Source organism: Lacerta agilis, chromosome 3, assembly GCF_009819535.1.
Source record: "Lacerta agilis isolate rLacAgi1 chromosome 3, rLacAgi1.pri, whole genome shotgun sequence".
Lineage (NCBI taxonomy): Eukaryota > Metazoa > Chordata > Lepidosauria > Squamata > Lacertidae > Lacerta > Lacerta agilis.
This window is the reverse complement of record NC_046314.1, coordinates 83,447,132-83,519,220: the sequence shown is the minus strand read 5'-3', so window position 1 is coordinate 83,519,220 and position 72,089 is coordinate 83,447,132. Positions and strand designations below refer to the sequence as shown.

The window sequence follows — 72,089 nt, the reverse complement described above, 5'->3', positions numbered from 1 at the left end:
GCAGTGGCACTTTACCTGCCACACAAGGGACAATGAGCATAATTCCACCCCACCCAACTAAATTACTTCAAAGTATGTAGTGCACCAAATCAGTTTCTTTCATGAACTGCTAAGAAGAAACCAAAGTCTTTCGTTTCCTTGCTTATGTAAGGATCTGTTCCACTACTGTTATTATTCCTTATTATTTATTATACAGTAATTTGGCAATTACAGTTAAGGAGGTGGAATAGAAGCCATCTCCCTTTGAGCAAGTCTGGGCATCCACAACTTGGCTCTACCAGTAATGCTTCACCTAATCCGATTTGCTTTTGTAGGGGTTTTCCCCCAGCCACTGTTGTTTCTTCCACTAACACACCTTACTCATCATTTTGCAAATGTTCCTCTTCACCTAATGCACCTGCTATATATTTGCTCAACCCATATTCACATGCTCATACATGGTAATTATATTTGGTGGTGTTAGAGATTATTCCCATGAAATGCAGGAAGCTGTAAGAATCCAAGGGTGCATCATTCTGATAGCAATTGATACAGGTTAGTTTTTACATCTGGGAATGCCCAGATATGTCCTCTTTGGGGGGTCCTACATACCCAGTAATGTACGGAAGTGAGAGCTGGACCATCAAGAAGGCTGATCGCCGAAGAATTGATGCTTTTGAATTATGGTGCTGGAGGAGACTCTTGAGAGTCCCATGGACTGCAAGAAGATCAAACCTATCCATTCTCAAGGAAATCGGCCCTGAGTGCTCACTAGAAGGACAGGTCCTGAAGTTGAGGCTCCAGTACTTTGGCCACCTCATGAGAAGAGAAGACTCCCTGGAAAAGACCCTGATGTTGGGAAAGATGGAGGGCACAAGGAGAAGGGGACGACAGAGGATGAGATGGTTGGACAGTGTTCTCGAAGCTACTAACATGAGTTTGGCCAAACTGCGGGAGTCAGTGAAGGATAGGCATGCCTGGCATGCTCTGGTCCATGGGGTCACGAAGAGTCGGACACGACTGAACGACTGAACAACAACAACATGCCCATCAGGGAGGGATTTTACATTTTAAAGCAAATGTCTGGATTTTGGGGTGTGTGTGTCTGTGTGTGTGTGTGTGTGTGTGTGTGTGTATATATATATATATATATATATATATATATATATATATATATATATAGGTGTGCGTGTGGCTCTGGGTCTGGCTCTGGCATGGGTAGCCTCTTGAGAACAAAAAGTTACCAGTTGCTGGAATGTGCCCTGATCATTTACAGTTTGTAATGCCCCATTACATCTTTTCTCATACCTGCACAACATTTTTATAATGCTATGCTCCCAGTGTTTGTAAAATGGGTGGTTAGTGAGGTTGGTTGGAAATGGGGAAGATTCAATACTTTGCAGGAAAATATTGGGTTTCAGTGAAAAAGAGATGTATGTTTCCCTCAAAACCCATAGGTTATACTTGTGTACTTTGGGGGTTCTGAAGGACAAGAAATGGCAATGGAGGGCAGACAACAAGTTCAAGGGAGAAAGAGTAAGCATAGTGGACAGCAAACATCTCTATTGCTACATAAAAAGTGGAGGCCAAATGGCAATTAAAGTAATCAAAAGTTAGTAAAAGATTATTATTATTATTATTATTATTATTATTATTATTATTTTAAAAAGACAGGTTAGAGGAACACACTAGAGAATTAACAAGAAGTCGAATAGAAACTGAAAAATAGTTAAGAGTAAATAATAGTCTATAGAAATATAGGGCCCAATTCAACTAACTGCAAGTTTAAAATGGCAGCTATTCATCAAATCACTTCTTTAATTTAGGCTGCAATCCTATACACACTTACCTGGAAGAAAACCCCATTGACCTCAATGTGGCTTACTTCTCAGTAGACACGTAAAGGATTGCACTTAGTGTCCTTCTTGAAGATCCATCAGGTCTCACCTTGCCAGCATTCAATTGCTTCCTGACATTTTCCTAAATCATCTACCACTTTCAAAGGTCAGTCAAACTCTCTAAGGGCAGTCCATTCCTTGTTGGATACAATATAGCAGACTATACAATTTCTGAGAATGCACTTCTGCAGCTGATGTCCATCAATACAACCTGCAAAACTGTTTATGTGGTCAGCTGTGCTTTCATAGCCCTGTTTAGTCATGATTTAGCTCTATTTCACCTATTATTTTAGCTTCAATGCTGAAGTATCAGTGTATTTGCACCAATACTCTGCTGAGGTACAAGTGTTCCCTCTCTCTCTCTCTCGATGTATTCTGAAGTCTGAGTGACATTTCCAAAACTACGCAGTAAAACTTTCATGGGCAACCTGAGTTTGGATGCTTCAAAGCACTAGGACTATAATCTCACTCTCTCTATCCTTCATGTGAAATTGTGAACAGGCTGTCCTGCTGAACGCATGGGGGGGGGAACAGCTGATTTTGTTTAGTACTTTTTGTCTGAAGAGTTTTGTTTCCTTGTGTACGCTGGACCTTGAGAGGGGAATGTACCTTCAGAAATGACCAGCGCCCTTCAAATTCTTATCTAAAGGAATCCCTCTGGAAACCTTGGAACTCTTACAAAAATTTGGGCTGTCTGTTATATATCAATTTTACAAGGACACTACTTTTTGCCTATTGTACCCTCCTGTAAATGACCAACTGCCTGTCCCCTCCCATGCTCCTTCATTGGCTTGCTTCAGTTTGTTCCACAGAGCTGCATGCAAAAGAAAAATATTAACTAAAGTGCTAGCTGCAGTCTAGCTGATGATTAGCCACTGAACGTCAAAATCAATGCCTGGCTATGTCAAGATGACACACTGTCCACCAAACACTTGACCCAGGCTACAGTAGGTAGAATCACCCAATAGAGGAACACCTTTCTTTATCGAATGCTTAGTATAATGTTTCCTTAACCAGTGATTTCAGTATCATCATAAGATTATTATTATTATTATTATTATTAATGCAATACAGTATCAGTAATGCCTTTGTTGTAACTGCAGAGGTAACTTCCTCTCTTAAAAATCTAACTGTGTTGGGTTTCTTTGTACATTCATTTTTTTCTCATTGGGAACCTATTCTTAGGTACCATGAATGGTGCCCCTTATTATTTGTTTATTTGAACCCCATCTTTTTCTACCAAAGCACTCCAAGGCAGATTACAACAAGAGTAAAAGCCTCAAATGCTTGTTAAAAATATCAAATCAAGTAATGAAGCAAAAATCAGCAATAACAAGAAAACCACACATACAGAATCACAACTAGCTGCATAATAGCATAGCTTGAGCACAGCAGGTCAGAAGGCCCAAAATTTCTTTCTAAATAAAACAGTCATAATTAGGAATGGGGGAGAAATTTGATCCAGTTCACATTTAAAGCCAAATTTATCAAATTAGCCCTTTCCAAAACTATATGAAAACTGAAACACAGTCAGCCTTTGAAATTTGCATTTACCCAGATTTCTCTAACCAAAGAATGTTCACAAAATATTAGGGGGAAGTGTGCATAAAAACGAATATGTTAGTGAAAATTGTTGGGAAATAAGTGGGATATACAAATTAACCTGGAAGTCCCACGTGTGGGAAACGACACAAGGAAAAATTGGTAACTGCCTGAATTCAAAAAATGAAGGGCTTAACTCACACTCTAGCCAAAAGAGTCCCCAGCAAAGTTTAAAGCTGAAATATATGCAGCATTTGTGAAGTGCAGGGAATATAGGCTGTTAGACCTTTAAATATGCTAGTATTAAGCACTCACAATGTGCTCTCCCTGCTCTCCTTCCTCTACCTCTCTCACAGTGAATAGTTCACAAATTTAAGTAAGTTTAAATGCTTTACTTACCATAATCAGAGGTCTCACTAATGCATCATTCAATGGTACAGCAAAGTCAATACAGGTAAAAAACTATTGAGTACAAAAATACAAGAGTTAGTTTCAAACATGGAGTCTGGAGCTTGGGAGCTGCAGCCTCATGTGTCTGATCAGCTACTTGGGGGGGTTATTGGTTTGTTTTGTTCTGGCTTTTGATTTTATTATGTGTTTTGTGTTTTTTATATTTTTTATGAGGAGAGAGAGAGAGAGAGAGGAAACTAGCCTTACTTCATCCTCCCCAAAGTTGAGGGTGTGTGACCTAGCTAAGCTTTCTCTACCAATGTACAGCTCTGTGGCCTCATTTACTAACTAGCATAGATATTGCATTGTAAGGTCAGACTGTAAAAGCTCCCACTAAAATAACATCCAAAAATGCATTATGTTGAGAGAAATTGCTTGCAAAATTAGGAGAAATTTGCACAAAAATGCTGAATAATTTTCATGAGGATTTTTAAAAAAGAAAATCTGCAAATCGCTGCAGAAATGTAGTGAACTAAACCACTGAGCCTAGGGCTTGCCGATCAGAAGGTCGGCGGTTTGAATCCCCGTGACAGGGTGAGCTCCTGTTACTTGGTCCCTGCTCCTGCCAACCTAGCAGTTCGAAAGCACGTCAAAGTGCAAGTAGATAAATAGGTACCGCTCCAGTGGGAAGGTAAACGGCATTTCCGTGTGCTGCTCTGGTTTCTGGTGACATGACCCGGAAAAACTGTCTGCGGACAAACATTGGCTCCCTCGACCAGTAAAGCAAGATGAGTGCCGCAACCCCAGAGTTGTTCGCGACTGGACTTAACTGTCAGGGGTCCTTTGCCTTTACCTTTACATTTAAAAGTTGGGAAATGAGGAAGGGAGAAAGCTGAAATTATCAGATCCTGTGTTTACTCAGAAGTCCATTGTGTAAATTGGGCTTATTTCCACATAAATGTGCATAGGATAGAAATTTGGAAAGCTTTTTCAAAACCAGGAAGATATTAAAATGTGCTGGAAAGACTGGAGATGAGGTGGACCAACCTTGATAGGCAATTCCACAAATTGTGGAGCCACTGCAAAGAGTCCCTTGGTGAATCAAGCTACTCTTAACTTGCAAATGTTAGACATCATACGAAAAGTGGATGCCCATGAAGATGGGGAGTCTCCTATAATACACTTCCTGCAGGCTACTCAGAAGGAAGTCCCACTATAATTCATAGGAGTTATACACAGGTAAGTATGCATGGGCTGTAGTTTTAGGGAGGACTAGCAGATCAGAATAAATGTCAAATTCAGTTGTTTTCTGCACAGATTGCACAGCTTCTTCTTCTTCTTCTTCTTCTTCTTCTTCTTCTTCTTCCTTTTTTTTTTTTACAACAGCACATGTAAGATCTTGCAAAGGATTTTAAAAACTCGGATTCCAGAAAAACCCACAAAGGCAATTTACACAGCTAATCCCAAAACTTTCCATATCAGCAGACAGGTACATAGAATGGCTCACATTGCTTACTGTAGAAACGCAACATCACAAGCCTTGCCCTTATGCTGTATTCCAGAGAGTTACACCCACTGAATTCTCCTTTTTTAGTAGGTGAAAAAATAAATACTTTTTGAATGTACCAAGACATGTGTTTTAGGGAGATGGGAATTACTAAAGGCCTACGGCTGATGTAATAAGGATGGGCAGAACATTGAGTTGCTCTTCCTATTTTGTAAGCTAAACAGTACCCACGAACTGAGCTGCTTGGAATGTCATACTGTTATGAAATCAATGCTTTAATAAAGAAAAACAAGGAACAAAGTCTACTCTATGCATTATTCATTGACAGGGAAGAATATAACAACTTCCCAAGAACTTGCAACAAGCTATGCCGAAACTGTCAAAGGACCTTTCCAGACAATGTTTTTGTGCATTGAATATGAGGTTATAACTAATGTTGCAGTGGAGGGTTGGCATCTAGATGTCATTTTTAAATGTTCAAATACTCAATGCCATTTAAACAATAATTTCTCTCCACTGCTTGTTGAGCTTTTCCCCCCTACAAAAACACACACACACATGAAACCCCAACATGTGATCTTTTTTTTTTTTAATTGACTTGCCTAAGATCCAGGGCAAAGTAGATGTTAATTCCTGGACGTTAATCCCGCCTTCGAAATCTCGGTATTGTCCAGGAAATTCTGGATGTATGACAGCCCTACAAAAGCAGCAGTGTCTGACTACATCTTAGTAGCATGTCAGTCCTTCAAGAGCCAGTGTGGTGTAGTGGTTAAGAGCGGTGGACTCGTAATCTGGTGAACCGGGTTCGCTTCCCCACTCCTCCACATGCAGCTGCTGGGTGACCTTGGGCTAGTCACAGTTCTCTGAAGTCTCTCAGCCTCACTCACCTCACAGAGTGTTTGTTCTGGGGGAGGAAGGGAAGGGAGATTGTTAGCTGCTTTGAGACTCCTAATGGGAGTGAAAGGCGAGATATCAAGTCCAAATCCAAACTCTTCAAGAGTAATGGCCCTGCCCCTTTCCATTGTGTCATCACTTTGATTCTGATTTGATTTTAGGATGTATTTTAATTGATTGCTTGATTTCATGGTAATATGTTATATATTTGACGTTAGCTGCTCTGAGCCCAGTTTTGGCCAGGGAGGGCGGGGTATAAATAAAATTTATTATTATTATTATTATTATTATTATTATTATTATTATTATTATTATACACCACCGATGTTGGATGGGTCTAGACCGGGGTCCCCAGACTAAGGCCCACGGGCCGGATGCGGCCCGAGGGGCTCATTTATCCACCCCCGGCGACTGCTGCCGCTCACTGCTGCCTCCCACTCTTACCGGCGTGGTGCAGCTGCCCACTTTTGGGTCAGTGGAGCGATGGAAATAGCTTGCGTGCATGCGCAAGCATCATTTCCGGCGCACTTCCGGGTCTGCGGAGGCCCATGCGCATGTGCACAAGCTATTTCCAGAGGCGCCCCGACCCGAAAGTGCACCGGAAATGACGCTTGCATATGCGCACAAACTATTTCCGGCACTCCGTCTACCCAAAAGTGCACCAGAAATAGTGTGTGGGTACACGCTCCCCCACCCTCCGGTCTGCCGTGTGATCGGTAAGTCTGGGGACACCTGGTCTAGACCAGGGGTAGGGAACCTCAGGTAGGTCTAGGGGTCAAATTTGGTCCTCCACGTCTCTCTGTCTGGCCCTCCAAACCCCTTACCAGGTTGCAATCCTGCTCCACCCAAATGTTTTTGCCTAACTGTAATGTGTCCTTGTACTTTATAATGCCTCTTGCTTGTCTGGATGGAGGACAGAGAGGAATGTGTGAGAGTTGATCAAACAAGCCTCCAGTACATTGACATTTGTTGCTCCCCTCACTTTTTCCCACTGGCTCTGCTAGGCACTGGCATGTGGCCCTCAGAATCTAGCCCTTGGGCTGGAAAGGGTTCCTCACCCTTATCTAGTGTAAAGAAATATAAGCACTATCTGTATGTAAACAGCAGACGTTTCGCAAGATCAAATTCAAATTTCACTTGCAGTGCAGAGTTCTAAGATGGGACCTGCATCCAACTTCTTAGGCAAATTCCTATTACAGACCACTGAATTTCACTCCAAGAGCTAAATTCCACAAAAGTTTATCATCACATATAATAAAACAGTATGAATGGCTCTGCTGAGTTACGGTTTACATAGTTTTATTCATACAAAAGTATCTTTGCAGCTTTGAACAAAATATGATTAAATTTTCTCTTCCATGGATATAATAAAAAGTAGAGATATTTCTAAAACACTGCCGGTCACTGGGTTCATTGGTTGATGCTGAAGATGCTTGTTGTTTTCCATTGGTTTTCTGTTCTATTTTAGGACAATGTTCTTGGCAAAACCAGGAAACGCCACTGCTTTAGAATGTACTTGAAAGCCTTGAACTGTGATAATAGCGTACTTTGTAATATATTGAGTTCTCAGTAAGCTTTGGGCAGAAAGCTGTCTATGTAAAGACTGACAAACTATAGCATTGGTCATCTCACCATAACAGGTTATAGTGCAGACACACAAATAATAACCAGAAATCCCTATAAAATAATAGAATACCTACACACTTTGCCAATGATTGTAACCTGGAAAGCAGAGTGTTCTTTTGTACATTGCTAATACCTTTTGTGAAAATTGTTCTAGCGACAAAAGCTATTGCAGCATTTTGAAAAGACATTGCAGAGCCTGTCTGAATGAAAGCCACTTAATCTCCAACAATAAGAAGTATTGTTATTGTAATCTGCCCAGGTGATATATGCCTCCTGACCTGCATTAAAAAAGGTAAAGGTTAAGGACCCCTGACAGTTAAGTCCAATCGCAGACAACTCTGGGGTTGTGGTGCTCATCTCGCTTTACAGGCCGAGGGAGCTGGTGTTTGTCCACAGACAGTTTTTCTGGGTCATGTGGCCAGCATGACTAAGCCGCTTCTGGCGCAACAAAACACCGAAACCAGAGCAGCGCATGGAAACAATGTTTACCTTCCCGCCAGAGCGGTACCTATTTATCTACTTGCACTTTTTTTGTGTGTGCGCTTTTGAACTGCTAGGTTGGCAGGAGCTGGGACCGAGCAACAGGAGCTCACCCCGTCACGGGGATTCAAACTGCCGACCGTCTCATCGGCAAGCCCAAGAGGCTCAGTGGTTTAGACCACAGCGCCACTTGCATCCCAATTGCTGACCTGCATTAGGATTCCCCAAACAAGACATTCAAGTTGATGGCCATCACTGTCTCCTGTAGGAACAAGTTCTGTGCGCTCCATGAAGAAGCACTTTCTTTTATCTGTCATGAATCTCCCAACATTCAGGTTCATGGGATATTCATGAGTTCTAGTGTTATGAGAGAGTGGGAAATGCTTCTTTAATCACGTTCTCCTTGCTGTGCATAATCCACTTTTATAAGTAAGACAGTACTAAGATTTAATACCCAATGATGCAATAATACTCAACAGAGCCTAATACTCAGTGTTCAATGCTTCAGGCAAACTCATTCTTAGATAAAAAAGGAAGACAAGTAAAGTGCTGTTAGTCTCAGCAGATGTTTCACTTCTGTGTTTGAGAAATATACAGCAGCTGAAATTGAAAGCTTGTTATAAGAATTAAATGGTTTTTTAAAATGTGATGCCAATATAGGCTTTATGCAGGCAGAATACTGCAATTCCCTTTCCCTGCTAAACTCTGTAATAAATTTCAATATTTGCAAAATTCAACTACAAGGAAAAGATAAGCAAACACATATTATCTTACTGAACTCAAATAGGAAGTGGTATGGGTCTACCAAACTCCACTCTAATTAGCAGTGCCTATTTCCAGAATTTGAATCTAGTGTCTTCATCTGCATTGCATAAATGATTATACATTACTTGCATTACTAATCATACACTTCTTGAGACTCATATTTTTTGTAGGATTCTTTGATTAAGGGAAATGCAGAATTCTGTCAACTGCCTCAAAAGTTGTAGTGGTTATGAGTTTTTTACGGTCCAAAATCAAGGTTCCTTTTTGACATATTGAAGGAAATGTATGGTAATTTACAAATTTAATCCAGTTACAGTAAAATAACAAAACCAATAGCTTCATAATTAAACCCTTTGCAGCCCAAACCAATATTAGCTGCCGATTGAATTTACTGAAGTCTGCATGCCTAAAATCTTAAGAGTTCTCAGATGGTCTCACAGCAATACCATCTTCTAAGTATTCACCAACTGCCCATAGAAAAAATCCTGGTAAATAAATTTTCATTTATGATTTATTTCTATTGTTTCTCTTTGCCAAAAGAAACAGAGGAAATTAGAAGTGAAATATTCATTGGATGTAGTCAGCAACCTTCTAACAAGAGCAGGAATGGCTAAAATGTGACTAGTCACCCTCCGAATGTTGATGTACTCCCATCAGCCCCAGCCAGCCTGGCCAATAATCAGAAATGATAGTTGTAGTTCAGCAACATCTGGCCACTCCTGAACTAGATTTTAACCCTTTCCCTGTTACTGAGAATTAGAAGAAGACAAGTAAAATGATGTGAAGATCCCTGGGAGACACTTGGGCTTTGCAAATCGAATGTCCCTAGATGTGCAGTTAGGATATTTACATGCCTATCTAAAGCCTAAGCATCTGAAACTTACTGGCTGCGCCTAAAATTGTCACAGCAAATGACCTGGGGGCCGGGAGATAATACCAGTTAATTTCTGGTTAATAAGGTGTGATTTGGCAAACACACTCAAGAAATTTTATTTTAGACAGCCTGTATTGTATGTTCTATAAGGCTCAAGGAGTAGGGAACTGTTGAACAGCTTTCCCTGGAACTGTGTCTCTCTCCCCAACAAAGACAAGTCTCTACATGAGCTACAACAGTGTTTACTGCTGAAGCAATCCATGTGCTGGGAAATCTCTAAGGTGCTACTGGAAAGAATTTTTTATTTTATTTTGTTTTGACTATGGCAGACCAACACGGCTACCCACCTGTAACTGGGAAATAGAGGCAGATAAATCTCAGGACATTGCAGAGTATTCTATACTGTACTGTGCTGACAGTTTTCTAAAGTTCTTCCATGGCAAGAAGATGCCTTCCGTAGACAGAACTTCTGTTATTTTGGGGCATGTTTTGCAGCAAAACCAAAAGCTGGTCTGCTTTCCCAAAACCAGTGTAGCCAATCTGCCATGAAGAATGAATGTGGCATAGTGTGATCTTAAGACCAAAAGAATTTCCTAAAGCCAAAGGAAAGTCTGCCTAAACAACATTTCATTGGGCAACACACTCCCCTTTACACAAGTGATTTGTGACAGTAGCTAGATAAAACACAGCTAGATGTGTGCTCACAAGCCAAAGATGAATAAGCAACAGAGCACATAGCTTCTAAATAATCATTACTGGAAATGGTGGTGGATTCATTCCTGAAGGACTAGCTCCTTCACTACAAACTTTCCTTGTTCATTTTTCTCACTTGGATGATTCCCCCCCCTTTGAACTTCACTTTTTTTAAAAAAAAAATGGTACTGCTGACATGATCCTTCTTAAATTTGGCTGCAGCCAAGTCGTTGACAGCCCTGAGGCACCACCAGTTGAAGTGATATAAAATACAGGCTGGCCATTCACGAAAAGAACTTAATTTAAATTTGTCCTCTGCCACGAACACTTACTGGAAATCCTGGGCCAATTTTCTTGCCATCAGCATCAGTGGCCTTTGTCAGGCTGAATGAGATAGGGGTCCAAAGTACCTGTATTTCAAACACCAAAACACCCATTTAAATTTACATCATGATTAGTAAAGTCTCAAGCCATTGCTTCTGCTGCACCCCTTCCTATGCTTGATGTAGAACCACTTTTTCTGACATCTATTTGTTAATTGTGCTTGATCTAGGAAACATCTGTACAGCAAATATGTCTTAGACACACACCTCAGCTGAAAGTCATTTCCTTTCTGGACTTGAAAGCCTGTGCAAATAGTAAGGATGAATGATAATTGTGGAATTGCTCACAACCACATTATCTGTTTCAACCTCATTGTATTTTTTTTTAAATAGGTTTACTCTTAGCTATGATTTAAATGAACCCGACTTTTTCATTAACTCAACTAACAGGAAAAACTGTGGGGCCCATGTGACAGGTGTTGGGAGTGAACAATAAAGGCACTGTTTAAACAGAGCGGGTGAGAAAAAGGCAGGGAGCGGGAAAGGAGGATTAAAAAGAGAAAAAAGAAGAAGAGGGAATCGTTTATGAGGTAAAGCGAGGCATTTCAAAATCAGAAGACAGAAACAGAGGTGCCATTTATGGAAAACCACTCAAAGAAAAGCACAGCTCTAAGAGCACCCATGGCTAAGACAAATTCTTCCTTATAGCATAAACTGTAGCAGCTAGGGAAAATATGCCTTGTAATTCGTTCTGCCCAAGACGAGATGAGTGAAGTGAAATTTCCAAAGTAAAAGGGTTTGTTGACAAGAGCAAGAGTAATTTCATGATTATGTCAACAATCACATTTTCTTTGGAAATTTCATGTGAGGAACCAGAGTCAGGAGTAGGTCAGCAATAAAAACATGCTGTTAGTGAAGTTAACTCTTTAAATTCAAAGAAACCAAAACAGTGCAGGCCTAGTGATCACAGATACTCTTCCCAGTAGGTCTTGCCCCAATGAGGCAGTTGCGAGGACTGAAGGCAGTTGCCACTCTATAAGGCTCCTCCCCCAGTTCCTTCCCCAGTAGTCCAAGGCTTTGTCACCTTGTATCTCATTGCTCTACCCTCTTCATACCTCTTTGTGTTCTGGGAGACCAGCAAGGAGGGGAGCTGGTCACAGCAGGAGGGGGAGACACCCTGGATTCTTCAGCAGCTTGCCTCATCTCTGCCTCTTGGTCCGTCTCCTCTCCTGCCTCCTCTTCTACTTCTGAGCTTGGACTGCTCTCTGCCACACAGCCTCTTCTTGCTCACTAAACCCTGTTATCTCTTCAGCTGCCAACACTTTCTCCTCCCAGTCTGCTTCCTCTTCTCCCTCTGACTACGCATCGTTGTCCCACCACCAATCCCCTGGCTCTGACCCTTCTTCCTTGGGGGGGTTCCCTTGGGGGTTCCCCAGCTAGTGCTTCCCACCCACCCACCCAGCCCGTGACATTTCACTCCATTCCGTCTTGTCTTCTGCAGAACAAATTACAAGGCATATTAAAAAAAACAACTAAAAATATTTTTTTTGTCCACTAAAATTATAGTTGTTGTTTTTCAAGAGCTGCTGCTATCCTGGGTTATATATTTTTTTAAAAAAGAAACAACCCTAAAATTCAAAGTTTGTGCTATGGGTAGTAATGTTTTAGCACAGAAAAAGGGGTCTTCGTGTTTTATAGTGCAGATTTTTGTTTAAAATGCCAACAGTCTCGGTTAATGCCCATCTTCAGTAAGAGCACACTTATAACAGTTTATTTCTTCCATCCTCAAAACTTCCGGATGGGTAGGAACAACCAACTCCAGTTGGGGTTGAGTCATAAAGGTCATGGGAGAGCCAATGTCAAGTGTTAAGAATATGGAAGTTTTATGCAATCCACAACTCAGCTATTTCAGAATACTCACCATGAAGTAAGTGGGCGCACCCTAATACATTTTCCTCAGTGCGTAATGAAAGTTTTATATCTTGTGATGAAATGCATAATTGTGAAATACTGGAAGTTCAAATACACTAAGATAATCTACACAAAATTAAGCCGCAAGCTCCACAAAAATACAAGAAACGTTGTGGTCTCTCTGTTCAATATTCTGTCAATTTTGTTTGGCTCACATCAACATTTACGATCACAAGGGTTGACATATTTAGGCAATGTAGCCATTAAGGCAAAGCCACAAGTCTTTGAAACCCATTCTCTAAGTTGGTGGGTTTCAATCATGCTATTTAGGAGCTATTAAGATTTTAACTGCAGTTAAAAACTCTTACCACAAATCATAATGCTCCTGACACAGAAAGTTTTTCCAATACCCTAGCAATTGATTAAATGAAAAGTCATAGCCAATCACTGCACTAATCACAAAAACAGCTTCCTTCCAATATGTCTTACCTTATCATAATTCCAGCAAGGATAAATAAAATCAACTGTAGTTTTGGATCATATCCACCACTTAATATTTTCTTTATTTATAGAATTTTTTCTATGCCACTATATCATAAAATATCAAGGTAGTGTACACTGCTAAAACATCATTTTTAAAATTTAATTTAAAAAATAAATATAATTTCAAAATAAATATTTTTTTATTGATCTTTAATCACAATTAACAAAACATACCGACAAAGGGAAAACAGAGCTTAAAAGTTGTTCAAGAAGGAAAGAAATATATCAGCTGATGGTTTTGGTCTTCAACATTCCAATAAAGGCAATCAAAAATATTTGCTTTGTTAGGACAACATTCTTACTGACATTCTTTTCTTTCTTTTTTTTACTAGGGAATTGTCTACTACATTGGTTGCTGCATGCAAGTGGAGAGGAATTCTGATCATGAAAATGTACATCACATGTTTTGTTTTGCTACATCTTGGTGGCAGGAGGAGATATAGGACAGTTGTCTGTGGCAGAATGTGTTTGTTTCCAGGAATGTCTCCAGCTCCACCCCTCTACCAACTCAAGTTCTTCTTTTCACTTGACTCAATTCTTTCTTCTCTCCCTTCCCTGCTTATGCCTGGAACACCTTCCTAACACCCCTATGTGAAGCTGCTTCTCTCTTCTTTTAAATCCTTCTGCAGAGCCTTTTCCAGCACAAATTTCATGGTCATGCCCTACTGATTCTAGCGGGTGGTGCTGTGGTCTGAACCACTGAGCCTAGGGCTTGCAGATCAGAAGGTCAGCAGTTTGAATCCCCACGACGGGGTGAGCTCCCGTTGCTCAGTCCCTGCTCCTGCCCACCTAGCAGTTCGAAAGCATGACAAAAAGTGCAAGTAGATAAATAGGTACCGCTCCGGCGGGAAGGTAAACGGCATTTCCATACGCTGCTCTGGTTCGCCAGAAGTGGCTTAGTCATGCTGGCCACATAACCCAGAAGCTGTACGCTGGCTCCCTGAGCCAATAAAGCGAGATGAGCACCGCAACCCCAGAGTCGGACATGACTGGACCTAACGGTCAGTGGTCCCTTTACCTTTACCTTTACCTTTTACTGATTCTAAGTGTGAATAACTGATCTGAATACATATTGTTCTCCTGTTTACCTTTGACACCTTCTTGCTCACCTGTGTGAAACCAGAAACTCCTTGGAGAAAGGGTCTGCCTTTTTGTCTGTTATTCCATAAACTGGCACATTGGTTGCACTAAAATAAACAAGCAAACTTCTCATCCCGATAAGGATCTGTGCATGGAAGCATATTCCAAGCATGTTAGGTCCCTCGTGCTGCTGTAGTGAGTGAACAATCTCACTTGAATCCACTTCTTTCCTGACTGGCTAACCGCTAATGTAAGCCTAACACTCTAGCTAGAATTGTTTTTCAGTAGTTGTTGCATTACTTTACAGTTATCAGCACTGAATTCATCAGTCAATTTATTTCCTCGTGATGTCATTTTGCAAGATCCTTCTGCGCTGCCTGCTTTGTACTTTAGTTTTTATGTAAACTGCAGATAAAGGCTGGTTTTTAAATGTGTCACAGAAAACCACCAACAAGAGTTTCTCACTTGCACACTATTAAGTACGCACAATGTGCTACATGCAATGCCAGTATTTATGTGGCGGTCCCTTACAATGAATGCAGACAAACATACAGACAAAAGAAAAGTTCAAAGGAAATGAACATATTTTCCCATGCTGCTTGTCAGTTTCTGACTGAGGCTTCAATCCCATGCACATGGGAGTAAGTCCCATTAGAAAAATAAGAAAACTGTTTTATACCAGGTCAGACCATTAGTCCATCTAGATCAGTCTTTTCTACAGCAGTAGTCCCAGTTCCATTCGGTCCCTGCAGCCATGAAACTCTTCACTGTTGCCCACAAGGAGGGGAAAGAAAGTTATGAATCAAAATGTGCAGATACCCTCCTAAGCAATGCCTGTGAAATGAGTCATCCTGGCTGGCCATGCCTGTCAGTGTTTTTCCAGGGAGTGAAGTTAAACTGCTGATTGATAATTGAAACAAAATCGAAAATTCTTTCTAGTAGCACCTTAGAGACCAACTGAGTTTGTTCCTGGTATGAGCTTTCGTGTGCATGCACACTTCTTCAGATACACTGAAACAGAAGTCACCAGATCCTTAAATATAGTGGGGGAGTGGGGAGGGGTATTACTCAGAAGGGTGGTGGGAATGGGTGATAGGCTGATAAGTGTGGAAAACCTGTTGACGACTCTAAACGGCTGCAATTAGTCTTGCAGGGAAAGGTAAGGGGTGAGATGGCTAAAGATGGCTTTGTTATGTATAATGAGATAAGAATCCAATGTCTTTGTTCAAACCAGGTTTCTCCATGGTTTTAAGTTTGGTGATTAGTTGCAATTCAGCCACTTCTCTTTCCAGTCTATTTCTGAAATTTCTTTGTATTAAGACAGCTACTTTGAGATCTTTTATAGAATGTCCTGGGAGATTGAAGTGTTCTCCTACTGGTTTCTCTGTCTTGTGATTCCTGATATCAGATTTATGTCCATTTATCCTTTGGCGTAGGGTTTGGCCTGTTTGTCCAATATAGAGAGCTGAAGGGCACTGTTGGCATTTGATTGCATACACAATGTTGGAAGATGAGCAATTAAATAGTCCTGAGATGGTGTGTTTGATGTTGTTGGGACCAGTAATGGTGTTATCCGGGTTTATGTGGCAGCAAAGTTGGCATCTGGGTTTATTGCAGGCTCTGGTACCAGTGTCCATGTTGAGTCCTGTTTTTGTATTATTGTGGGTGAGGAGCTGTTTGAGATTGGGTGGCTGTTTGTATGCGATGAAGGGTCTTCCTCTTCATCGCATTTGATAATTGATTTGTTTGGGCACTGAAGAATAGGAATCCCTGGGGTCCTAAGGAGTTTTTCCCCTCCTCTTTAGTGCACTTGCCCTGCTTATGTCTTATATTCTAGTAGTCCATGGAATCTCTGTAATTCCATCTTCCCCCCTAGCAACCAAGATGCATCCTTCTGTGGTGATTTTGTCTGGGATCAGGTACTGTGCTCCCAAGAAGTTGTTTTCAGCAAATACCGTACTACTACACATTAAGCGTGGGGGTACTAAACAATCACCTCCTCAAATGGCAAATGCAAAAAGTAAAAACTTTGCAAAGTGGCTTAGACACATATAAATGCTTATTTCAGAAGTAAGTCTATGTTTAATGGGGCATGGTAAAGGTAAAGGTAAAGGGACCCCTGACCGTTAGGTCCAGACGTGGATGACTCTGGGGTTGGGGTGCTCATCTTGCTTTACTGGCCAAGCGAGCCAGGTTACAGTTTCAGGGTCATGTGGCCAGCATGACTAAGCTGTTTCTGGCGAACGGAAACACTGTTTACCTTCCCGCCAGAGCGGAACCTATTTATCTACTTGCACTTTGACGTGCTTTCGAACTGCTAGGTTGGCAGGAGCTGGGACCGAGCAACGGGAGCTCACCCCATCGCGGGGATTCAAACCACCGACCTTCTGATCGGCAAGCCCTAGGCTCTGTGGTTTAGACCACAGCGCCACCCAAGTTCCTATTTAATTGGGCATGCTCCCAGGTAAATTGGTATAGGTTGGGAGCCTAGGTCCTGCTTTAGGGATGGCATTGGGGAAATATTGTTCTTGTGACTTTAACAGCTGTATCTCCACAATCAGGACCAGCAGAACATAGCTGACTTCCAAAGGTAAACATGAAGCTGTCTGTGGTGGCGAGAAGCAGTAATGCCTGCAACTCTTTATAACTTTCTTTTATCCTTAAATGTGTGAGACCTCAAATATTGGGATGAGAATGCTAATCTTTTACTTTCCACACAGGGTGCACCTAGTAAAACATTTACAAAGTAAGTGTGAGGAAATCATTGACAGGACTGAGCCCATGCTTGGAGGGGAAAGTACCCACCAACCTTAACTGTAGTCATTGAGGTTAAAGAGATGCATTTCATGGTACATTGGATGAAGTGGTCTCTAGTCCGTGGAAGCTTTTGCCATAATAAAACTGGCTAGCCCTTAAAAGTGCCACAAGACACAAGACTCAGTTAGTTTTGCTGCTACAAACTAATATGATTACCCCTCTGAAAAATTGAGGTAGAAAAAGCAAGCATGTTTTGTTCTTTAAGGAAAATATGCTTACCTCCAAATGTTAAGTGAGACAATATTACTCTAGATATGCTCGTTATTTTTATTATGACCAGTGGGAGGGGGACAAAAATAATTTGTGGGAGAGATTTTAGACCAAGAAACAAAACTCTGTTGGACTATACATGCTGGGATTTGAAGGCTCATTTTCTACTCATTATCTCTTAACACATTCAGGTTACCATCCAGACATGCTAAAGATATACTTACATGCTGTTCCAATTTGTGTTTACGCAGAAGTGCTGAATTTGGAACAAGACCATCTGGGTTCAAATCTGTGCCATCTACGAAGCTCACTGGGTAGCTATGGAAAATATGCCATCACAGAGTCCTGAGGCTAAAATGAGCCAACCTCAAAGCTCCCCAAAAGGGTAAAGGTAAAGGGACCCCTGGCCGTTAGGTCCAGTCGCGGACGACTCTGGGGTTGCGGCGCTCATCTCGCTTTACTGGCCGAGGGAGCCAGTGTACAGCCTCTGGGTCACGTGGCCAGCATGACTAAGCCGGTTCTGGTGAACCAGAGCAGTGCACAGAAACACCATTTACCTTCCCGCTGGAGCGGTACCTATTTATTTGCTTGCACTTTGACATGCTTTTGAACTGCTAGGTTGGCAGGAGCAGGGACCGAGCAACGGTATCTGATTGGCAAGCCCTAGGCTCTGTGGTTTAACCCACAGCGCCACCCACGTCCCTTCCCCAAAAGGGTACAAATAACTAAATTTATGGGACTTGCTAACATGTTAAGTGTGAACAGGATTGTAGCCTTCTGTTGCTTCAGCACTGACTCAACTGCTAAAGCACGCTTGGGCTGCCAATCTTTCGAGGGACACTTGGGAAGCTGTGCGTGGATCTGAGAGTTTTCTGCCACAACTGTGCTTATGAGATTGTAAGAAGTAGCGGCTTGCTCATTGGGGCAAATGGGGGATTGCCCCGCCAATCTCAGTCTGCGCTTAGCCAGCTCCCCACCTGCCTTCTTACTGACATCCAGTCTAGGGGAGTGGCACTGACTGACAGCTTCCCCCTCCTTCATCCCAATGTTGCCATTTTAGAAATCACCAAGGAGGAGTTGGGGGACAAAACTGGGGACCAGTTGTTTCTGCCTGTCATTGGCTCTAGCCCAACTTCCTGCTGGCACCACTGCCTTCTATCCCACCAGTCATGAGCATATCCAAGGGAGGGGGCAGGTGGCAGCTGTCCCCCTAAAATGGGCAAATCAATAAAAATGCTTAACTAACCGAGGTTCTGCCCCCCCTAACATGATGCCTGCCTCCCTTAACATAAATCCTGACTACACCCATGCCACCAGTCTCAATGAGCACCAGCCACCATTGAATTTGTAAGAGATGCTGGGCAAGCAGAACCTTTGGGTGTCAGTTGCACTGATGCAACATGCCTGTCACCCACCACCTAGAGACAGAGGGTGAGCGAGCAGCCATAGGTGATTGGACTCTCTCTCTTTGGGAAGCTGCACCAGGCCAAAGTCAACCCACTTATGCTTAGAAGAAGGCAACCCCATCCACCATTATTATTTGGCAGCCAGTATGGTGCAGTGGTTAGCGATGGACTCTGATCTGGGCGACCAGCATTAGCTCACTGGGTGACCTTAAATCAGCCACAGCCTCCCAGCCTCACCTATCTCACAGGGTTGTGGTGAGGATAAAGTGAGGAGGGGAGTACCATGTACATGACCCTGAGCTCCTTGAGAGGAAAAGGGGAAAGAAAGGGGGGGGGGAGATAGCCCTCTGTCATTTGCTGGTGGGGGAAGGAGGACTGGGGTGCAGCATGGAGGCCCCCACCAAAACGCATTGCTGCCAAGGGAACCAGGCCTGCCCACTACTTTTTGTGTTTTTATTTTGTATTTTTATGTCCTGACATCTGTGAATAAAGTATGTTATACAAATTTTATTTTATTTTCTTCATCATCATTGTTCCTCTTCCAGCACTGCATAAAGCAGGGGTCAGCAAACCTTTTCAGCAGGGGGCCAGTCCACTGTCCCTCAGACCTTGTGGGGGGGGGCGAACTATATTTTTGTGGGGGGGGGATGAACGAATTCCTATGCCCCACAAACAAGCACTACTCATGTAAAAACACGCTGATTCCCGGACTATCCACGGCGGTATTTAGAAGGTGATTGGGCCACACCCGGCCCCTGGGCCTTAGTTTGGGGACCCCTGGCATAAAGCATACAGATGAACTTCAGCTCCAGAGTAATCATTTTATCTGAGATAACGAACGTGGCTACTCTTTTGAACTTCTAAATCCACTTTAAAAAACAACAAAAAACGAGCTTTCCCTCAGCCCTAGGAGGGCGGGAATATGAGAGTGAAAGAAAGAAAGACAGACAGACAGACTTGACGTAGGCTCCCACCCAGGTCAACGTAAGAGCAAGCACCTCGCTTAACTGCGGAGGAGCGCAGCTCACCCCGCCCAGGCGGTGGCAGCAGCTAGCTCTGACCATTCCACGAGCTGGCACCGCGCAGGGCGGGTGCTCCGCTCCTAAATAGCTTTTCTCAGCGCGGGCTGGGGCCACTCCGTGCTGAGAGAGCGGGCCGCCGAGCGCGGGCTGGGAGAAGCTGAGAAAGAGACGGCTGCTGCCGCACGCGGCGTGGCGGCCACGGTGCCCTCTCTCCACCGCCACTGCCACCGAACACGCCGGGACACCGAGTCCGCGCGCCACATGGGACACAGGCGCACTGAATGAAGCTTCCCCGCTGCCTCCGTCTCTGAGGCGGGAGAACGGAGCCGCCGCCGCCGCCACCGGCCAACCGGTAACGGCTCCGCATGCGCCGCTGGTTGAGAGGAGTGGGGGAGCAGAAGGGCACCAAATTCAAACAGCGCCGGAGCTGAGAGGAGAAAGAGACGCAGGCAGAGAAAGGAGGACCGTCGGAAGAACGGATGGTTCGGTGGGGGGAAGCGACGAGGAGGAGGAGGAGACGGTGGGAGGAGAGCAGAGAAAAAGTGAGAGGCAAATAAAAAAGAGGGGCTTCGGGGAGGAGGAAGGGGTGGGGAGCAGAGGCAGGCTAAGGCAAGGGAGCGCGTGAGAGTCCCTCGCATTCTCTCCAGAGGGAGCTCAGGTCTGCTCTCCGCTTCCCTCGCCAGGCACATCCCCGCGGTTGCCTCTCCTTTTCGCTGTCGCTGAGCGTCCCCCACTGGGCGCCGCCATGGTCGACAGGGGTCCCCTGCTCACGTCCGCGATCATCTTCTACCTGTCCATCGGAGCAGCGATTTTCGAAGTCTTGGAGCAGCCTTACTGGAAGCAAGCGACGAAGAGCTACAAGGACAAGAAAACGCAACTCCTCAAGGATTTCCCTTGCCTGGGCCAGGAAGGGCTGGACAAGATCCTGCAGGTGAGTTTGGGAGCGGGGGAAAAAGCTGCTCTTCAGAAAGAAATCCGATGGAGAAAAAGTTGCTGGGCTGGGCTGGAGTGTGGCGGCTTGTCCACCTTCTGTGAACCGACGGTCACGTTCGAGAGCTTCCAAAGCTGAGGACTTCAAAGAGTTCTGTATTATAAGCCTAAGCAAATGGCACCTGAGGACATGAACGCACACCTCCCGCACACGAAATAAAAAGGGGAAATACCACCTACACACACACAGAGAGAGAGAGAGAGAGAGAGAGAGTCGACCCCCCCCCACTTAACGCGGGGGACATCATTGTGTTCCTCCTGGAGGAAGGAGCCAACCATTTGAATGAAACATGGGTTATTGTTTAGCTCTGTCGGTGCGTTTCAAACCCTGCACCTCCTCCCTCCCTAAATTGCACAAACCTAACAATGCATGAACAAAATTCAAAGTAGATGAACACCAGGAGCGATCCGAGGTTGGGAGTATGTGTTTGCAGAACAAATCGTTCTTTGAAGCGGGGGGGGGGGCACATTAAATGTGGCATTCAACGCCAAGCTCACTTGTAACAGCAGTCTTTATTTCATTGCCCCCCCCCCTTTTTGGAGCTCTCTCACTGTACCCTCTCAACATACAAAGGCGCTTATCTTTTAAGCAGCGTTTAAGAACTGGACTTTCCCCAGAGTGCTCAGACTCAATTGGTTTGTCACACTCTTTCCGCTCTGTAAACTCCTCCTCAGTCATACGTTGCTGGTGGCTGTTAATGTGACTTTCCTAAGGGGCAGGCCCAGCACAATTTTGTACTGTTTTGTGTCAGCAGCAGGTGCTTAATTTCTCGTTTCCTCTTTTTCAAATGTTGTGCAGATGTTATCAGTACAACTTTTAAGCCTGTGGGCAGCTGAAAAGCGTGGAAGAGATTATAAAAAGAAAGGGAGTGCAAACAGGGAGAGAGGGGGAAACTTCGTGATGTGTCCTTGAAACAATGTGCAGTTTTAAGTTTTCTTTCAATATTTGAATGGCAAGGCTTGTACTGTACAGTAATAAGCAAAACACCTGTTTCATGCTTTGCTGCTGGATAACTGAGCTGTGTGCGTGTGCATGAATGTTTTCCTCTTGAAAGTTCAAAGGTGAACGTCTGTTTAAATTAATTCGCTGGGAAATATTCCTTCCTGCAACTTCTAGCTTCTCTAGCATGTTTTCTCATTATCAGCTCAGTATGGATACTCTGGTGGATCTGAATGTGAATAGAAAGATTCCAGTCCTCAAAGAGCTCAACTTGCAGGAGCCCCATTGATTGAGCCACATGCGATCCGGAAACAAAGGATGATGCTGAATAGTTGCTGCCCTTGATCCCTTTCTTTGTTTGCCTGTCTCTTCTTATGTGCTTCATAAGGTCCATTATGTGGAAAGTTTGCCTGGCACTTTTGTTAAGCTCTGGCTTGCACCGAGTGTGAGGCCAGACAGTAAAATAAAGAACTGCAGGATTCTTGTTGCAGCTGCATAAAATATCATTTAGGTTGAATCCTCACTGAATGTCTAGTAGTGTATAGCAGTGGACATGTTACTGGTTCTGGAACAGAGTCTTGCAACACCTTTGAAGGTTAATCTTTATTGCAGCATAGGCTTTTGTAGACCAGCTTTTGTCTGCCCTATGCATGGAACATTGCCAGTTTTGTAAACTCCTGTAACTGTAAACTCCTCAGGGCAGGGACTTGACCCTTTTTGTACCATGTAAAGCACCGTGTGCATTGATGATGTTATAATAACTAGCATATATGCATGCATTACATATACAGGTATAGCTGGAAAATTGTAAAAGAGGGAAGCCAAAATGTCATGAAATACAGGAAGGTACAGGCATTCTGTGGTGTGTGTGTGTGTGTGTGTGTGTGTGTTTTAGAAAAGCTTGTTCTTCTGGCGTATTCATAGCACTTTCATCTGCTGCTGAAGTTGAAAAGGGCAATGGAAATGCGCAAGGGCCTGGAGACATTCGTCCTATGTGGGAAGGTTGCAACATCTGACGAAATGGTACAGAAGGGGGCACATGATAGAGGTATATAATGGTGTGAAGTATTTCTACCCTCTCTCCTAATATGAGAACCCAGGGTTATCTGATGATGCCGATTGGTAGGAAATTCACCAGGGCTCCTCTTTATGTTCTTAGTGTTTGTGGGTGGAATTAAACGTGCACTATTACAAACGTTCCATCTGCACAAGCAGAAGGTTTGCCAGATGGAATGATTCCACCCCCCTGCACTGTTCTGGAGGTTCTTCTGACACACACACCCCCAAGCCATTTGTGGGGAGGTGAAACGCCTGTGTGCGGGGCTTCCACTGAAAGGGTCATTGGTATATATCTTATTCCTCCTTTGCTTCATCACTTTGAAGTTAATATAACTGTAGAGGGTTCTGCAATAAGGATCAATCAATTTATACAGCCCGGGCTGCATGACTGGAGTATTCCATGGTCTGTCTATCCATTTTCACTTGTTTTGGGGATACATGGAATGGATCCAATTTTCCAATTTGAAAAAAGGAAGGATGGGCTTACAATTAATTTACTCATTGATATCATATAGCATTGCTTTTATTGAAGTCAAAATGAAAATATTCTGACCACTGGATTCGCTGGGATAACATTCCGTAATGTGAACTGAGCTAGTCATGGCCGATGGTTATCACATAAAACCCCTCTTTTATAGTGTGAGGGTGAGCTAAGTAACCTTTTGGTTTAAATTCTTTTGTGCTGTCACTATTGATTTTCAGCTTTCTGAAACTATATCTCTGTTAGTCCCTTGGTGAATGATGTGACTGTCATCTAAGGCAGTGGATCATAAACTTGGTGTTTGCTTGTTCTTTCTGGACTTGTATTTTCTTGCCCTACACCCACCACATGGGGGGATGCTTGACAGACTTCACAGTATAAAAACTCAACTACTGCACAGCTCAGTGGAAGTTATTTGTGTGCACATGGAAGAATGATGCATGCAGCTGGTGGTTTCTTCAAAGTTTTCAGAGGAACTAGTTGCTTGGCTTAAGAGGAAAATCAATCAAGTTTATTAAAATAAAATAAAATAAACCCCTGAAAAGTACCTCTTCAGCATGGGATGGAAATTTTAAAAAACCTGTTGGCATTTAACTCCCTTTTCATTCTTTCAGATTTCAGGTTTGGTTACACTGTTAGTCGTGTGCCTTGCATAACATTACAAATGGGTTTTGTGTAGTCGTTGAGCTAAATAACCTCTCAGCATTTTGCCTGAGGGGTCTGTCACCAAATATTATAACACTGTAAAGCTATGATCATTAGCTTTCCATGTATAGGATGTTGCACACAGAATATTCTTCTTGATCTTGCACAATCATTGCTACATGTTCCTATAAGCAAACGTTTCGGAGGCTTACTGTTCAAGGGGCTATAACTTCACCTTTCTGTTTCAAAGTTCTTCAGCAGAATTCAGAAATGCTGCTGGTACATCTATCTCTTTTCCCGTTTGCTCATGTTGTGCCCACGCCCATGCTTGAATCCCTTCATTAATTTCCACTTGCCTTTGGTTTTCCCCAACCGTACTCTGTCCTGTATGTACTGTTACCTGTTTCTCTCCACTTCCTCTGTTACAGTGAAGTCTCAAGCCAGGTTTCTATTTCTTGTATCCTGTTTTTAGTTAGGGCTCTTCATGTTTTAATTTGAAATTTTGCAAAGTTATGAACTAAATGTTCATTGGCTGAAATCTTGCATGCATTTAGCTGGGAGTAAGCCCTGTTGGGACTGACATCTCAGTAAAAATGAATAGGGTTTGGCTGTGTATGTGTGTTCTTCATTGCTGAGGATGCAACTGAGATAAAATACCCAGTTTAAGGGGATATTTGTCACTTCTCTTGGGACCTGAGTCTACTTCTTCTGCTGACATTGCAGCAGCCATCATGCTGCTATGCCGCACGAAGTGCTACTCCACGGACTAGGAGGGAAGTAGTGAGAAGTGTGGATTTCTGCTGACCCATGAATGTGCAGCGCTGGCTCTATCATTGAGCACAATGAAGCAGCCAACTTGGAGACTGGCAGTATGGTGTTAGAGGGCAGAGCTCTGTACTACATGGGGCCTGCCCTGCACACTAAGCTAGTCCACTGCTCTCAGGTGTAACTCCGTCACCAACATTGAAGCAAAATTCAAATGCCAGTCCAGCCAGCTTCTGTACATGGAATAGGGAGTGTCATCTTGTCCTTTGCCTTAGGCAGAAGCTTGAACCAGCTCTGGGATTATGATTTAGAACACACATAGGCCTAATTCAGTCTTAATGATCTTCACTTATGAATAAAGCACAGTGAACATTGTGCTTGCTTCCTCTTTTGCACCCATGAGGGGATGTGTTTTATACTAACCACAGTTCTCTGTTATGTCCTGACTAAAGCTTTTCATTTGTTAGAACAAACCAGGATCTGAAATCATGATTTAATTCTGGCTTATTTTCACTAAACAAACAATCCACAGTTCCATGGATCCAGAGGAACTGTGGTTTGTTAAAAAAAAAACTGCAAGCAAAAGTTTTTCTCCAACTCAGAGGCACAACAAGGAAGGGAAAGGAGGGGGTAAATGTGCAAACTGGATACACATTCACATAGTGGGAAACCATACCTTCTGTTACATCTGATATTTACCCCTGTATCAGGGACTGGCTGGATGCAGAGGATTAGTGGGAGGTTGCAAGAATGGGTGATGCAAATCATGTATATGGTAGTGCACATAAATTCATTGCATTGTATTGTAGTAATTGAACCTTCTGTTCCCATTGGGTCCACTGAGGATTACTCTGAAGTAAGTTTGCTGAGAATTTTTAAAAAGCTCATATGTTGTTACAGGGACAAGTCTATACTAACTGGTGATATGTGAGCTGCTATTTCTAAGCTTAGCATTAATGCTACCCCCCCTCTAACTGCTTAGATGTTTTATTACAATCAAGCAATATATGCTCAACACTAAATACATGCAGCAGAAATTTAACAAAATAATTTGTTACATTTCACATCATTTTGCAATCACAAAATCTACCCCTTTGCATTTCATGTCCTTTTCTTTGCAACTCCCCTCGTTCCTTTACTTGCACATCTTCCAACTGATTATAGTAGTTCAAATGCCTGAGGAGGTAGACACAAAAACTTAGGCCATAATGGATCTGTTAATCCTCAAGATTTGAGAGAAGGTCCGTGTATTTTGGCAATATACTCTGGAGCCTTTGTAGATGTTGCCTCTGAAAGAGTTGAAAACTCTCAGCCTCTGATTCCTCATGTATTGACATGACTTTGACTTGTGAAGCTGAAGTGAGAGGCAGCCATAAAAATTATGACTGTAAAACAAAAATAGTTATGCATGCAAAATGGCTTAATTGGGTGTGTTAAATCTTGATGGAGTTGATCAGCTTGGAACTCAGATGCAGATCCTGCATTAAATTTTGTTTGCTTGCCATTTTTTTTTTACTTTGTTGTTGTTCAAAGATGCATTGGAGAGGTCCCTGTTACCCTATTGTGTAAAATGTTTAGCCAAGAATCATAGCATGTGTCCAATAGGAGTTATACTTCCAAACATCAAAAAATAAGTAGCCCGTAACTGTTTACACACTTTGGTGAGTGAAACAGCTAAGACACTTGTGAATTTTTATTTCCTGAATAATTATTAAGAACTTGGGAAAGTGGAATTGGCTGAGAGCAGGTTTTCTTCCTTCCTGGTATAACTGCCAAACTAGTATTAAAAACTAAATGGGACAAGACCCTATTTTCAAAAAATGGAAGCAAAGTGCTTTCTTCCCTGCAGTAAAGACAGTTACAGGAAGTTGAGGATGCACCCCAATGCCTTCATGTGTAGACGTCAGTCATTGCTGGAAAACTTTGGGTTCCATATTTCCAGACACAGACACTTGAAGTGCCACTAAAGCACATTACCCTATTCATGTTATGAACAACCCCTGAGTCACAGAAACATGGGTAGCTTGTTGCATCATTTCCTTGGTTCTGTGTCTTGCGCAAATTAGAAATTGTGCACCTCTTGCCTTCCTCTTTCTCCCCCTCCCTCTCTCTATAGCATTTGTCACGTACCAATTGATTTTTCAACAAGATCTTGATTACATGTTATATTGCTATGTGAATTAAACAGATGTTAACATCTGCATTGTTGCTGATGGAGGAAGAAGAGAGGAGCAGGCACACCACACTCTCAGTAACAGTGTTTAACCTGTGGCCTTCAAGATATTGTTGGACTACAACTCCTTACGAGTCCCAATTTGCATGGCCGATGGTCAAGAATGATGGAAGTTGTAATCCAACCACATTTGGAGGGCGAAAGTGTCCCAGCTCCTGCCATACTTGCTTTGAGGAATGTTTCTACCTTCGTTTATAGCAAGAAGCTGTAGAATGGCTTTCTTTTCTCCCTACCCCCCCACCCCCCCACCACTCAATAAGCATTTATATTGTTGCTGAGCAAATGAAAAAAAATCCTCAGCCAGTGGGCCATTGCAATTTGGAGTGCTGTCAAAATTATTATAATTATTATTGAATTTTATATACTGCCATTCATCCAAGGATCACAGGGCAGTTCACAGTATTCTATGTAGCCCAGCAAATGCCATGGACATCCTTATTTCCTAAATGCACATGCCATTTAGGACTGGAACATCAAGATCCTGCCTACAAGGGGGGTGTAAGGGCTGAAGTAAATTAAGATGAATACAGAATTTGCTGTGAAACTAATTTGCTATTCCTTTGAGTGTGACTGCTTCCCCTATCATACATGGGAGCACAAGTCATCCAGCTTTGTTTTTTTTTTTTTAAGAGTGGAGGTCAGCAAGATAACTCCTGGCATCTTTTGTATTTATTGATTATAGAATGAAAACTTGTATTTGAATTAAGAGTTGCGGGACTATCTCAAAAAGGATGGAGTAGCAGCATGACTTCATTGTCTGGATAAGCTCTGTCTCTCAACCCCATGACTAGTATAAGCCCCTTTCATGCATGATGCGTAGATATATTCAGTGGAAAGCCTACATATGTAGAGGTCTGTAGGGCTAGCGATATTACATTTTACATTCCTACTATTTTGATACCCTCACTCCAACCTCTGTCTGACATACACTAAAGCAGATTGGCCAAGAGCTGAGCCAGTTATATTTCAGACAGTGAATTAAGGACAATGGCTATCATGACCTTTCAAGATACATACCATCGATTGTCCCAGTTGGATAAGGGATTGGGGTGGGGAGAAGCAGCTGCAGGAAGCCTAGTTAAACCTAAATGTGAACAACAAGTTTGTGGCTTCTTACAAAGAACAGGATGCTATCTTCGCCAGAGCCGTCTCTTACCCCACCCTTGACTTGCTTCTGGGTACTTTAAAAAAGACATAAGAAAGAAGAGGAGGAGGAAGAAGAAGCACAGCATCTATATCCAAGTAAATGTGCGATGTAAGTATCTTGTACACTCTTGGTGGAATGGAAGCAACATTAACTCCTCCTGAAACTTGGAAAGAACTACTGCGATATCTTCAGGTCTAGGACAACGCCTGAGAGAACCACTATTTCTGCCATTTGCACTATGCAATCCATTATTTACTTTATTCATTTACCTGAAATCTGCTTTAATCTGGTCCCAAGTTGTTCAGGAATAATGCCTTGGTATTAGCTAGGTATTAGTAACAACACACCGAAGATAGTCCAGTACCGAATAGGCATCCAGAGGAGCAGTTTCCTTAATACAGATGTAATAAGTGCATATCCAGGTACTGCATTTTAAAACTTCACTGCAGTATCCTGCAGCAGCAGCGGTTTCCAGACCAGTCTGAAGGGAAGCCCCCCAGAGAGCACATTACAGTTGTGCAGTTGTGAGGATACCAATGCATGGACCGTGGTTGCCAAGCTATCCCTGTTCAGGAAAGGACATACTTGGTGTACCAGCCTAAGTTGATGATAGGTGCTCCTTGCCACAGAGGTTGTTTGTTCCTCCAATGACAAAGATGAATGCAAGAGGACCTGAAAGCTATGTAGCCGTTCCTTCAGAGGGGAGGGAATGCAACCTCATCCAAAACTAACAAGCTCATGAACTCTTGGACCTAGCTATTTTGTCAAAACTCCCAGAGAGACTTTGACACATAGTTCCAATTTTACTTAATGTCCCCCACCCCATACAGAAATGTATCAGTGGCAGACTTTGGACTTTCAAATTTCAGTGGCATCCTGTGCAACGCCAAAATTTGGCACCCCTCTGCCTCTCAACATACGTTCTATAATTCACTGTTGCGGCGCCCTCTCAGCTCTGCCCCAGTGTGGGCAAACTGGTCGTGCTCCCCTAAATCCACCTCTGAATACATGCAGCAGCATTGCATATTTTCTCCAATTGAGATGTACAGCTAAGGTCAATCATTTAATAGTAGTAGTAACATGAAATGCTCAGGGAGTAGCCAAGCTTCCATTTTACAGACATCTTAAGAATGCATATCCAGACCTCGTCCAGTATGGACAGTTGCTTACTTGGACAGAAGTCCTAACAGCTGCTCTCCTTTTTCTGGCCCACACATCGAGTCGATCCAGTTTCAGGCTTTATGATGCAACAGCACTTGCAGCTGCACTTGTTTCAAAAGAAGGGTGTTACATTTTCAGTGGTTCCTGAAAATACAAACTTGGCTAAAAGAAAGAAGTTAGAGACAGCCGTTTCCTGCACTGTTGAGTTGGGGAGGGGTAACATTTATTTATTTTTGTACTAAGCAGATGTAAAAGCTACAGAAACTGAGGACAGGGAGAAAAGAGAGCAATTAGTAGAAATTTGCTGCTTCCGGCAAAATGCCTCCTCCAGACCATATTTTTCAAGGGCACGTTTGCCTTTCTTAGCTGCCTGCATCTAATACAGATCTTAGTAAGAGCAGGTTGTGTTAGTTCTTGAATGGCTTATCAGCACATGCAGCTAGGCCTGTCATATGAAACCCAACCACAAAGCAGCAACAATTTGTGTGAAGCCTGAAGTTCTGAGCGCAGAAGTATATCCTGCAGGCATAACCTGCTTCTAAAAGCAAGACTGTTCAATACTGCACTCCACCATGGGGCTGGTGGTATGCTAATAACTAGAGGATGTGATTGCATTAAGGTACAGTATCACGGTGGCACAGTCCTTGTGCATATGCAGTCTTTGTGTTTATATTCATGCAAGGAAATTGCAAAGCTCACTTGTCACTGCAAGGCTTGGTTCTAATAGTACACTTGAAACACTTTATAGGGCTTACTGTACAGTGGTACCTTGCTTCTCAAACTTAATCCATTCCGGAAGTCCATTCCAAAACCAAAGCGTTCCAAAACCAATGTGCGCTTTCCCTTAGAAAGTAATGCAAAACGGATTAATCCATTCCAGACTTTCAAAAACAACCCCTAAAACAGCAATTTAACATGAATTTTACTATGTAACGAGACCGTTGATCCATAAAATGAAAGCAATAATCAATGTACTGTACTATAAAATAAATAAGACAGTATTGTAGATGATAAAAAATTAAAATTCATTTTTCTTCTTCGCTGCACTGATGATAGTCATTGTTTGGATGGCGGGCTTTTATCCATTTCTGCAGTCACACAATCAATCCATCAGTAGCTGAACTGGGTTCCACACAGTCACAAAACCAAATTATCCAAAAAAAAAAAAGCCTCAAAAACAAAAACACAAAATAAATAGCAAAAACAAAAACTCCAAACTTAATCCATTCCGGAAGTCCATTTGTGTTCCGAAATGTTTGAAAACCAAGGTGCAGCTTCTGATTGGTGCAGGCACCCTGGAAACAATAGGACGTTCAGCTTCTGAGAAGCATTTGAAAACCGGAACATTTACTTCCAGGTTTTCAGCGTTTGAGTACCAAGGCATTTGAGAACCAAGGTACCACTGTACTTTCATCAGCATACTCACCCTGATAAGATCGCTTTTATGTTGAAACTGGTGTGTGCATGCAGAGAAGTGTGGGGAACCTTTGGAGAACCTTTGGCTGCCACAGCTGCTGCGAACTGCTACTCCCATCAGCTTCAGCTGGCATGACCAATGACTTTCTTCAATGCCACAGAATATTCCACTTAAATGTGATGGACTAACCATGATGCAAAACTAAAAAGAGAAGTAAAACATATTCTGCCCAGCACTAACCATTGCTTTTTACTGCAGGCTGTAAACTGAGGGCAGGGTCTGTCTTGACACAGTCAAAGTTGTTTAAATCGAAAAGTTACAACCTACTTGGATTTCTTTTTCTAATAGATAAAGCTTCCCGCTCCACACTTAATATATTCACTTTAGGTGCTCCTTCCTAAAGAGAGAGCCAGTGTGGTGTAGTGGTTAAGAGCGGTAGACTCGTAATCTGGGGAACCGGGTTCGCGTCTCCACTCCTCCACATGCAGCTGCTGGGTGACCTTGGGCTAGTCACACTTCTCTGAAGTCTCTCAGCCCCACTCCCCTCACAGAGTGTTTGTTGTGGGGGAGGAAGGGAAAGGAGAATGTTAGCCACTTTGAGACTCCTTCGGGTAGTGAAAAGCGGGATATCAAATCCAAACTCCTCCTCCTCCTCCTCCTCTTCTTCTTCTTCTTCTTCTTCTTCTTCTTCTTCTTCTTCTTCTTCCTACAATCTTCAGGTTCCCCAGCCCCCCAAGGTGCTGTAGAGGGAAGAGGGAGGTGAGAAAGCTCCTTTCCATGAGTGTTTAACTCTGTTTTGTATATGGAAGTCAAAATTTAGGATATACGCCAATAGAATTGGATCACTGGCATTTCAGGTTAGCTCCCTGATAACCTGAACCTAAGTTCTTTACTTGAAGATCTATATATCATATATAACATGGCATTTGACTAGCCTGCTTGTGCCTTTGTAAGAATGATAACAGCATTTCAAAAAGTTTCTGTAGCAATCATATCAAGACTTGGTAGCTGGCTACATGTTACCTTTTCTGAAGAACCACAGACTGAAACCCCCCTTTCCTTTTTCTTCCCTTCCGTGGTTACTTTGTTACTAGAACCCATGACAGCACAGGAAGTAGGTTTATTTTACACAGAGCCAGACCTTAAATAGCATTCTTTGCAAAGCCGCCACCCCAAAAAATATTGAAATTCAAAGAAATTAGGAAAACGGCAGTTAGAACTCAAACTACATCCTTGAAATAGTGTATCCTCTTTCTAGACAAAACAGAGTAAAACCTCCTAACTGACAAAATAACAGATTTGGATTAGTTCTAGCCCCAGTTAGCTGAGACTAAGGGCTCGTCCACACTTGCCTTTTGCCTCACTCTTTCCAAGCAGAAGTACACACTTTAACACTCCATGCATTTATTTATTTATTTTGCCCTGAGCTTCCCTCGGGAAAACCACTCCGTACAGTTAAACCAGAGCAAATGTCAATTCTGGTTTTCTGCAGATGGATGTTTATAAGCCCTAAGCCTTACTGAATTCCACACGACTTCCATTTGAGTAGACATCGTTAGCTTGTACTGTAAGACTGATTGTCCTACTAATTATAATGAAACAAACTTGTTCAGTTTTCCCATAAGTTACACCTTGGTATCCAAATGCAGTTTAGAAAAACCTGTGCACTTTTAATGCAAGTTGTGTGTTAAAGCCTCAACATTAATCTGTATTTAAATTATATTAAATTAACATGATTCAATTTAGGGCTATTAACCACATTAAACTGAGAGCAGCACATGACTCATTTGTAAAGCACTGTTAAATGTCCAAGCAGCTTTTTATTTCTTCTCATTCAGCTTCATTTTATCTAAACTCCCAGGGGAATGAAGATGAGAACATCTCGTGCTTTAAATTAGCCGAAGTTTCGCTCGATGAGAATACTATGCATTCGTTCTGATTTGGGCTATATGGAGCACACCAAAGCTTTAGGGAGCAATTCAGTGCCCTCCCATGTGCTACCACTAACCTTCTATTGCTGGCAGCCCTCCTGACTACATCAGAGTGGGGCCAGATAAGGCCCTGTCTTTTATGCGGACTCAGATAACCAAAGTTTGAGAATAAAGGCTCTATTTTGTGCCTTAGTTAAGCTTTTGAAAAATGTAAGTTCCTGAATATGGAACTTACATATGGAATATGCTGGCATTTTCAGGGTCTTGTGCCATTAAGGTGAAGGTATGCAAGGAGGTGTGCAAGAAGGTATGCAAGAAGGTATGCAAGGCGGTGAAGGATAGGCGTGCCTGGCGTGGTCTGGTCCATGGGGTCACGAAGAGTCGGACACGACTGAACGACTGAACAACAACAACAACATGCAAGGAGGTATCTCCCTTTACCTGCTTCAGCAGCCTTAAAACAGATTCTCACTTTTTCTACTTTGGCATACAGATCCACGTATGAAATACACACATATGTGATCTAGCAAGTTTGAAGACCAGCTGTGCAGAATTGGGTGTCCTTCTTGCTACCACCCACAACCGCAAAATCCTCTGGAGCAGTGTTGGGAAATACCAGTAACATTTATAAAGTTTAATACCCCACTCTTGAGAACTGAAAATCCTTGCAGTTAAGGATTAAAATGAGGGACCAGTGGAAGTAGATAATAGGATACACCCGAAAAGAGACGCAGACTGAAAATGAGATATAATTTGCATTGTACAGGTTCACATGTGAACTAAAACTGTATCACCCATGCAATGCAACTACAGTAGTGTTACAACTCCAGATTCTTTGCACTGTAAGACAATGTGCTTGTTGTGCAGAATCAAAAGCAGATTACAGTACATTGGGGTGGGGAAGAGTCCCGCCCCCCCCAGTTATCCATGCTGTTTCTTAAACCATCTGTGTTGACTGAACATGTCTCTTTAACTACAATTATTTAATGACTCCTCTAAAATAGTTATCTAAATTGCTGTTTCATGACACAGTAACCAGTTACTGGTTTGGCAATACTCACCCTTGGCTAGTTTGTTTAGCTGCTTCTCCTTTTTTTAATTATATGGGATGGATGTTCTCTTGGATTTCGTTTGGTTTACATGTAGGACAACTAGATGGAAACTCACTATGAAATGATGAACTTGCTGTTTCCAGCTGAAAATAAAGATTTTGTAGATTCAGTGTATTGTACCTACAAGTGGAATCTACAGTGGAGCATATGAGTCAGATACCTACTCTCTTTGAGTGGGATTGTGTCTAGTTTCGGTGTGAGGTCTAGTTTAGTGGGTGGGCATCCTATGATTTTTCCGTATGTTGTTACATTTCATCTCCCACCAGCCTCAGCCAACATCGCCAATGATCAGGGATGATGGGAGTTGTTGTCCAGCAACATCTAGAGGTCACAGGCTAGCCAGCTTTGCGATACTTGTAGTCTAAACTGGGAAGTAAATACTGCTGGGGTCAATAAGGCTCCCCCAAGTAAGTGTGCACAGCTTTAGGTAATTTTTTAGGAGGAACTATGATCGAAATTGTGGTCCATTGTTGTTGTTCTTAAGAATTCAGTAAGACTCCAGAGCTTTCAGGAACAGAAACCTCCTGCAGCAGCCTGTGTGTGGGTTTGCTTGGCACATCAGGTTAATTAACTTTGAAATACGTTAGCTGGCATGAGTATTGATTGTGTGCCTTTTATTTATATTACATTTTATAGTAGTATACATTGTCTTTCAACCAATGGGCCCTTGATGTGGCTGTTTAGAGTGTTTTCTCATTTCTATTAAATACTTACACAACTTGAATTTTGTTTGTTGATAAAATACTAAGAGTGTGGCAGTTTCAGGCCTGGGGAGCTTAGCTCTATAAAGTGAGCCATCTTGCTTAACTGTTTTAAAGCCAAATCATTTTTGTACTTTAAATTCTTCAGCTTGGGGGTCATCACAGTGTTTTGAAGTACATATAGCAGAAAAGGGCTGACACGAGTGGAAAGATTCTTCTTTTAAATAACACCCCCACAAAAGAGAAGGTTGTCTTGCCACAACAGTGGTTCTGATTTCCCAGGATATTTTTCCATTTTTCTCTAAAATATTGAATCCTTGTTCTCCATGCCAAGGGGAACTCTGAAGCGATGAAAGTGTGTGCTTGTGTCTTGGGGAGGAGTCCTGTCCTCAGGCAGACATGCTGTGTTTGGTCAATCACTCTTCTGTAATTTTCCATGCACTGCCTATAAACATCACAGAATGCTGCAAAACTTCATTTGCCATCTTTCTGGAAAAACCAAGATTTCATCTTTTCAGAAGAACAAATATCTATCTGCTGGTGATTGAGCTAGTAGATGTTTGCAAAGCTCTGCAGGGAAAACAAGATGCACAATTCTTTTGTATCTCACTTTGATTTAAGACCACACTATTTCAACAGAAGTTATCAATACTGGTGTCCATTTTTGTTTTGTTTTGTTATACTTCTACGGTTTGTAAGGCTGTGAATTCTCTTTTAGGCAACTGAATCCCAAGCTTCTTGTCTTGAAGCAGTGTCTATGTTTTTCTTGTGTTTGAGCTTTTGGGATTAACTATAAATAAAATTTTGTGTCTAGGAGCACAGGCATCATTTGTACTTCTCATCCTCATACACAGGCCACATATATCACACTAAGTCAACCATGGTTTTATTAACTCAGAATTTGTGAAACAAGCCACACTTAAGCCACAAACCATCCAACCAACCAAACAATCCTAGAAGAGAAGAGTTTGGATTTGATATCCCGCTTTTCACTACCCGAAGGAGTCTCAAAGCGGCTAACATTCTCCTTTCCCTTCCTCCCCAACAACAAACACTCTGTGATGTGAGTGGGGCTGAGAGACTTCAAAGAAGGTGTGACTAGCCCAAGGTCACCCAGCAGCTGCATGTGGAGGAGTGTAGACACGAACCCGGTTCCCCAGATTACGGAGTCTACGCTCTTAACCACTACACCACACTAGGTTCTGTTTTGTTATTCAATGACTTGCTTCCCCCTGCTGCTCTGCTGTTCCCTCAATGGATCACGTACCCCTTCCCATTGTCCAGCTGCCAGAGAAAGGCATGAAAATTTTCTCTTAAGTGCTTCACTTGCTCTTGTCAACAGCTAATTCCCCACCTTCCCTATCAAGGAAATACATGGAGTTCTTAGCAGTACACAGTTTCTTAACCCTTTTACTTGCTCCACTTTGCTGCTGCAATGTTTATTGGCTTTATTTCCCCAACTGCACTTTATAGAAAATTTAGGGAAAATTAAAGACCACAAAGCACATCCTTGCTTAATGCACACACTGGCAACCTAGTTCACCAAGGTCAGTTCAGGGAGTGAATGTGTGACATGATTATTGTGTCTGCTGCTACCCGTGTGAATTGTTTTTGAAACCTTGAACAACAGTTATCTGGCACATAAATATGACTTGGAACACTTCCCCACAGGTTAAAGGAGGCATGTAATAAAGCTGCATTTACAGTGGTACCTCGGGTTAAGTATGCTTCAGGTTAAGTACGCTTCAGGTTAAGAACTCCGCTTAAGAACAGAAATCGTGCTCTGGTAGCACAGCGGCAGCAGGAGGTCCCATTAGCTAAAGTGGTGCTTCAGGTTAAGTACGCTTCAGGTTAAGAACGGACCTCCGGAACGAATTAAGTACTTAACCCGAGGTACACCTGTAGTTGCAATCTTTCACAGTGCAATCTTTCAACAGTGCAAACATGGACTAAGAAATTAATTCAAAAAGGTCCCTTTTAAGTTTTCCTCTGCTATGCATGTTGCAGCTGTGAAACAAAAGCCACATTGGTAGGGAAACTGATATTGTTACCAGGCAGAATTGGCAGTGACAATGGCTTAGCACTGAGAGCAATTTTGCTTTACAGCTGCTCTTGCGTAGTGTCTCTGCTTGGTGGGCAATTTCGGTTGTCAAATCACACTTAAAGCACAGTTAAGGAAGTCCCCATGTTTGCACATAATGTTAAATCATAGTTAAGTTCAGTAAGCCAACAAATATCAATGGCTTATCTCCGCTAATGAACCATAGTTAATAAGCTATAGTTAAGGCACTGGGCTTGGTTTGCACATAATTCTAAACCATGGTCCATGCAAATCAGGCCACATGAATTAGGGTTTTAAGTTGTACTCTGACAAATACGACACTGGGATATCCACATTTTAATGGTAGTTTATTTAAATATTTTGATTTTGTGCAGATTTTATAATGTGCTTTAACACTTTAAATGAAATTGTGTACTGAAGAAATCTGCCCACACCAAATTGTTCGGCTTTCTGACAGCAGGCTTTTTCTCAACTGCTGCTTGTTTGTCTTTAACCACTGTTGACACTGATTTCTGTTTTCTGTTCTGAAGTATTCTCCAGACTTCATGACAGGGAGATAACTCTTGGCTGTTTTAAATGGGGGGAAATCATCCAAATCTGGAAGGCCATTCCGCACCCCCACTCCAATTGTCTCAGAAGTAAAACATGTCCATTGTGTAGTTATGTTAACTTGCAGAATTAGTATCTGTTAAGAGGACTGGTAATCAGTCATAGCCCTTCTAGTCAAGGATGCTTGTAACTTATTAACTAGAAATGGCTTCTGCAGTTGGGGGAAAAGAAATAGAAAGTAACTTCAGTGTTAAACCAACATGTAAGGATGGAATAATTGTGCTTTCATCCTAGCTTCTGCTTATTTGCTCTGACATCATGCAAGTAGGTCAAAAGTTCAAGGATGACAGTGATTTGCTCTGGGTGTGATCCAGCAGTCTGTGATGCCTGGTAACCTTTTGTTGGCAGTATGGTGTTCATTTGCACTGTAAGCTGCAGGACAACTGACAAACAGAGGACCCAATTTATAATTGCCAATTTACATGCCATGATTTAAGTTTTCTTTTATCTTTTTTTGTTAATGCATGTGAAGACAGCATGCATAACCTTTCCCTACTGCAATGTCTTAATGAACATAGGTTAATATAGTAATGAGTTTGTGGATGCCAGATCCTCCCCTAAATTCCTGGGTCTAGTGGTTCTTGGAGTTAGTCAATGCTTAGAGTGTTAATATGGGTTGCCCGGTGTTGAATTTAGCAGTGTCAAAATACAGGCCAAACCAGTTTTTCCCGTGCTCAGGAAATCACCTGGGAGAAGAGCCATAATGGAGAACAAAAGAAAGGTAATGGGCAACTAAAGAAAGCAGATATGCTCTGCTGAACAGCAGATGGGTGTGAGCCCCCACTTCCACTGAGAGATAGTCAGCAGGAAAAAAAAACCAGAGTTGTATTTGGATTGCAGTTGGTTGGGATATGGGCTAGAGAGAAAGAAATGTCAGGCTGTTAAATGCAGCAAGCTGAGGTCAGAGAGACATGATTTCTTTTTGGATCCAAGGCTGCAGCAATAGGAGAAACAGGAACCTCTTGGAGTGTAATGCTTCGAACCCTTCCATCATCATAGGCTCAGGTCGTATATGTGTGTAATTATCATAAAGACACCACAGTCTCTGCTGTGCCTCAGTTCCAAAGGAAACAAGAACCCTGGGTAAGCAACTGGACCCTGGAATCTCACACCGCTCAGAGATTGGAATGGTGTGCAACAACATGTTGTCAGATACTGCTAGCTTGCCACCACAATGCAATCGTCTTTATGTTTTCTGGTGGTATTTTATCAGTAACCTATGAAGAAACAGATTAGGGAACCATATAATTTCCCAATGAGGAATCAGAAAGAAGTATATACTATATAGTAAATGTATGTAAATATATCATTTGCTTCTAAAGCTGCCTGTAACATTGGCACTGATGCAGCATGGTTCTAGCTTGTTTTAAACAGCTATTTATGTTGAGTGCCAACATTAATTGCTCTGATTCTGCCCCCAGCTTAACAGTGCAAAGTTCAGACATGTTCAAAGGAAAACCAATTGCTGCAGATCCTTTAAGATCCAGGTATCCTTTAAGCTTAATTGTTACCATCTTCACTTTACATGCGTATTCTAAAACCTAGTTTGTTTGTTTGTTTGTTAGATTTTTTTTACCCACTCCTTCACCATGGTATACAATAATAGAAACAATTACAATTCTAAAACACACAAAACCATTCCAAGTGGAACAGAAACATTTGCCTGGTTCATTTTAGTTTAGTTATGCCTCGTATCTCAGATCAAGCTTTATTCCTTTCCCTGGAGCCTGAGTGATTCCAGCATTCAGTGCAATGGAAACTGCTCTGGTTTTGTGGGCTTCTGGTGTGTCTCACTGAGGTAGTGGTGTGAGATGATACATAAATTTTGGTTTTTACATTTTTTTTATTTTATCACATTGAAGTTGTTGCTCACCCTTTGATTAATAAATAGTGCTTGTAACAGAGCTGTCGTTAGGAGATATATAGAGATATAGATAGGTAGATATAACCACAAAGGCTGGTGATGAAGCAGAGTATAGCTACTATGAAACATAACTCCCCTCCCTCTCCCATTTCCTTTTTTTAAAAATGGAGAATTCCTAAATCTCTGGCAAATCAGCTGGTAGATGATAAAACAACAAAATCTTGGACGACATCTCCTCCCTCCCTCTCCCGCAGCAATCAGAAGTAAAACTATGCCCAGCGTGTGTAGTTCTGTTACATAAGAAACAAACAAGAAACCAGGCAGCCTTTACTTGCATGCTTTAGATTTCAGACTTTGCCACAAGCTCTGGGCGCTTTGTTAGGTAAGAAACAGAGGTTTGTTCAGATGCAAGTCTAGGTTGCTGGCACAGTAAATAACAGAGGAACAGCGATAAATGAGACATCGTGCCTTGAAGCCCCAAAATATGTGAACACTCAATAGTACTGTTATATAAATGCTACAAAAATGATCTGAAAGAGCGAAGCTGTTCTCTCAAAGTATGATTTGGTTTCTTGGTGCTTTTTGCATTAAAAAGCCATTATTGGGGGTGGGGGGACAGCAGGGGAGGGCTTTTGTCTTCATAGCCAGCTGTAGACTTCCCAGAAGAACCAGACTGCCCCAAGTTGAATCAAGGATGTTGGACTACATACACTCTGATCCAGCAGGAGTTGTTACATATATTTGTGTTGCTGAGATGTAGATTTTATTATCCACTTGCTTATTAATCAGTTGATAGGTTTAACAGGTAGCCCAAATCTGGCTATATTTACTCCAATGTAAGCCCTACGGATTCCAGTCAAATGTATTCGCAAATAAGCATTGTTACGATTGCAACCTTAAATTTTGTGTTGAATGTTTTAACTTCACTTTTCTCTACAGTGATGTTACTCACTTTGCTTCTCTAAAAAACGTGTGCAGCACATAGGCCAGCTGATAAGAGGGGGAGCATAGCCAAAATTTTAATTTGATTATAGCCTGACTCACCAGGTAATCCACTTTATGTGGTGCATAAAGTTATCCAACTGCACCTGCACAGCTGAGAAAAGTTCACGTTTCAGTGGAGAAATTGCAACAGCACTTTGAACTTTGATTCCATTCCTTTGAAAGATAACTGCAAGTCAAAGCAACAGCTGAAATGATTAAACGGTATCTGCTAGCAACAATCAGTTCTTCACAATAGGCAATAACAGATGAAAACCTTAGCAAATTTAAACAGCTATCAAAGAGTGCAAATAGTATTAACATCTGTACTTTGAACACTCCCCGCTTTTCCCCCTCCTTGCTTCTCTCTTGCTTGGGTGGAGCAGCAAAACTGGCAGCAATTCTTATATATCTCATAGATAGCTTAGTCTTCAGAAACTGCAATAGTGTATAGGGTGGGAGTCAACATGCACCTCCTAATTCAGGTCCACTTCATGCGATGGCCCTGTATTTTCATGCATTTCAGAAACTAGATGTCGGGGGTGGGGGAGTGGTGCCACTTGCAGCAGTAAAATCTGAATCCACTCCTCTGAGGGAAGGTGAACAATTTTCACAACTATATTTCAATGTTTGCAATGAATACCTGGGTGCTAGAGAGGGTCACACACCGTGTAAGGAACATATAGTGTTTTCCAGGTTAAATTTGACTGTCCCCACCAGTGGGTGCTAGCCATGATGACCAAGTCACAGCTGGGGGGGGGAGTCCTGCTTGCATAGGCATCTGGTTGGCCACTGTGAGAACAGAATGGGGGACTAGATGGGCCTTTGACTTGATCCAACAGGGCCCTTCTTACATTATGTTTGTATCCTCCATTTCTAAGGGTCATGCTGTATGTAACTACTGTTTTGGAAGTCAGCATTTTATGAATATAGATATGATCTGCCAGGACAATATGTGAACTTTCCCTAGTTTCCTGCTCTATTCACCTGGCTCCCATTATACCTTTGAGCTAATTCACAGTAAAGTTTCCCTATAAGAAATAAGCCAAAGCCCTTTTAAATTGTCTTCAGATGGAGTTAGCTAAATTTATGCTCAATTAATTTTATACTACATCGCTCTGCCAATGAAGCAGAAGAGGGAGCAGGGTTCTAATCTCAAGAGTCTCATGCTCTTGCTATGAATCTTTTGAAAGGAAGCAAGTTATACACTATCTTCCTAATATATCAGCTAGGCTGGGGCAATGATTAAATTAGAAATAACATTTTGCTCCTTATATGTTTCTCATGAGTAAGGAGACCCACATATTCAGATGTTTATGACCCTGTCATTTTGGCAACATTACTAGTAAAATGGATGATAACCCTTTGCAGGGAGATGGGTTATAAGATTGGATGTTGACGAGAGTTATAACTTGGTGATCCAGTTAGATCTGTAAACAAAGTAACAAGTCCTCATACCATATAAGACTTCCCATTGTTCTAATTTCAAGAGATGATGCCAGACAACTGATTTATAGGGTGTGAGGGGTTCAGCTTAGCTACAGTAGTAAATGTGAAGTAGACTTCCACACCTAATGCATATGTTTCTCTGCCAAGAAGAGGGTACAAGCTTTGCAAGGGACCATGACATGGGCCATGATGAAGAGATCATCAAGATTTGGGGGGGAATTGAGTTTAGTAAACAGCCACTTGTGGCTGAAACAGAGAGACAGGAAATGCTTCTCAAAACATTGCATCTTTGCCGCCTGAGGCAAAATGGGAAAGTGCCACCCACCCCTACTGCAGCCTCACTTACCGGGGATCACATGGTGGTGGGTTCCAGCAAGATCCCTTGAGGTTTCCTGAAAACCCTCACAAGTTCTCGCCAGAAGCCACTTCTCCTCACTTCTCCAGCAGTGACCCACCTTGGATTCTGCCTCCTAAACCAGCTGCCTCAGTCCACTTCATGGATGGGCCAGCCCTGGGATCTGTAGCCTAGCTTCATCTGGGTGGGCCACAAGGTCCTCACCCCCTACTAATGAGCCTGTTAAAATAATCCCTGCTGATATGGGAATTGTATATGCAGCTACTTATCATCTCAGAGTATCTTTGGCTTTTGCATATATATATGATTGATGACCCACTCTTCCTTCAATGCAAGTGCACGTGAATGTTGATGCTGACTCATATCCTGGACTCTTTCACCCCTAACCCCTTCGAATTTAGCTTTTCTATTAAGGTCAGTTAAATGAAAGTGTAAAATTCCCCACAGGTTGCAAACCTCTAGGGTGTTGCCTGCCAGCTTGAGACAATGCAATTCACCTGTTTGTTTTTCTCTCTCCCCCCAAAGGTCACTGAGCATTCCCAGAAAAGCCAAGTATTAAACGGAATCTCAAATAATGTTATGAGGTGGGAAGTAAGAGGGAAGCAGAGAGTGATTTAGCAGCCATCCTAAGTCAATTTCCTAGAGTCCCTGAGAGACTGCTGTGTCAAGTGCCTGAAGCTGCTTATAAGAGTTGCTTGTTTGGCTGTTTGCTCCTGACCCTGGTCATGTGCCAGTAGGTTTCAAGCAGCTGGGGAAGCAGAGGCCAAGTGAACATTCATAACATTACCATTTATGTCTGAGATGGGAAATTGGGATGGGCAGTAACCAAAGGCCTGAGTGTTCATGATTTGGATACACTCTGACGAAGTCCTAATTCCTAGGAATGTATTTGTTACGCACACATTTTGCACATATGCATCTGGCCTCCTATTCAGTGCTTGGAAAGGCGTTTGACACCTTAAGTGATGGTTATGAGAAGTAGTGCAGCTTATCTTCCTAGTTGCATGTGATCTGGTCTTTTGCCCCCTTTTTGCAGCTTCTTTTTTGTTCCGCACCAAAGCTGTTTGCTTCAGTCTCTTCCCACCCTTTCTCTATCGTCAAAATGCTGTGTTCATAAAAATTTCTGGTTACAAACTTATCTGGGGGAAACGGAAAGAAGAGGAGAATCCCCTTTCTTGTGTGTGAAGAAATTTCTGTCTCAGTACTGAGCCACTGCTGGTCTGTGTTGCTGTTTTTATGTAGACCCATGTGATTATGTTTTATCCAACCTCTGGGTCTCCTTTCTTGTTTGTTCCCTTGATCTCTCCTCCTTCTCTGCAAAGGGCTAGTGATGAAATCAAAGGCAGGGCTGCAGGGAGAGCGGCTGGAGGGCTTATTGTCTCCTACTATTTTGCTCTGTTGCTGCTGGCTTCTGTTAAAATAAAAAACTGCTGAAAGAGGAACAGTGATATGAAGTTTCATCCGATTATAAATTCGAACCCCATGCTCCTGGGCTGTTTTGTTGTGATTGGCTAAATCGTTGGTATTTTGTGTGTTCCTGTGATTAGATAACAGATCCACAGAGGTTCCCCTATCTTGAAAGAAATTACATAAGGGGCTTGGAAGCAGGCATTAAATGCAGATTCTCATTTCTGAAATTTGAGTGTTTCATCAAATAAGGAAAATAATAGCACAATAGGGTCAGATAGGACAAATACATACAACATGGATAATGACATATAAAAAGAGACCTAAAAAAGCAAACATTAAAAAAAACAAGTGACATTTCACACTTTAAAAATTACTGGTGTTATTTATTTTTTTAAAATAAACAACTATACTTACTGAAATCACATGCAAAAATTGCATTCCTGGGTAGGCTTGCTGAAACAAAAACATTTTTAGCAGATGCCAAAAAAATGCAGTAAAAGTTCCTGCCTAATATTAATGGGCAGGGAGTTCCAAGTGTTGGGTGCTTCCATATTAAAGGATAGATTTCTTGCAACTGCAGAACAAACCTTTTGTGGCACTAGAGAGGCAATGTGTTCTTGGTTAGTTAGAGAAATGGCAATTATTTCTGGTCCTGTGGTCAATGCTAACTCAGCTACTTTTGGCATCATCACACTGACTGACTGGTCTCTAATTGGCTAGGACCACTGAAGTGGATATCAGAGCAGAGAAATGGTACTGAATTACTGGTATTTGCAGCCCAGGGGAAAAAAAATAGCTGTGAACAATGCTAGGGAACCTCCCCCTATAAAAATAAGCAGGTTCAATATTTTCAACCGCTCAAAGGCTCATTTGCCCTGAAAATATTTCTAGGCTAACATTTCAACACACCCCTATCTGAAAAGTGTATAGCCTTTATATTTCAAGGTGTTCCATCTAGCTCTTTACTAGTGCTTAATTTTGTCACTGCCGGTGTTGCTGTTCCTGCTTGTGTTGACTTGTAAACAGCCTTGTGTCAAGGTGTATAAGTATAAGCATCATCTGATGAAACCTACTGCGGCAAAACAAGTTTTATATGACCATAATCTTTTGCTTTATCTGAACAGATAAGAATTGTGACTGTGCTAGCATACCTTCTGATAATATTGCGCAGTTGTAAAAAAAACACCAAGCTGTTTTATAAGGCTTTAGCTGGACTTGGGAGCTGCCATTTTGTCAGGGAATCATGTGATTCCTTTGCAGTGTCTAAATTTTTCAGGCATGCTTCTAGCTTTTATGATTGAAGAGAAGCTGAGGAATCTGGAAGCATCTCTTTGAAGCCTCAGGAGCAGGGCAGTACTTCTATTATTCACATGTTGGTGCTTCATCTCTGCCTTTCTCCACCCTCTTTAGGCTCTTTATTCTGAAACCTTTAAAGCAACCTTTCACAGGCAAATTTAAGAAAATCTGAAACACAACGCTTGCTAGTTAAATTGTTTGAATGACCCAAATATTATTTACTTCAGTGTGTTGTGGAATGTCTTCAGCTCAGAGCTGTTACTTTCTTTTTATACAATGCAACAACATTCACTTCTTTCTGGCCTCGTGATTTCTTTATTTTTAATCTCAATTGTGTAAGTCGTGTCTGCTTCAAGGTTGTACATGTATCCTAAGGCATTGTAAGCAACAATTAACATAGCTGAGGTGAGATTGTAATTTTGGAAGAGATTCCTGTTGGTTCTGTGCTCTTGGAACTATAATTCATTTGTTTAAAACTTAACCCCTGTTTCCTTAAAGGCTTAGGGTGGATAACAGCAATTTTAAAGTTTGAGGAACTCCAATTGCAGGAGCCATGTGATTTAGCTTTGTGGGTAGGTTAACATGTGCCTTTAAACGTGAGTTGTGTGTATGGCTTCTAGCTATATGCTGGCAAGCATAGCAGTTTTGCTTCATGTTCTTCTAGTACCTAATTACTTAAAGGCTGGAGAAGATGGGGCTCATCATCTATGAGAAGGAAAACTCTGGTCCTAAACCTCTGTTGCCTTGAGGGATTTCTTTGGGAGAAGAAAATGCTAAGGAGCCTACACCAATCCAGAGTGGAGTTCCTAAGGTGGTTGGGTGGCACCTCGTACACCTCATTCCAGCAACTCCTGCAGCCAAGCTGATACCAAACATATTGCTCTCGGGGAATTCATGTCAGTGCTGCTACCACAGTGGTTTGTCTTCTTCCCTGGAGGCACACTCTATTGTCTCTTGAGACCAATGGATGACAACCATCACCACCACCACAACAACAACAATAGGCGTTGGCACAAACTATGGCCCATGTACTGAATTATGCTGAAGAGAATTGGAAGAATTTATGAAATAAAAGCAGGTTTCCAATTATTTAGGAAAAATCCTACACACATGCATGGCTGACGTATGCAAAAAAAGACCTTAACAGAAACAAGACTTGCAAGTTTCCATTTCTGAATAAAAATGGAATGCCTTTAGGTTAAAACTCTAGATACCCTGATAATAACTAAGCCCTCTCAAAAAAACACAAACGAACAGGACAATGCCTGATTTGAAGTGTCCTTAATTTTTTATGGCTTGATTGTGTATTTTGAAATGAACTCCATATTGCTTCAGTTCCATGTTGAGATTTATTATAGCCAAAAGACATGAGGAAAAGAATGAAAGCTGTGTCAAGCAAGGCCATACATAGCTCATCCTAGGTAAAAGCATGCCAATGGGGACAAGAGGGAGGTGCAGCTTTGGCAAAAGAACAGCTGTGAGTGCGAACTTGTGAAATGTTGACACAGCAATGAGAAGAGTTGGCCCTGTAGCTTCTCAGGATATGAACTGCATTGATATGCTCTTCCTCTCCATCTGCTGATTTATACCTCCCGCCTCTTTACCCTGAAACACAAGTACTTGAAGATTGTGCCTGCTATTTCATATATGAGGAATAGGAGAAACCCAATTTGGAAGAAGTTGTATTAACCATCACCTGTTAATGCTGTCATAAATCTAATTAATTTTGAGGGGGGGTGGAGGTGCCGCAGTTTAACAGCAACATATCCAAAATTCTGTGAGCCCATTAGTTTCGAGTGGCCTGTTGTAAGATAGAAACTTCCCAGTGTAGTCATCTGTATGTGAGAGGAAAAAGAAACTATTATGCATGTGTTGCTTCACTGACTCTTTGAATTGCAGACAAGGGTACAGATTGAAATGCGTGATTGAACAGAGATTGTGCTTAATAAAGTTATCTGCATAAGATTTAGCATATTGAGCTGTTTCAGACATTATCATAAACCACCGTTTTACATGACAGAATTGAGTCACATTGACCCTTATGTTTATCCCCTCCCCTCTCTCCCTCTGGCACAGTCATATGAATAGTTCACTTCTGTTTTTTATTATGATTATTGAGCACAGCTGCTTGTTTTACCCAGCCCAACAAACCGTGCTTAATCTTAACTCTGGTTTTCTGTGCAACAAACCAAATTTAAGCCATGGTTAAGAAGCTGCCTTGTATTTTTTTTTTAACTAACTGTAGTTAAGGTTAACCACAATTTAGGGTTTGGATGTTACACTAAACTAAGGTCAATCAAAAAAATGGAAGTGAAAGCTTCCAATCTCCCCTTTGCAACCCTGTCAGAGGAGAGGGGTAGTGGATGAGACCACAGTTTATTATGTAACAATCAATCATGGTTTATCATGATATCCAGGATGGGCCAACAGCATAAGGCATAGTGGCATTCAGGTTCTTTGATTTTGCTGTGGGAGTCTGAGGTCATGAAATATCACTTGGCCTTAAGAGAGGAGTGACTGGGAGAGATAATGGAATTGCTACACCTCTTCCTAAAAGGGCTCTGGGCAGTTCAATCAGTCCACTCAGTTGTGTGGAGCCTGTGCTGTGCAGCAGTGCTGCATGTTTTTCTGATAACTTAAATCATCCCCATGCAAACCAATTTTGTTCTTGCATTTTAAAGACCACATAGTGAAAATTGCCAAAGTCATGCCACAAATGGCTTGCCTCATTACACCATGCTCCCTGTGGTTGCGTTCCACTAGTTACTTTTCTGAGTGCAGCCTTAACTGATTGTGGAAATAGCCTCCTAGCTGGGTCAGCAGTTTTGTCCTGATCTTAACTTGGTTTATATCTTATCTTTCTTCGTCTTCTTGTGTTATAAATACAACATACCGTATGTGCTCATTTTGCTATTGGGTCCTTACCTGCTAGGCAAAAGGCTACTTACAGTTGTCAGGTATATGCATGACATGGGGCACATTTTGACATAATTTCATGCATGTGAAGTTCAGTATATTCTCCATTTCTGAAGGCTACCGTTGTTTCTGAAGTATACGTTAAATACATGCACTCAGTATTGCCCTTTTTATCAGTAAAGTGAGAGTGATGTCTCTGGAATTCAGCAAAAACAAGGGTGTTTCTTCACTTATGGGGAAGAGCCAGAGTCCTAGTGAGACAGTTTGTACTGTGAGACACTAGGTGTTATGTGAATATGCAGATGCTGAGGTTGGCCATACAATCCACACCTTAATATTTACCGTGAATCATCCCTTTAAAGCCCCAGGCTCCTGACATCTTTCTACCTCATCCCTGAAAGGAAAATCTGACGGGATTGCAAAATTCCTCTTCAATTCCCTTAAGTAGTTTTGGTTTTAAAGGGTTTTTTTATTTTAAGAAAAACAAAATTATTGGTTCGTTGGCTCCAATCAATGCATATCTCTTGCTGGGATCAATATATGCAACCTACAATGGACCAATAAAAAAGGTTGGAAGGGCATTGTGTCCCAAAGTAATTCCCACAGAAAGTAGAGGTCACCCTTGTTAAAAACTGCTGTGCTTGGAGAAATGTTTAAAACATTGAAATGCTTAAGTCGCAGTAATGGGCTCGCTTGCCACAAAATGCCCAAAATAAATATTTAGTGTTCAAATTACGACAGCAAGTCTGAAAGTTTCTTTGCACTCAGTTCCCTTTCTCAGTTAGCCCTGATAGCATGAAATTCATTTAGGAAATGAGGCAAAGAAAAATAAACTGAAAAGCCTGGTTTCATGGAGGCTTGCCTGAGCACAGCAAGTGTACAAGCACTCCACTGTGCTTGTACTGTTTTCATTTGAACAGCTTTGCCAAAAGACCCCATTCACCATGCTTACGCTCTGGCCTTGATAAGACCCAAAACAACGTTGCGTGTTCTTTAAAGCAACCACCAAGAATTCATTCTCAAATTCAGTTTCATCGCTCACTGCATTTGAAAACTGGACTATAGACTGTCCCAAGTGTTTTTATGACTGCAGAATCTAATACAAAAGACAGATCTACAGCTCTGAATAGTCACTCTTTTAATTCCAATTACTTCCAAAATGTACAGCTATTAAATACTATAGGGCTTTGAGAAATATAATAAGCTAGGAGGTACTAGATTTTCTTGCCAGTCTTACAATTATCACTGATATGTTCACTCTAAAAAAAAAAATGAACATGTGTGGGTGGGGTAAAATACATTTCCATGACTGCATTTTATTTTCGTAATGGCAAAAATATTTTTTAAATGGAAGAATGACTTGTCTTGTTTAACTTTCTGGGTGCATTTTGAGTGACTACTGTCATTTTTTCTATAGGTGGTATCAGAAGCTGCTGGGCAAGGGGTTTCTATTGATGCCAATGACACCTTCAACTACTGGAACTGGCCTAATGCTGTCATCTTTGCTGCTACTGTGATTACAACCATTGGTGAGTATTCGGCTTGCTATTGCTTTCTGAATATTCTCCTTCCTAAAACTCCGGTGAGCAAAGAATGCATAAGTCCCCCATGACATTGTTGCAAAGAAACTGGTAAAATGTGGGTTGAATGAGGATTTGTAGCTGGTTGACTGACCAAACCCAAAGAGTGCTCACTAATGATTCCATATCATTCTGGGGGGAAATAGACAGTTTGGGTACTGAAGGTTCTGCTCTGACCCCATTGGTGTTCAATATCTTTATAAATGACTTGGATGAAGGAATTGAATGGATGCTCATATTTGCAGATGACCGCAAACTGGGAGGGGTGATCAGTGATGCAGAAGACAGAATAGGCATTCAAGAGGACCTTAACTGATTGGAGAACTGGACCTGAACTAACAAAATGAATTTCAGAAGAGACAAATGTCAGGTTCTTCCCTTAGGCAGAAATAACCAGCTGCACAAATATAAGATGGGGAACGCGTGGATTGCCAGTAGTACATGTGAAAAGGAACTAGGGGTCTTAGTAGACCACAAGCTTAACATGAGTCAACAGTGTGATGCAGCAGCAAAAAAGAAGCTAATGCTATTCTAGGCTGCATCAGTGGAAGTATAAGTGCCCCAATCAAGGGCAGTCATAGTCCTGCTCTATTCTGCCATGGTTAGATCACACCTAGAGTATTGTGTCGAGATTTGGGCACCACAATTTTGAGACACAAAAGTGATTCAAAGCGACTAAAATGAGTTGCCACAATCAAACCAATAAAAAGCTTTATTTCTGATTTGTGCCCCATTCCCAATCTAGAGAGAGAAGGAGAGAAAACAGTGTTAAAGCAGTGGCGTAGCAAGGTGGGGGCAATGGGGGCAGGGGGCCCAGGTTCCAGGGGAGGGGGTGACACTTGGCACACCTGCCCCACCCCACCCAAGGCGGGCCCCATCGGTGGGCCCCAAGCAAGCTGCGGAGTGAGGCCGCTCTGCCCTACGGCCCGTCCGGGGCCCACCCTCCAGCCTATGGAGCGGCCCAGCACGTGTGTGACACATGCGGTGTGTGGTGTGCGCAGCGCCACATGGCGCATGCGCTGCTGCATATGATGCATGACGCATGCATTGCGTGGTGCACATGTGTGCCGCACCGCTCCATAGCAGCTTGCTCGCTGGTTTGCCAGGAGGCCGTGGAGCGAGCCTGCCCCGCTCCGTGGCTTGCTCGGGGCCCGACCGCCAGCGCCGCTATGGAGCAGAGCGGCACGCATGCGCCGTGCACCGTACACAGTGGCGCATGCACCAGGCGTGGTACACATGACCATGCATCACCTCGCACATGCAGGATCCATGCGTTGCTGCGTTTGACGCACGGCGCATGCGCTGTGTGTCGTATGCAGCGGCAATGCGCATGTGTACCGCAGAGCAGTGCGCGCCGCCACCGGGCCCGCAGGTTTGCTGCCACTGGTTAAAGTGTTTATTTATGCTGCTTTTGTTTTGCAAAAATTTTCATGTTGTTAAAAAAAAATCTTGTAACATGCAGGAAAACATCAGAGCCACAGTGTGTTTGTTTGTCTTGAGAAAGAACATGCATAGTGTTAGAAAACATACTGACCAGAGTAGGTGGGCAAGGGGAGGTAGAAACCTTACTGCATAACCAAATAAAGCACTATGTTCTACTTGTTACCGTTATTTAAAACAATTTGAAGGAAACTTGACATTCTTTCTTCCTCCCCTGCCCAGAAAAACTTTCTATAAACAGTTCAAGAAAGCAAAAACTGGTTTAAACTTGAATATTCTTATTGACTTACAACACATGGGCTCTGCTCTCCCTAGGTCCTTGTTTAGTGTCTTTCCAGCCATGAAGACTGAAAGCATAAGAGAGTTGTTTTTGTCTCTCTCCCTTTCAGTGGCAGGTGACTGAGCAATTTGGTATATGCCATGTAGTATTTAATAAAGCTTGGGTTCAGTTTTCGTGGCATATGTAACCTGTCTGAATCCTTAAACAGAATATCTTCTGATCCCATCTTCATAACAATGTAGAACAGCACAGAACAGATCTGTTTGCACAGAGCAACAGCTAAGTGAGGTGGTTCCTCCACCAGCATTGCAGATCAATCATGAGATGACAGCCTGGCAAATACAATGTCTTGTTCAGTATTCAGCTGCATGGTTACTGACTGGCTTCCGAAATTTCACTGTCCATCCACTCATTTTCAAACGTCTTCATTAAGGGATGAAAACTTTACTTGTTTTAAACCGGAAAGCATAGAACCTTAGAACTCGGAATTCTGAGGCCAGCTTCTGGTGTAATCGCAGAATCTTTAGCCCAGTTCATACCCTATTACTGTTTGCAGTGAGTGCCCATGTGTGTCTGATATGAATATGCAGGCTATGATAATACTGACTCGTGACTTACTAAATGATCATATTGAAAATGGCATAGGTAACTTTTAATACAATGTTCTTTTTCAGGATATGGAAATGTTGCTCCAAAGACTGCAGCTGGACGACTTTTCTGTATATTTTATGGACTCTTTGGTGTTCCTCTCTGCTTAACATGGATCAGTGCTCTGGGAAAGTTTTTTGGAGGACGTGCCAAGAGGCTGGGCCAGTTCCTCACCAAGAGAGGAGTAAGCCTGGTACGAAATGAATTTCTGATTTATCTTACTGCCGGCACAGGATGCATGGAACTCTGAAGACCTTTAAAATCAATCTATGAGACAGATGATGCAGAAAACATTTCCTTTATTTAGAAGTAACTCAGATGCAATTGATCACCTTTCCTTACTGATAACAATATTGATGCATGCCTGCACTGCTTGCAGTATAAATTAGTACGGGACAGAATTAAAACCAGAATTAAAGGCAGCTAAGCAGCTTGAAATTTTAGTACAAATTCCTATGCATGAGCTACACAAAGATATAAAGGATATGTATATGAAACAAAATAGAAAATTCTTTCCAGTAGCACCTAGAGACCAACTGAGTTTGTTCTTGGTATGAGCTTTCGTGTGCATGCACACTTCTTCAGATACACTGTGTATCTGAAGAAGTGTGCATGCACACGAAAGCTCATACCAAGAACAAACTCAGTTGGTCTCTAAGGTGCTACTGGAAAGAATTTCCTATTTTGTTTCGACTATGGCAGACCAACACGGCTACCCACCTGTAAATGTATATGAAAATTACCCATAATTCACATATCAGCATATCAGAAACAATTTTAGATTATTGGGAATGTGAATTTCCCCCCTTGGTAGCTATTCCCAGCCTTCCGTTCTGCCCCAAATCCCCCTCTTTCCTCTGTTCCCTACTTTCTTGGTCCATCCTATAGTCCTAAGACTGTCCACACATTGCAGCTAAAATACATTGCTCAGATATACAGCTAGAATACATTGCCCAGATTCCTCACGTAAATTCTAAATAAGGGCCAATAAAAAAGAGTGCAGAACCAGAACTATCACTGGCTTCCTGCTATTGCTTAGCAAAGAATTCGAATGAGTGGCACATGCTTCAGAATGTAAAAGGTTGGAATCCTGTCCAGATCTGTTAAAATTGCATTTCCTTGCCCTTTGTACCATCATCATGTCTCACAGTATTTCTGTACTCTTCTGTTTCCCTCTAAATTCCCTGTTTTGAGGGGCTCAGGCTTATCTAGCTGAATAAATACATTATGTTCTCGTAGGATTGAGCAATCCCGTCTTTCTGCTAGATGGGGGTTTCTTTTGGTTGGTTGGTTTCCTCTTTCTTGGGTGCTGGGTGAATCTTCCTTGGCTAGAAAGAGCCAGAACTTGCTAATGGTTTTTTAAAACTTCATCACATTGTGTCATATAGTTTTATTACAACAAACGTTTTGCACCATCTATTTGCCATGTCTTTTTTGCTCTGCTGAGGTATTTATGTAAAAGAACCTCCATCTCAAAAAATCTACAAATTAGAAACTTGAGAGAGAATGGTAGTTGCTAAGAGGTTTCTCTGATTTAACTGTTAAACTGTGGGGCAGGTTCCACACAAATGCTTCACAAAGCAAAAATGCTATGGGAAAATCCATAGTGTGGTGATTTTATGCCAAGATGCTTCTTGTTTTACCAGCAAGAAAACAGAAAGGAAAAAAACCATGTCCGGAAATAAGCAGAAAATCAAATGAACCTGCATTTTACTCATTTACTTCCTATATTTACTTCCTTCAGTTTGGCTGCAGTTGCTACATTCTTGCCACAGGATAGACAGTTGTTGTGGTTTTGTTTCATTAATGCAAAATGCACAAGAAGAGAACAAAATGATCTTTAACCCCTCCCCCCCCCCCTTTTCATTTATTGCAGAGAAAAGCACAAATTACATGCACTGCTATTTTCATCCTCTGGGGAGTCCTGATCCACCTGGTTCTTCCTCCCTTTGTCTTTATGGTGACTGAAGGCTGGGATTATATTGAAGGTCTCTACTTCTCATTCATCACTATTACCACCATAGGATTTGGAGACTACGTTGCTGGTCAGTAACAATTCATGTCACCTTGGCAGCACTTCTTAAGTCAATGGGTGGTGTTACAAGAATTGATTTCCTATATAAGTGACTCATCTCCACTTGTTATTGGCATTGGAATTGCCAGTTCTGAAATAAGAAAAATCATGTGGGCTGTCATGTGGGTGGTTCTTGGTGCATGCACAACTGACATAAATAATCAGATTACATGTAAGCATTGGAAGGGCAAATTATGAAACTGAGAACAGCAGTTGCAGTCTTTCTTTTTTTATCCCACAAGCAAGCGTATCTCATTGTTTGGTGACACATTGAGGGCCGCCTTTGTACTCTGAATGCGGGGTCCTTTTCCCCTTGAGAGCCAGTTTGGTGTAGTGGTTAAGAGTGGTAGACTCGTAATCTGGTGAACCAGGTTCGCGTCTGCTCCTCCACATGCAGCTGCTGGGTGACCTTGGGCTAGTCACTTCTTTGAAGTCTCTTAGCCCCACTCATCTCACAGAGTGTTTGTTGTGGGAGAGGAAGGGAAAGGAGAATGTGAGCCACTTTGAGACTACTTTGGGTAGTGATAAAGTGGAATATCAAATCCAAATTCTTCTTCTTCTTGAGGCATTGGCAGCTCTTACATTACTGGGACCCCACCCCATGTAAAGAAGTATAGGTTCAGCCATGTGTTTGGCATTATGTTACTGTGGGAGGCTCGGTATTACTTGAAGGATTGCTGCTGTGTGTGGTTATGGTGCCATATTTGGTTCTGTTGTAGTGTTTGCTTTAATGGATTGCTCTTGTAAGTATTTTATTGGTTGTATTTTGGGATTTGACTGACATTTTGCAAACCAGCTGCTTTGTGAACTGAACAAATAAAATAAATAATACTGGTGTGAGGAAGAATTTCACCCTGATTGCGGAGAGTAAAACACTAACCACGGCACTAACCCTTTGGGAACGCTATCACCACCCTTCCACCAAGCTAGTGAGATACAAGGACTCCCCACTTTCTTCAGGCATTTAATTTGGAAAATAAGGAAACACCCAGCAGACCCACTTCAGTCACGCTGGGCTTAAAAGTCCACCCATCCCCTCTTTCTTCCCAATGTGCCCACTCATTAGCCTGAGGGCAAGTAGTTAGACATAAGGGACAGGTACAAAAGAGCGGTCACAAATGCATGCCAAATCCCAAAAGCCATTTTATAGATACTTTTATTAAGAAGAAAAATTTAGAGACTGTGCCCAGAAGGTTTCTGAATAACAGGTTGCTCCAGATAGCCAACCAGTAGGTCTGAAAGAAAGGCACCATTAACACCTGTTAAGGCTAGAAACTGGGCAGCCAATGTGTTACATGATGAGGAGATTGCCTGGGTACTCACTGATGGACAAGATCCTGTACAAAGAAGGCTCCAGTTGTAGATTCAATGGAGGCAGGAAATAAGGGCCTGAAGAAACGAAAGCTAAAGGGACCTTTTGTTTTAAACAGACATGTTTGGGCAGGATAGGTCTTCATGACAATTTATCTTTGTTCAATCCAAGCATTGCTACAAGGAAAGAAAGGTAGAAATGGATGAAATGCTGCCTTGGAGAAACCATGAATGGCTAATAAGATTTGCTGTTCACTTGCTCCATCTTACAATAATGTGATTGGGCAGACACCCCCACCTTTTTAGAGATACTAGGTCTTAATTCTAAACTTGCTGTGAAGCTCTAGATGAACTATTCATCTACTACCAGCACATTATCTGTGTATTTGTACTATTCAAACTATGGAAACACCTGTCAGCGTATTTGTGCAGTTATTGGAATTTAAATACTATGTGACAAGTCTTTTTAATCACCGACACTCAAAGTTTGCAGAACAGACTGTTGAGGTTTGGTACTTGATCTCAGGCACAAAGGCTGACCCTGATCACAAAGTACCATATGACTATTTTAAGTTATGAGAGGTACTACAAATTAGACCATACAATTAGTTGTTCACATTTTTTAAAAAAATCTCATTTTTAATGGGTTGCAAGCACAACTTGCCTGTGTTTCTTGTGAAACATGAAAATGTCAAGCTAATGTTAAGTCATGTATGTATGTATGGTGCTATAATTTTGTTCTCTGTTTTTTTCCCCTTTCAGGTGTGAATCCAAATATGACCTACCATTCACTCTACAGATACTTTGTGGAGCTGTGGATCTACCTAGGCTTAGCATGGCTTTCTCTCTTTGTTAACTGGAAGGTCAGCATGTTTGTTGAGGTCCACAAAGCAATCAAGAAACGAAGGAAAAAAAGGAAGGAGTCCTTTGAGACCCAGCCTCCTACAAAAAAGCCTCTTCAGATGTCTAACCCAAAAGATGTGAACATTTTCAGCTTCCTTTCCAAGAAGCAAGAGACTTACAATGATCTCATCAAGCAGATTGGAAAGAAGGGTCTGAAAACAAGCAATGACAGAATCCTAAATGGAGAGCCAGTGAAGCCAGCCTTGCAACATTCTAGCCAAGATGTCAAAGTGATGTACACAAGGAGCAAGTTATTTGACTATGATGAGGTTTCTCTGGGACTCCAAAACTTTCATGTTATGAGGCATCTAACTGATAGGCGTATTGGGGATAGCCCAATTGAGGGCGGTGGGTTTGTAAATCAACTGGATCGGATCAGTGAGGAAGAAGGGGAAGCGTGGGACTCCAGGGACTATCGGCCCCTGATCTTTGAAAATGCCAATATAACATTCGTAAATGAAGATGAGGATGAAGAGGATATTTCAGATGATGAAGAAACTTCAAAGTCATCTATGGATGACAATCTTACAGAGGAACCCGAGTCTCCAAAAAAACTGGTGACATTTTCATCCTCTGATGAATCTACATTTACCAATAATGATTTAGAGATATCTGTGCCTTATGAGCAGCTAATGAATGAATACAACATAGTGAATACTGCAAAAGCTGCAACGTGAACAACAGCTTTTCCTTTTCGTTACTGGTTTCCTGAAGATCATTTAACACAGATTTGAAAAGATGAACATGCATGAAGAGGAAGAAGAGGAGGTTGTACCATGTTTGGCATTTTCCACTGCCACCACCTCCTTGCATTAGCATACTGAAAGCGTTGAACAGCTGAATGTTGTCTCTAGTTGATTGTTACTCAGTTTGATTACTCACTGTGAAGTGACAATTCTAAAAACTTGAGGGTTCCTTTTCCCTTTGGGGAGTTGGTCATGCTTGAAGTTAGGAAGAAAAGCCTAGAGTTATTGGGCCTATTCAGTATTTGATGAAGAATGACGTTCTGATTTTGAAATCAGACTGGTTTGGATTGATTGTATGTATAACATGGCTGGTTACTGCACTAACTCTTGATTTCTGAAAAACTGAATTCAGATCACGTCTAGGCACAGAGTGGAAAATGTTGATTGTTTCATGCAAGCTCAAAATCACACAATGAAGGTCTCTTTCCATTCTCCTTCAAAGGGATGCTTTGAACCAGAAGGGCTGAGTATCTAAAGGTCAGAGTTGAGATACATTGGCAGTCCTGACTAGGGAACTTGAACAATAAGAAACTATCTGCAGTTAAATCTGGTGATAATGAAAAGTACATATGACTAATATTTAAAATTTAGCAACAGATTGGTGCGAGATTGCAGGTGACAGATTTAAAATGAAGAAAAGCACAGTGGCAAACTTGTGTTTTGCATCAGAAGTGCCCTTCCATTGTCCATAGTCTACAGAAAATACTTGAATTTCATGTGCTTGTGTCTCCTAAGTGAAGTTTGGTGACACTGCCCTTTTGAATGACTGATTTTTTTATATATAAAAAATGCAAAACACAGCCTGAATACCTTGATGTACACCTGAACAGCCTAAGAGCTGTTTTGTTATATTCATTGTCTCTCTGATTCTAAAACATTCCATTTTTCTCCACTCCATTTGATACTTTAGAGTAGATGTATATCTGTTATGGGCACACAATGTTGTTGGTTTTTTATATATATTTCTGCTGTATTTCAACTGCTTTCTAAGTAAAATGAAAATGTTAACTAGCATTTGGGGAGAGTATGAGAAGACTTATAAAAGCAGCAGTAGCTGGATATCATGGCAAAGGGCTTTATCTGATCATTGGCTTTGCATGGCAGAGAAATAATTTACTCGGTGGCTGGTATTCCTTTTTAAATTACATTGGAGCAGAGTTACAATGATGAACAATCTAAGCAAGTGTTCTAGCCTAAGTGTTCTAGATCACAGTCCTAGAGATGTTTGAAGATCAGGTTGTAAGTCACTCCAGTGTAGATTTTAATTGTACTTCCTCCTGTTTTGATCTGAAATGGAAGAATTAGTGGGTGATGAAAATCTTTGGGAGGAGGATTTTTGAATCTGACTTGGTAAGAAGGGCCAAGTGGAATTTTCGCAGTGCTGATCTTGAATGATTAGATATACTCAAACTTCTCTTTTTGACTACTGTTTGGCTTCTGAAGAATGGGGAAGAGGTGTAGCATTCCCTTTATTAGAAAATGTCTGTGGAAGGACAGCTCAAAGGCATTAGCTGGAAAAGATGGTCTGTTCATTTCTGTTTGGAAATGTGTACTGTATATGCAAGGAAGGTTGCAAGAGGAGAAAAGAAATAAGAAGGAACCCAAAACTTCTATTTTCTCACACTTTCTAGACAGGAAATTGTTCCATTGGATTTGCCAGTGTTATCTTATGCATTATGTAATGTATAGCTGAAATAAGGCCAGGAGGCTAGTGATGTTTCTCTTAGATGCTTTTTAATATTTAGACTGACCCTTTGCAGGCATGACTTATTTTTACCTCTGTAAAACAACATTTGGCTTCAAACAGTTTCACAACTCACAAAATGTTGTCCTGCTGTTTTTATCAGTGACAGTGTTCCTCATATTAATAGCAGTTAATACTCTAAGTACTGAATTGTGTCCCATTTTTGTTACAGAAGTGCAAATCATTTTTATGAAAATAACTTCATAATGTTGACATTGTATTCTGGTGTGTCTTCCATGAATGAATGACTTAAAGGTTTCTCTCTGTACTAAAAGAGGTACAGAACGATGCACACAATGAAATTTCTTTTAGTGTCAAGATCAGTATAGGAACAGCCAAGAAACAATGTATACCGTAATTCCCTTGAAACATTACATCTTCTTGGTGTGGCTGTTGTGTTGTTTAGTGCATAGGCAGGCAAAAACAAAATGATAGGAACTTGAAGCTGAGGTCTCCATCTTAAGGTTCACCTGTACATCTACAGGTGAGCTTGTGTGTCCCGGTGAAAACATAGGTTAGGTACTGCTCTTTAGATGTGATTAACACCTTCCTAGGAAATTTTCTGCATTTTAGGAACTTTACCAACTTCCAAGGAAACCTTATCCTTGTTTCATGTGAAGACAAATTTTATAGATACAAGGACTTCAATTTTCTGCCTAGTGCCTGGTTAAAATCAAAGTGGACATGTGTGAAGCAACTGGATCATCTGGTAGAATCTTACCTCTGAACAAATCCACCATGTGCCTTGCAATGGGTGTTGTTGTTTTTTTGGTCATAAAGTGGCCAGCCCAAAAGGCTATATGCATAACTTACTGGATCATGGTTTTTAGCTGCTGAAAGCTATTCATTTACCCTTCACTCTTCTATGATTCTACCCATTAGTTGTTGGTTTCTTTCTTTACCTAGCATTCATTAAACAATGGAGTCACCTTAGACCTACCAGAGGACTGGTTTGCATTAGCACTCTACTGGTCTGAAGTACTGTCTTCCATGTTTAGTGGAGCTTCAGTCTTTTCAGTCTAAATCCCTTTGAAGTGCCTTTGACTAGCTTGAATTCTCAGCTACGTATTGAGAAGGATTTGCATAATGTGAAAACAAGCGAGAGTGTTAGGTTTGGAAACTTCTTCTTCTCCTCTTCCTGAGAGCAGGGAATCTCCGCTTTACGTTCATGATAAATTATATAGGTGCTTATGGAAGGGATTTTTTTTTTAAGATAGCTGCTAACCTTCAAAAGCACCAGAGCATCAATCTTGTTCATGTGTTTCAGTAGGGAAAGGGAGGAGTCTCTTTCCCACCTATCTCTACCAATACCAAGCTGTGGATCATGAAACCTTGGTACTGCTGCTTTACCTTTCGCCCCACCACTACTGTTGTCACTGGGCTCAGAACAACCCAGAATTCTGGCAGTAGCTGCTAAGCTTCATAGTGTTATTGGGAGGAAATACAGTTCCATATATTGGACCAAAAAGACCATCAACTCTCCTTCTTTTTCTTTAACAGTGTATAGCAGTGTTTTTCAACCAGTGTGCCTTGAATGATGGTCAGGGGTGCCGCGGGCAACACTGGCCTCTGTCCCTCTTTCTTTCCCTCCCTTCCTCTGATGTCCTCTCGCATCTCTGCATCCCAAAGATTTACACAGCTGTTTATTGCAGCAGCTCTGGCTATAAGCTCTGCAAGTGAATGGTGCCTCTGGGAGCAGCTCAGACACCAGGGACAGCAGCAGTAGCTGCCCAGATGACTCCCAAGGAGAGGGGGAAAGAGAGGAGGCTGAGGGAACACCCCACAAGGGAGGGTGTTCAAAAAAGGGTGAGAGGCTGCCAGCTCTACACACAAGGGGTGACACTAGTGGACTCCTGAGTCCCACAGGGGTGCCACAGAAAGAATGTCAAGGCAGCCATGGACCACAAAAGGTTGAAAATCTCTGGTGTGTAGGATATTCTCATGACCAGAGTTAGCCAAACATTGGGGTCATTCCTGGGACTGAGACTGGGTATTCAACTATCTTATAGTAGGGTGGCAACTAGGTGAAAATTTGCTCTGAAAAATACAGGAGAAGCTTTACAACCCACCCACCAGATTGATGTTTGAATGATATGCATATCCATTGCAAAACTGACCCATAGATAGTGTAAATGAATATATCGCTCTAGCTTTTCTTTTAAAGGAGGCCACTAAATGAAGCTCTGAAACACTTGCTTACACAACTGTTATGAATACAGTGGTATGAAACTTTTAAGCAACATTTTTAATTGGTTCTCCTTAATTTGAATGCAGAGTTGACTCCATTGCTGGCAATGGGTGTTTCAAAACATATAAAGTTTTTTTGCCCTGAGCATTATTCGATTTGACCTTTATTTTATTGATACGGTAAAAGTGAAAATGTACTAGTATCTTCTCTGGAAAAAGTATTATGTATCCCTGCTGGTTTTAAAAGTTGCCTAGAGCCTTTAGTTTTCATGCTTTCTATGCTGCACTGAATTTTAAAATGAGGGCCTCCATTTTCATATGGTTCTGGAAGTGTGCACAGACCTAATGATCTCATCTCTCACTCCATCACATGAATAGACACAACTCCTGTTTCAGTCTGTACTTTTGTTTGCTGATTTGTGTCACTGGAATCACTGTCTGTACATATTAGACTTTGTAAAATGTAATTTATTTTAACTCTTTTTCAATAAAGTGATTTTTTTATACATAAAAAAGTTTTCTTCCTCACACTGAATGAACATTGACAAAAGGAAATGACATACTAGATTGAATTAAAGAAAGCTGTAGTGGTACACAACTGAGTTTTACTCGAGAGAGTAGACCTGCTGAAATTAACATGATTAATACAGTGGATCTGCTCAGAGTAAATATTAGTTAACACCACTCAATAAATTAGATAGATCAATTGATCGATGAATGAATGAATGAATGAATGAATGAAGAACTCCTATATTGGGGTTGAAATGGGTATTCAAGGTTCAGGCACATTATCTTTATTTTAAAGCCATTCCTAGGACGCTACTTTTTCCCAAGACATCAGGAGATACACTTTCAACTTAACTTTTAAAGGAGCCACTTTAAGCTTCAGAAACCAGGTGTGATACATTCAAGAAACCTTGAGAATAAGCTACGATTCATGTTGTTCCTAAAAATAGGACAATGATGGTTTTTGTTGGGCATAAACATAGTTTAAGCAGTCAATAAATAAATAAATAAATAAATAAATAAATAGCTGGAGTGTGTTCCTTTAAAACTCATTCACCATCACTTGAGATGATAAAGTCATTGGAGACCTGTAGTATTAGCAGCTAACAGTTGCATTAGCTGCTTGGTTTTATTGTAGAGAGATGGGATACCACCTTTTAATAGCTTTCTTTCCAGGTAGAAAGAAAGCTTTGCTTTACACCTCTCTCCAGTGGAGGTAAAGGTAAAGGACCCCTGGACGGTTAAGTACAGTCAAAGGTGACTATGGGGTGTGGCGCCCGTCTAGCTTCAGGCCAAGGGGGCCTGCGTTTGTCAACTTTCTGGGTCATGTGGCCAGCATGACTAAACTGCTTCTGGTGGAACACCATGACGGAAGCCAGAGTGCACGGAAATGCCGTTTACCTTCCCGATACCTATTTATCTACTTGCACTGGTGTGCTTTTGAGCTGCTAGGTTGGCAGAAGCTGGGGCAGAGCAATGGGAGCTCACCACCCCCGCGATGGGGTGAGCTCCCGTTGCTCTGACCCAGCTTCTGCCAACCTAGCAGTTCAAAAGCGCACCAGTGCAAGTAGATAAATAGGTACCGCTAATGTAAGGTCACCCTCTGGCTAAGTGGGCATTTGAACCCAGCTGCCTTTAGTCTTAGCCTTATTCTTGGATGACTACACTGCACCGACTCTTCAGAAGCCTTGTCTTTATCATCAGGCTCAGCAGTGCATCCTTGCCACAATCAACACAAAACAATACTCAGCCGATACAAGGGTAATGGCTTCCTTTTAATTATCACTAGAAAGCAGTGTTTCCTTACACACCCAGAAACTGACTGAGCAGTACAAAGAGATGTAATCAGTGGGGCATGAGGCTATAAACCGGCTATCAGGAGCAAGGCATGCAGGCTCTTCTGATCCCAGTGTAGGTTGCTTTTGCTTGTTCAGAGCAGTCATCCCAGTATATAATCACAGAGAGGCAAAAAACTGCAGCAGTTCCTCGATTAAGGTTTCACCAACCTCGCAGGCTAGTTGGTTAGTCAAGATCAGAATGTGTTAGTGACATGACATAAAAACACGTGGTTTCCTTTAATGCAACTCTCTGATCATTTGTCTTCATTTTAAGAAGTTGCCCCAACTCTGAGGTTTGCCATAATCTGCTAGTTGTGTAACATTTGCCATAAACCGCCCATTCTACTGGGAAACTAATGTTGCACAACCTGAAAGAAGCAGCATGTTGTAGAAATAGATTCTAGCAAATGCTTTGCAGTAGCAGAAGAATGTCCAAACTCTGCAGTAAGGAATTATAATAAGCCATTGCAGAAGTGGGGGCAGGGGGGGCAGACAGCCAGGTGGGAGAGGGAAGGACAATAGAATGAATGGGGACCAGTGGTTGGGTATTACATTGTACAATGTTATTAAAATCTTCTTTAAGAAGGGGTTAAGTTACTTGGTGTAACTGTGAACACAATAGCTGTTTAAAATTGCTGAAAATTTGAGATTTAAAAATTCACAAAGTGGTGCTGGTAGCTTTGTTCCACTGGAGAGAGTGGGACGCAAGTAGCACTGTGGTCTAAACCACTGAGCCTCTTGGCCTTGCTGATCGGAAGGTTGGCGGTTCAAATCCACTCGATGGTGGTGAGCTCCCATTGCCCTGCCCCAGCTTCTGCCAACCTAGCAGCTCGAAAGCACACCAGTGCAAGTAGATAAATAGGTATCGGGAAGGTAAACGGCATTTCCGTGCACTCTGGCTTCCGTCATGGTGTTCCGCCAGAAGTGGTTTAGTCATGCTGGCCACATGATCTGAAAAGCTGTCTGTGGACAAATGCCAGCTCCCTTGGCCTAAAAAGCGAGATGGGTACTGCACCCCATAGTTGCCTTTGACTGGACATAACCATCCAGGGGTCCTTTACCTTTTACCTTTATATACAAGCCATATTGACCAGTGTTTCTCACAGGAAGTTGACAGCTTATTATCTGAGAAGGGGTGGGAATTGGCATCCTAAAGTATGTGGGAAATGGCACACCCACTGCTGATCTTCATTAAGCATGTTCAACATAACAAGCTGATAAAAGATGGCATTTATTTTCCCATTCCAGTAACTTGCTGCGGTAGTGAAGATGTTGCATGAATCATGAGGAACTATGAAAAGGCAAAGACAGATGATTGTACACAGTCATCTTCCCAAGAGTCTCCTACATAGGTGACCATACAACACCACTCCTCAATTTCTGTCTGCATGTTTTTGCTCCCTATAATTATACTCTCATTGGGCCCACAACAAGATATTATATCACAGAATAAAGGGAACTTCATTTCTTGGAACAAGAGAACACACAGATGTCATGGGAATGCTGCCCAAAATAAGTAGCCCTGTGGTTTTACACCAGACTTTACCAGCAAAATGTAGAGTGACTTGCTGGTTGGATTGGCACCATTATGTGGAGAATCTTCAGGTCAATGTAACAGCCAAACTAAAAGCCAACAAGAAAGTCCAGTTGAGGTGCAAAAGATGCACCACAGATGCACTGAAGTAAATGTTGCACCTGCAAGAAATATGACATCCCCATGGAGGGTTCACTATTCTTATTGTGCTTCCCAGGTGGGGAATAGTGAGCCTTCCATGGGGATGGCATATTTCTTGCAGGTGTAACATTTACTTCAGATATTTCACCAAGAGATGGAGAACCTGCAGCTCTCTAGATGTTGTTGGACTCCCAGCTCCCACCGACATCAGCCAGAATAGCCAATGTTCAGGGATCTTGGTAATCATAATCCAACAACATCTAGAGGGTCATAATAAAAATTAATTGGACAGAACTTCTAGAGGGCCTGTGTTACAGAATAGTTTTGAGATTCTTGACTCTTGCAATCCAAGCAGGTCTGTCTCAACTGATAGATCTATAAACGACTATAGAGCCTGGCCCTGTACCAGTGCAAGGAAACCAATGTCACAATCACAGTAATGTGATAGCCACCTAAAAGGAGAGTTCTCTTGAGAAGCCTACAGCTACCCAAACCAATCTTTTGTTGGCAAGATACTTGCCTGGCTCTGATGTATTAGGAAACCATGGTCTCACTTGTTGGTTACAATCACCATTGTTGAAGTCCTATAGCATGCTACCGGTAATTTGAATTGCAAAGGGATGTGATAGCTAAACCTGACATAGCCTTATTGCTTGAGCAGGTTCTAACATTCCCTGCTCTGTTTTAAAGTCTAATTAAATAATAAGTTAGCAACTATAAACATATCAGGGTTATACTTGTATCTGTAGCTGTTTTTTGCTGTTTCCCATTAATTCATGATGTGCACACTACACACAGTTTATCCTTAGGCCTCTTCACCAAAACATTTCTGGCCATGGGCTTCAGTATAGTGTAGTGCTAAATCTACAGACCTGCCATAGTTCTAAGAGTCCATTAGTTAGACCTCAGCAACTCATAGGCCTGCAAGATATGCTATCTTAGCCAGGAAAAAAACCCCAAACACCTTTCCATAGTCTTGATAAAATTGATGCATTCACATTGTGCAATGGTGCTCACAACTATGCTGTATAAATGAAAGAATTCTGATTGGCTGGTTGGGAGGTGTGACTATTATGTCCTTCCTCCTGAAAGGAGGGAAGGAAATGAAGGAAGTGTTAGGCTCCAAAAGAGCTAACACCTTACAGATAAAGGAGTAAACAAAAATCAGGCAGTAGAATGCCATGTCAAGTATATCAGTTGTGCTAGCACATATGTGCCCTGATTAAAATTATATATAACTTAGCTGATAAGCACAATGGATATTATCTTGTGAACTGAGGGGTGTATGGAGAGCCATGTTTCACAAATAGTAACAAACAAACAAACAAACAAACAAACAAACAAACCCCATATTCTGGTTGAAAATACATTAGCCAAAATCCAGCACAGTTAAGTGTGCATGAGACACTAAAAGTGTTATTTCAGTCCATAGCAGACAGAAATAAATAAGTCTGAAGCAGCAAGCGGAGATTTTTAAAGGGTTGCCTCAAATCTGCAAGAGCACCAGCTGCATAGACAAAGAAGTATCTTTTGATTCCCAACATGTTTCAACAAAAAAACTCACTTGTAAAGGAAGGCAGTTAGAGCTACTTGCCCAGTCAAGAGTAATCCATTTGCCTTATATTTCCAGACTGCAACCAACTCAAGGCAATGCAACTGCTCAGACCACAGAACCATTCGCTATCTTAAGAGAGACAGTGGCTTAAGACTGGCTTGTGTTTGTGTCTGAAACATGTTGAGAATTTAAAGGGGTGTGTGTGTGTGTGTGTTGTTAAGACAGCTGATACTCTTGCACTTTGAGGCAAGGCATGCTTTGTTGTTGTTGTTTAGTCGTGTCCAACTCTTTGCGATCCCATGGACCAGAGCACGCCAGGCACTCCTGTCTTCCACTGCCTCCCGCAGTTTGGTCAAGCTCATCCTGGTAGCTTTGAGAACACTGTCCAACCATCTCGTCCTCTGTTGTCCCTTTCTCCTTGTGCCCTGCATCTTTCCCAACGTCAGGGTCTTTTCCAGGGACTCTTCTCTTCTCATGACGTGGCCAAAGTATTGGAGCCTCAGCTTCAGGATCTGTCCTTCCAGTGAGCACTCAGGCCTGATTTCCTTCAAAATGGATAGGTTTGATCTTCTTGCAGTCCATGGGACTCTCAAGAGTCTCCTCCAGCACCATAATTCAAAATCTTAAGTCCATTTATTTCAGTGAGTTGAACCGTGCCTAAGTCTGTACTGGATTATGGCCACATGTGTATTTCCACAGGACTGTAGTTCAGTGGCGGAACACATAATGAAGTGGGAGGGAGGGAGGGAGGATTTTGTAATCTATAATTATATCTTAATAACTGGTGTGTGTGTTCTCCAAATAGTTCATAAACCTGAACATCTCTGCATTAAAATGTGAGAACCCTAATCCCTTCACAAGATGGACCTTATTAAAATAGGTAAATTTGGTCCTTATTACAATGGGATGGAACAGTGGAAGGGATAAATGCTCGGCACAAGGGCTACCACACACACAGCCAAGTATGGTAAAGGCAATAGCACGTGCCGTTGTGTATATGATCCCAGAAGAGTACATCAAGGGAGTTTCACCTCCTCCTGAGACACAATAATAGGATTACCATTGGCAGTACGCCATGAATCATCATGAGAAGCAAACATTTTGGAATTTACATACAATGCCTGTTGAATTCAGTTATCATCGTATCCCATTAAATCTGATGGTGTATAAACACTCATTCATTCAGTTCTGTTAACTACGACTGCTAACTGCCCCCAACAGGAGTTGGCCTCAGTGACATATCACTAACAATCAGTGCTATTTTTCTAGAAAAAAGGTGCTGGAACTCAGCATGAATACCTCCCTCGTTCTCTTAGAAAGGCAATGGTGCCCACTTGAGAGGGCTGGGGAAAAAATGCCCTGCTAACAATGTTACTACTATCAGGCTGCTTATGTTGTTGTTGTTGTTCAGTCATTCAGTCGTGTCCGACTCTTCGTGACCCCATGGACCAGAGCACGCCAGGCACGCCTATCCTTCACTGCCTCTCGCAGTTTGGCCAAACTCATGTTAGTAGCTTCGAGAACACTGTCCAACCATCTCATCCTCTGTCGTCCCCTTCTTCTTGTGCCCTCCATCTTTCCCAACATCAGGGTCTTTTCCAGGGAGTCTTCCCTTCTCATGAGGTGGCCAAAGTACTGGAGCCTCAACTTCAGGATCTGTCCTTCTAGTGAGCACTCAGGGCTGATTTCTTTAAGGATGGATAGGTTTGATCTTCTTGCAGTCCATGGGACTCTCAAGAGTCTCCTCCTGCTTATATGGCTGCTTATACACCATACATTTAAAGCACAATGGGTGCACATGACTTCCCCCAAAGGATCCTGAGAACTGCAGTTTACTTCTCACAGAGTTACAATGCACAGCACCATTAATAAACTACAATTTCCAGGATTTTTTGGGTGGGTGGGTGGGACTCATGCTTTAAATGTATGATTCTATGTGCATGCAGGCTTGGAAAAGGGCACTCGGTTTAAAATAGTAAGCAATAATATGCACGAAAGTGCATTTCTCAACATTTCCAGGAAACGTTGAGAAATGTGTAGGTGTTGACAAAATCACCGACTGAACAAATGCCTGAAAAGAGACAAGGACTAATAAAATGGTGCTCAGAAGAAACGCGGTTGGTTTGGTTTAGGAGATTTCATCAGCTTGCAAACTCAAAGTGAAATGAATGCGTAGCGGTAGCATGGAGTGGAGGAAGATTTTTTTTTAAAAAAAGGATTTTTGCTGAAAACAAAAGATCTACCTACCTATTACCCCAGAGAAGTCAGTTAAAGTTCCCAGTGCAATCACACAGCACGAGAATGTTGGCATTCATGTTCTTACATCACCTTCCTCATTTCATGTTACGTAAGGCCTCTTTGAGGTACTAGCATCTCAAAACTAGCAGCATGACGTCACACCTTCTTTCCCCAGCATCCTTAACACAGAAGAAGGTTGCAAATGCCTTTCATTTTTACAAAATGATTTGAATACGGGACTTCCTGCTGCTGCTGCTGCTGAACTGCAGTCCTGCAGAAATACAAGTAGACATTGCAGTTGGGTTAGTATGAAAGGAGATGCATCATTTTAAAAAATATTCTATTTATTAAAAATGATTGTATACTGCTGTTCTTTTTAACAAAAACCAAACTGATTTAGAACAACAATGCATATTTACAAACCATTTTTGACTTACCAGATGTATGGACTTTTTCCTATACTGTACTTGGGAAAGAAACCTTTTAAGGGGACCTTTTGGAACTCACATATAGGCATATTTGAAAGCCTATATTTCCACACTTTGCTGCCTATTCTTTGATTTTAAATCTCTGCTGGGGTTCCCACACCAAAGAGTACTTGCCCCAAACTTGGCTCTTGGCATCTAAGAATGTTCCTTTTATACTCTCCCCCCCTTTGAACCAACAATCTGGGGCTGTCACGTTTGGAGGGAAGACTTTTAATTAGCTATTTCAACCCTAGCTTTGGTTTTTAAAATAACAAACATTTAAAATAAACAATGTCAACCTCAGAGGCTTTTCCTCCTGTCTTTTTGGCCAAAACCAGAGGTTGAGCAGGAAGGCATAGATTTTGCAAGTGAAGAGTGAGATGAAGATTTTAATCCATTTCCCCCTGTCCTGTTCCAAAATTTTGAAAGAAAGACAGCAAAAACGATCCCCTACATATTTTTTAAAGAATTGCTTTCTGTAACTAGGGCTGGTGGTGCTATACTGGGGAATAAATTCCACTGAACTCAGTAGGGCTTAATTCTGGCTATGGGATTGTTCTGTAAATTTCTTTTCTATTTAAAAAACCTAAAAGCCATGACAGTGAAAGAGTATGTGTTATAATGAGTCAGCATCAGAGGAAATTATAGGTATCCGAGAACTGGTTACATTCCTTTGCACATGCACACTAATCTTGCTTCATTGCCTATAGCTTCAGGCTGTGTGCACACCATATATTTAAAGTATATTTCAAGGCTCCCCCCCCCCCCGTCTCACGAATCCCTGGAAGTGAAGTTTGTTAAGGGTGCTGGGAAATGTAGCTCTGTGAGGGGTAAACTATAGTGCTCACATTTCTTGTGGGGTATGTGTGCAGTGCTATTTTTTCTAGAAAAACAGGTGCTGGAACTCAGTAATGAACCCTTTCCCCTTTTGTGTTCCTTTTCTTTGTGCCAGGAAGTGGGTTTTTAAAAAAAACGACACAAAAACTCTTTGCAACACTTCAGTCACAGCAGGAAGTGACAGTCTGGGGAAATGTCACATAGTTCTGCTACAGAGCCCTAGCAGCCCATAGAAGTACTGGGCTTCTTTTTTCTTGTGTTCTGTTGAGCATTGTGTAGCTAATGTGTGGCCTGGAGTCACAATTCAAGCATCCTACATCACAACCAATGTATTGTCGCATCTACACCAGGCATTTAAAGCTTTCCTCAAAGGTTCCTGGGAACTAGAACTCTGTACAGGGTGGTACAGTTCCCGGGGGGGGGGGGGTTAGAGGAAGGTGTGCTTTAGATGTGCTTTAAATGCATGGCGTGGATGTGACCAATGTGACACAGATTGGAGGCTGCCATTTTAGGAACATAGGAAGCAGCCTTATACCGAGACAGACTCTGTCTGGGGTTTTAGGCAGGGGACATTCCCAGCCCAACTTTGAGATGCTGAGGATTGAACTTGGGACTTTATGCATGCTTAGCAGATGTTCTACCACTGAGTTACAGCTCTTCCTAATTTCTCAATCAACATGTCAAAGGTGATGGGGACAATTTTGATTCAGTTACCTAATTCAGTTACCTACCTAATTCATTCTCTCTCTCTGTGTGTGTGTGTGCGCGCGCGTGTACAGTAACACACTTCTGAGTCTGGCCACCTTCTTCTTCTTCTTCTTCTTTGGCGATCACTTGTAGCTGAGTAAGATTGTCTTACCTTTTAATGAGGGTCTTGCCTTTTAATGAGGGTGAAAGAGGAGAGCACAAAATATGGTCTGAAGCTCAACATCAAAAAAACTAAGATCATGGCCACTGGTCCCATCACCTCCTGGCAAATAGAAGGGGAAGAAATGGAGGCAGTGAGAGATTTCACTTTCTTGGGTTCCATGATCACTGCAGATGGTGACAGCAGTCACGAAATTAGAAGACGCCTGCTTCTTGGGATAAAAGCAATGACAAACCTAGACAGCATCTTAAAAAGCAAAGACATCACCTTGCCGACAAAGGTCCGTATAGTTAAAGCTATGGTTTTCCCAGTAGTAATGTACGGAAGTGAGAGCTGGACCATCAAGAAGGCTGATCGCCGAAGAATTGATGCTTTTGAATTATGGTGCTGGAGGAGACTCTTGAGAGTCCCATGGACTGCAAGAAGATCAAACCTATCCATCCTTAAAGAAATCAGCCCTGAGTGCTCACTAGAAGGACAGATCCTGAAGTTGAGGCTCCAGTACTTTGGCCACCTCATGAGAAGAGAAGACTCCCTAGAAAAGACCCTGATGTTGGGAAAGATGGAGGGCACAAGGAGAAGGGGACGACAGAGGATGAGATGGTTGGACAGTGTTCTCGAAGCTACTAACATGAGTTTGGCCAAACTGCGAGAGGCAGTGAAGGATAGGCGTGCCTGGCGTGCTCTGATCCATGGGGTCACGAAGAGTTGGACACGACTGAACAACTGAACAACAACAACAACAAGATTGTCTTCCATAAAAGCTGTTCTCCAGCTGGAGCACTCGCACGCCAGTGTTTCCCAGTTGTCAGTGTTTATACTACATTTTTTTATATTTGCCTTGAGACAGTCTTTAAACCTCTTTTGTTGACCACCAGCATTATGCTTTCCATTTTTAAGTTCGGAATAGAGCGGTTGCTTTGGAAGACGATCATCAGGCATCCGCACAACATGGAGTACTCCAGCCAAGCAATGTGAACAAAAATGCACAAACTGGGATAAAGCACCCATAAATAAAACAAATACATGGCTTAAACAGCATATAAAAATGCATTATTTTAGGGGAGATTGCACTGCAAAAATATGCCTATTAGGAGAAATTTACACTGAAGTGCTGATGAATTTTCAAGTGGACTTTTAAAAGAATAAATAAATGAATACATTGCAAGTGGCTGCCTTTATGTGGAGAACTGAATTGGAGATGAAAAAATTGGAAACTGAAAGAAACTAAAATGGACAGATTTGCCCATCCCCAACTGTGTGTGTCATGTGACCTTGTTGTTGTTCAGTCGTTCAGTCGTCTCCGACTTTTCGTGACCCCATGGACCACAGCATGCCAGGCACGCCTATCTTTCACTGCTTCCCCCTAGTCAGCTTCTAAGTCTGAAACTGAAAAGGGCATCATCTTGTCCTTGGCTTGAACAGCAAAAGGTCTTGAGCCAGCTCTTGGTCAACAGCACAACTATTTACTGAACACACAATGTCACTGAGAAGGAAAACAAATGGAAAGGACAAGGGGGTCAGAAGACTGCTGGCTTGGTGACACAGCTTATGTAAGGTGTGTTTCCCATTGATGTGGAGAGCTATTAAAAAAAGCCTATATAAGCTTTCTCCATGTATCATGTTTACTTGTACCAAGGTGACATGTGCTTTAAAAATCCCATCCGTGTGTGGAAGTATTTGAGGTCTGCACTCTTTGCAGGGAAAATAAATGTGTTGTGTTGCAATCCTCCCCTAACAAGGCTTAACTAAACTAAAATATCTCTGAAGATACTCTCTCGGTATTTGCCAGTTTGATGTCAGTAAGCGAAAATATACTATTTTGCAAGACAGGTGATATGTCATGGTTTCTCATTTTTTTTTCTTGCAAAACACACCATTGGAATTATCTTATGCACACCCTAAACCTTTTTTCAGAGATGAAAGAGACATGACGCAGAATAACTGTGATTAGATGTCCTGATGAGGAGCCTCCTCTCTCCATCATTTTAAAGTGACCAGTCACAGGGAGCTCTGATTTTGATTGGAGCATTACAGCTGGTGGAAAGTATTTGCCCCACCATTGCCAAGCTGCTGTTTCTAGACCAGCAACAGAGAAAAACACCAGAACAATGCAGATCCCCCCCCCCACACACATGGTCTTACAGGAGTTTCAGGAAGGCAGTTTAGAAAATGGCACAGAGGAGCCAATTAGATAACTGCAATGTT

At 42.0% G+C, this 72,089-nt stretch overlaps 1 protein-coding gene across 1 annotated transcript; it reads left to right on the top strand.

Moving 5' to 3' along the window:
* Positions 1–20,193: 20,193 nt before the first annotated feature.
* KCNK5 (potassium two pore domain channel subfamily K member 5) lies at positions 20,194–59,420 on the top strand. The gene is made up of 6 exons (XM_033144584.1): positions 20,194–20,312; positions 20,644–20,891; positions 48,902–49,013; positions 51,459–51,625; positions 53,309–53,477; positions 55,580–59,420. The coding sequence occupies exons 2-6, from the start codon at positions 20,706–20,708 to the stop codon at positions 56,395–56,397; spliced, it is 1,452 nt and encodes a 483-aa protein (XP_033000475.1). The 5' UTR covers positions 20,194–20,312; positions 20,644–20,705; the 3' UTR covers positions 56,398–59,420.
* Positions 59,421–72,089: the final 12,669 nt, after the last annotated feature.

Excerpts from the sequence above, each read along its gene's own strand:
- KCNK5 (XM_033144584.1), top strand. The coding sequence starts at position 20,706 with ATGGTCGACAGGGGTCCCCTGCTCACGTCCGCGATCATCTTCTACCTG. Across the intron at positions 20,892-48,901 it reads GGCTGGACAAGATCCTGCAG|GTGGTATCAGAAGCTGCTGG; the intron begins GTGAGTTTGGGA and ends TTTTTTCTATAG. Across the intron at positions 51,626-53,308 it reads CCAAGAGAGGAGTAAGCCTG|AGAAAAGCACAAATTACATG; the intron begins GTACGAAATGAA and ends CATTTATTGCAG.